The sequence below is a fragment of the Osmerus mordax genome, chromosome 8, assembly GCF_038355195.1.
Source record: "Osmerus mordax isolate fOsmMor3 chromosome 8, fOsmMor3.pri, whole genome shotgun sequence".
In the NCBI taxonomy this organism is placed as follows: Eukaryota; Metazoa; Chordata; class Actinopteri; order Osmeriformes; family Osmeridae; genus Osmerus; species Osmerus mordax.
Genome location: NC_090057.1, coordinates 6,308,300 through 6,377,818, shown reverse-complemented (window position 1 = coordinate 6,377,818; position 69,519 = coordinate 6,308,300). Strand labels below are relative to the sequence as shown.

The window sequence follows — 69,519 nt, the reverse complement described above, 5'->3', positions numbered from 1 at the left end:
GTGACTGAATATCTTACCCAAATTGGCATTTTAACGTGACTAACAGTTGCTTAAGAGGACACTAATAATGGATTATACATGTGTTTTAATACAATTTATCATGCATGCACTTCATTGGAGTATGTCAAAATTTTATCCGTGGGTAAATAACAAGGATGATTTGCAGCAAAGGACATGTAGCTTTTGTGTGAGGCGAACATGTGGCGCCCAGCAGACTGAAGTGTGTGTGTGTGTGTATGTGTGTGTGTGTGTGTGTGTGTGTGTCTGGGAGAGCAGACGTCCCTGCTGGACAGTCGGCCGGAGGCTGCTTGGTCTGATGTCATGCTTGGAGGTTTCCTCTCTACCCTCCTGCAAGGCCTACATTCCACGACTCCACGTCTGTGCCAGCGACGTTGTGTCCGCAGCTTTTTGCCAATATAGTGACGCTTTAGATAGATCGACAGCTTGTACTATTTTTCTTCAAATGCTCTTACTGATTCAAAGGATATGGGATTAAAAGCACAAATCTGCCGCTCACCAACAGTCAGTAGGCTGCATATTGTAATATCAAATGTAAAAGGTTATCTGTGGCTATTGACATAGAAAACAAAAACATCTCACACATGCTAGAATGCAGAAAAATATCATATGAATATTTGTGAAATCATTAATTTATTAAGATAGTAAAATTTCAATTTATTTCAAGTAATGCTTTGATGAAGGGATTTTATACAACATCAATTTCCCTCTCTACTTTCCCGTCCCTCTCTTGCAAAGTTTCCAACTTAATTTTGGTACCACATGGCATGGTTTTTGTTGATATATTTTTGCTGTATATGTTAAAGATCACAAGTTGCTGTGATATTTCATTTGGAATTGTGAAGTTTGTACAATTTTTATCATGCTGGTGTTGACATCTTGCTCTGAATAAAACTTGTGTTGCAACACTATGATGTTTATAGTTTTAATAGCCTATTAAACATGGGTCATGTTACACGTCACATATGTCTGCAGTACTGTATGAATTCTATATTTTGTAATTGAGTAGAAAGCAATGTCTTGCTGGAGTACAAACCAATGAACTAGCATTTAATTTGTTTAGAGTGTGTGTAGTGGGTTGGCGGGAATGTTGCATGAGTGCTTGCGTTTGAGTAGATTAGAAATTGACTTTACAATGAATGTGACCAAAAATATGAACAGCTTGTTTCACTTTGAGTTTTACACGTTGCACAGTAGATGGCGATGTAAGCACCTTTAATTCAACGAAGTAGAAAATGTCACACGTGACTTTGAGTCGGCTGGGTTTGTTTTGGTTGTCGAGGGTACCAACGATTTGGGGTAGCTAGAGTTGGCACAAGCAGCACACGAAAATGTCTGCAACAGAAGATGACACAGAACTTCGGGATCTTTTGATCCAAAACCTAGAAAACAATGGGGTACTAAACAAACTAAAGGTAATAAACATACACGTAATTTCGCTAAGATAGCAAACATGGAGTATTTAACACCCACGATTGCAAGCTAACGTAGCAGTGAGCTAGCATGATAAGCTAGCGAGGCCTATCGTACAGTAGCTAGCTAGCTAGGGAAGTGAGTTACAGTAGCTACCATAACTTGCTAGTTACTTATCTTGACTGACTTACCAGCTCGATAGTTTATTGTCTGTCACGTTGAAGTTTAGATACTGCTAAGGTAATCACGGTAGTGTTAGCTAGCTACCAAGTAGCTACCACTACTTATGAATCATGGCTAACCTAGCTTTCACATTGCAGGCAGAGATGCGAGCGGCAGTCTTTCTGGCAATGGATGAGCAAGATAAAGTTGAGGTAACATTTAAGAGTCATTAAACTGCCAAGCAGGTCTTGTTGCTTCTCCATGTCAAAATAACTGTTAACCAACATGGGTTCTTACAGGTCAATTTGCACTACTGTGTCAATTTGCACTACTGTCTGTTTATTACAGTAACAACTGTTTACTGTGTAATGACAATAAAGTTGAATCTAATCTAATCTATAGTTCCTTGCTGAAAGGGTGATGCCAGAGTTTATCTGGTTTACTGTTTAGCTGATAGTTTTAGTCTGCTAACCTTTACAGTTAATCTCTTTACAGAATAAAACCCCACTTGTCAATGAAAACCTGAAGAAGTGTTTGAATACAAAAGATGGTAAATGATGACATCTCTTAATATTTGACTCTGTCTCCACTTCACTAGCTAACATTCAGTGAAAAAGTGAGCTTCTATCCACATATATCTCATGAGTGTGTGGTTCCTTTCCAGGACGCCTGGTTGCCAGTCTTATCATTGACTTTCTGCAGGTCTTTCACCTCGACTTTACACTTGCTGTATTCCAGCCAGAGATAAACTCAGTGAGTGTTTATGACTTTAAACTTTACACCTAAATACTGATTTAAGGATGAAACATTTTCTCATTCCCAATGAGACATATTTTTTTGAAGCAAGAGCAATTTCCCCAATTAGACATGCTGCTGTTGCAATTTCTACCTGCAGTGATAAGAATGAGTTGTGTGTTTTTTTGTTGTGTTAGCTTAGTGGACTAGACAGTCGTGAGCAGGTGACTTGTGAATTAGGCATCCAAGAAACAGACATCAACAGGAATACACCGCTGCTGCTGGAGTTGATAAAGAGAGGCAGACTCAAGGACAAGTCTTCCATCTTCTCAGAGGTAAACATTGCTCTGCGTAGCGTTTAGTCTTAGTCATACCTTGACAAAGACCTTGAACTCTGAGTTATTTGAGAAGAACCACTCTGTGACCAGTCATTGTTTTTCCTTTTTAAATTGGCGGTTCCCTCCATCACTACGGTGAATCTGGCACATTGAACCAGGACCCTTGGCTTCAGAGTTTCTAGTTTGGCTTGTGAAACATATCGTTTCCCTGGCAACCTAACCCGCTTTTTAGTCTCCCACGTTTTTGTTTAAAGCACAGTTATGCTTTACTATTTTAATATGTTTTCTTTTCTTTTCTCACTCCCTCTGATTTGGCTGCTCTGGATGGTTTCAGGGGGACCAAGCCACAAACATTCCCAAGGTTAGTATCTCTTTTCTGCTCAGATATTTCATCCACATCTTGGTGCATTGTCGTCTAAGGGATCTGGGTCACAGCCAGGCAGCATGATGTGTATTACTAGGCTACTCACTTTCAGATGACTAAGAAAGCAGATGGTTTTCCTGTTGATCAGCGAGTTTCAGAGAAAAACAAGTTTGTCCTACTTTACGAGCATCATGCTTCATGCTCTGCAAGTCAGCAGAGGGTTCTCACGTGTCTCATTCATCTTCAGAGTGATGGACCACTTAAGGTTGCTGTGCAACATTTTTACAACAGCAGCCCGTTGAAGGGGATGCGTTTTGTACCGCATGGGGCCTCAAGTACAGCACTGTCACATGAGTCATGACGCACATTACGTGTTTATTTGGTTGTTTATTGTTTCATCTTGTGCAAACACTTTGCAACTCAAATAGAGTTCCGTGAACACACAAGGAAGTCGTTAATTTAAAACCTTTTTGTCCTGTTTCCTAACATAGGAGCTATCACCAAGGCAAATTGCAGAGGCCCGAAAGAAATTTGATATGTATGATAAGGTGAATGACAATGATTAGTGCATGTATGTTGTAGATTCATAAATAAGTTCTTAGTTAGACCAGGGGCCAGTTCTCCGTACGTCACTCCTCTACATTTAATTTGGTCTGCTACTTTTTGCCAGCCCTCTTTCTTGGATTTTGCAGACTTTGAGGTGTTCCCTGGCGTTCTGATAAAATATTCAAATTCGGAGTAACCTTCGAGCAAGTTGTTGCTCTGTTGGCTCTGTTGCGGAAAAAACAGGGCGCTCATTTTGGCCACAGTGAGCAGCCATAGGCTTATGTGAGCAGCCAATAGCAGCGTTGCTGATCAAGGTTTCTACTATCGATACATACCCCCTTTTAGACCAACGTATAACTCAATCCAGCTATTCTAATCATAAACAACAAGTGTGTTCGAAGAACCGAATTAGCCAGATCATGATAAGCAAGATGATGTCATCTTGGATGTGTCATTTGATCTCGGATGTAATAAGCGACGTACGGAGAACGGGCCCCTGGTATTCCACGTAGTCCTTCTTGGTGTTAAGTTAAGGTGTGTTCCAACTGTTTTTATGTTGATCACATTTCAGGACAGAACTGTCGGGATTAGTAAGGAGGATTTGAAAGCTGTATTTGGAGATTTATTTCCAAACTTCAACAAGTATGAACACAAAAATAAACTTCTTAACACTGTGAAAAGCCCACTCCAACACACACATATATATATATATATATATACCTATGCTGTAGTCAGCCCCCTAACCACCCATCTCTGGCTGTGTGTCCAATGACAGAAACATGCTGGAGAGATTTGTCTCAGATGAACTCCGTGGGATAGACAAAGCCCCTGCTAAATGTAGGTCTGGTTGCTATGGAGATATTGATTGTTGAAGGCAGCAGGAGTCTGTGTTGTTTCATGTTCAGACCTGAGGTGAACCCTGATCCTTAGATGAAACCTCTTGTCATGTGTCCAACAGCTGTTGACTTCCAGGAGTTCCTGGGATTATACAAGCGTCTCTTCAATCAGTGCAGAAGTGTGGTGAGAGTTTCTTTTTCCAACACACTCGCATACTTAAGAAAAACATTTCTGGCCTTGTTCGGTAAAATCAAAGTATGTGACGGTTTTGAACTGTCCCTCAAGGTCACTCATGAGGGCGGTGATGTTGTTCACCTTCCAAACCGTCTTAACGAGGAGAAAATGTCCACTGTGCCAGCTAGTAAGGTAGGTTGACAATGTCCAAAACATGTGGCCCGTTATATTCACGAATGAAGTGCACATTTGAAATGGTTGGTGTGTGGTGAAAAGAAACAACTGTTTCTTAAAAAACTTGGTGTTGCATGCTGAATTCATTAGGAACTAATTTCTCAGGAAAAAACCCTTTCAGAGAAAAAACAAACCCAGACTTTCTCAATTTAGTATTGCGGTCCTCATCTGAAGCATTCTCTCTGTGGGTAGAAGCTTTGTTGTCAGGCAGCCCAGGTCTTATCTGACATGGATTCATAATACCTCCATCCCACGGCAGTTCAGAAACACATATGCACAACCCCTACACCGTGCTTCCCCATCAGAGATTAATTAATGTTCCGATAAAAACTTGATACACTGAGGTTTCACCTCTACAGGATGTGATTGTTAGCGTTGGCTGGGATTGGCGCAACAGAACTAGACCATTATTACTCTCCTAATGCTGTCTGTATGAGGGGGGATAAAGGATTAGGAGGTTAGTAGTCTGTAGTCGAAATATTCAGTAGTTTACCAGCCCCGGTCTTTCTGAGTAGGTTGAGTGAGTGTCACCAGGCAGGACAGCGGCTCACAGCTGTTCTCAATGCACAGATCCCCAGGTTGAGAGGACCTAAGCACAGTGGACATGAGAGGATGGCTGTTGCCAAGGTAACGCAGGGTGAGCAGGGGTCGAGCAGTAGTCTCATACCAACTCAACCAGGGGAGCCCGCCCTCCCCCTTTATTAAGATAAGTTAGTTAATTCAGTCTCATTAGTAATGTAAATGTCTCCACAGGGCTATTTGGCCTGCCAGTACCAAGGCCTTCTTTTCCATCCCATGGTTGAATTGATATGCTTGTCACTTTATGGGCAGTGGGATAAGAGCCTCAATGCAGCTTTATAAAACACAGAGGACACACCCCACCCTTAACTGCACCTGACACCCCACCCTTAACTGCAGCTTTAGGTTAAACCTGCTGAAACCCTGCAATCATTCTCAAACATGCCAATGTTTTTCAGCAAATAACTATAGTTATCGTAAACTATCTTTGCATGTGTCACACTAACACTGTAGCTTGTCTTGGCTGAGGTGAGAGGATTTTCAAAAGAGTAAACTAACAAGTCATGTCTTGGGTCTGAGTCGTGGACTATTTTACTAACCACTAACCCTGCCTTCCAGTGCTCTTTATGTTTCTCAAAGGGTAAACTCGGTAGTGGGGCTGTGAACATGATAACTCTTCAGGGCAAAACTGACCAGATATTATTAAATGCTCTTTAACTCGACAATTATTCTACAATAGCGCTAAACATGATGTACCTGGAAAGTGCTGAAAGGAAGGGAATAGCTCCTCTTTTTGTATTTTATTTACCAACAAAATTTCTATATGAGCCCCTCCGTCCTGTAAGGGAAAATGATGTCACACCACCGAGTGTACCTTACGATGTCCTGCCTCTGCTGAACCCGTGTCCTGTGTGGTGTTCCTCTGTGACTGGTGCTGTGCAGGGGCCGGGGGGGAGCTACAGTGACACCAGCCTGATCTCCGGCTCTCTGAAGGTCAAAGGTCAAGCCCACGTCGCATCAAGACACGATGGCGAGGCGTCCGGAGATAACGGGATGCCAGTCCCTGCTGACCTGGAACTGGGGCTGGAGGTGGAGGAGGACGGCGACGAGGGCGACTCCTTCTTCGACGACCCCCTGCCCAAGCCCCAGAAAACCTACGGCTGGTAAAGCGCTTTGATATGGTCTTTTCTCTTTCTGACTTGTGACAGCTTTCACTCTCACTCTCCGTGCTTTCATTCTCTCTGTCTGTTTCGCTCACGCTCTCCTTCTGTATGTCTCTCACTCCTTTTTCACTCAGACTTTTGAGACAAGTTCTAATAGATCAAATTGACAAAAAGAGATCTTAATGGATGAAACGGATCAATAGTCACGAGACCTCAAAGTGGAACCCCTGGTCCTTTTAAAATGTGTCTTTCACGTTTTGTAATGATCTACTGCACATACTCCTGTCAGCTGTTATTGTCATTTCTATCTGTCTCTCACCCCTGGCTCTCGGAGTAGTATTGGCCTGTCAACAGATAAGACTCAGTCAGGGGGCGGTCTCTCTGATGAGAAACACAGTCAGAAAAAGTAAGTACACCCGTCCTCTCCCAGTAAGACCAGCGAGCTAGCACACAGAAGGAGGTCGCCCGTAGGTGGAACCACTATTGTTCTGAGACCTATCGGTGCGTTGTGTCATACAGACAGGGTTTCCTTTTTGCTGTTCTGTATTGTACTCCCCTACGAGCAGCATGAAAGGACCTTTTGTTCAAAACCCAGCCTGTCGGTAATGTGGAACAACGTGACCTTTTCGGTCCGCGGTTTTGGTAGCACCAACCTGCAGCCTGTAACTAGTTGTCAGAGCTCCGCCCTGTCCTGTTCTGTTCTGCTACATATCCCCCATTTCTCCTCCTCTTCCTCCTCAACCCCCCCTCCCCCTTCCTCCTCTGTTCTGCCTCTTTCCTTTATTCCCTGTCTCTTTCTTTACTTTGTGTTCCTCCCTACGTGACGCGCGTGTCCCCCTGCGCTTCAACACAGCCTCCGCCCCGTGAGAGGGGAGAGCCTCAGAGGCCGATCCTTCCCCCTCATCAGGAGGGGCGCTAGCCTCAACGAGTGAGTGTGCATGTGTGTATGGCTTTGTTTCAGAGGTGGGGGGAGGGGGGGGGGGGGCAGGGTGCACCAGTGTTGGGTGAGAGGACTTAGCCTTTAACCACATCCACACAATTTGCCTGCTCGCCTCCGAAAGCAGCCCGGCGCCGCATGTTGTGAGACGTGGGCAGGACTGGATCTGCATAAGCCATGGAGTTCATGCATTTCCCAAACGTTCTCTCCTGCCTGCATGTGCGTGTGTGTGTGAAGCGTGTGTTAAGTGCGTTTGTTTTTCACGCTGTTCTTCCTGTTTGTGTATCCTGTCTCTTTCCCTTCCCTCCCTCTCTCCCTCTCTGTCTCTCTCTCTCTCTCTCTCTCTTCCTTATCTCTCTCTTTCCCTATCTCTCTTTCCCTATCTCTCTTTGCCTTATCTCTCTCTGTCTCTCTCTCTCTGAGCTCAGCCTGTCTGCTCTGGGCAGTGACACAGAGGGTGATGTGGAAGAGCCCTTAAATGACCATGATCATAATCAGAGCTCTGTGCACAGGTGAGCCACAGGTGTGCAGACTCTACCTCTCTTTCTCTCTCTTATCCAACCCCCTTCAGTATTCTCTTCAGGTGACTCTCCGTGCGTGCGTGTGTATGCGCGTCTGTGTGTAGGATGTACGTGTGAGTATGTGTGTGGGCCTCTTTGTGTGTGTGTGTGTTTAACGTTATGCAAGACTGAGGCCTGGTGTGTCTTTTTTAAGGAGGGCTGGAGGAAGCCCGCCGGCCTCCCTGTCGGACGCGCCTCCCCAGAAGAGCGCCGGGGGGGCTCTGTGTGGGGAGGCCGGACACAGAGACCTCTCCGGAAGCAGGAGCGCCACTTCCAACTCCAAAGAAAAAGGATTGAAAGACTTGAGGACTATGAACGACAAAACCGGATCGCTCGTTCTTGGTGTGTATTGTCCTTTGCAGGTTAATTCTGTGTTTGCCTCAGGAGTTGTGTGGTTCTCATCTTCTGTTTCTTCCACAGATGATGATGTTGACTATGACGATGACTTCAACAGGTAACGCAAGAGTACTCTGTCTCCCTCCCCAGAGGTCAGACATGTTGTCTCTGCTGTTGATGTGGTCTTTTGAGAAAAGGGCCTGAAAAGTGAATCGTTGCACAAACGATTCGCGATCTAAAACCGGTGTGTGTGTGTGTGTGTGTGTGTGTGTGTTGGTTCATAAACAGCCACCGATCAGATATTTCTAAGAGTGAGGTCAGCATTGGTGAAGAGATCGAGGAAGTCTCCATTGAGGGACCAGACAACAGCGATAAGGTAGTTTGTACACCAAATCAACTTGGCGCCACTTTGAATGTGTGTGTCTGTTTAAATAGTGAGGAGTGGGCCTTCAGGTATTCAAACAGGAAGTGAAAACACCAGTCCATGAACAGATAACTTAGAGATCCTGTTTGTATGTAGAAAAAGAGCAGAAATGGGTTAACAGACTCCTGTTGAAGTGTTGTTTACACCCGTGTTACTTATTCAGGAGCTGCTGAACAGAAGAACAGTACTAGTACCAATGGCGAACTCCAGTGTATCCATTTGTACTTGTATTTTTACAAATTAAAAAAATATATATCGTTAGTTTTGCCTTTATCACATGGCTTCTCATGCCACTCCTCCTCTGTTTTAATCTTCTAATCTCTCGTCTCCCAGTTTGATGACTGCACCCAAGACGTGACTGTTTCCCAGATAAGTCAGGCTGCCGACTACATCGAGGAGGTGGCCTAACCTGCTGTCCTTAACACACACACACATCTCTACAGCAGCATTACACTGCACCCCCTGTTTCTAACTATTTATGTCTGTACAGTTGGTGCTCATGGACCTAATAAAATAATTAACCTTTGTTTAATGGCTGACTCGTGCAGTATCCTTAACACAACTTAAAATGCATGACATTTAGTTCAAGGTCGGTGAAGTATTAGATAAATTCACATAGCACAATATCACAAACCTTCTGTAGAGTCAAGGGATTAAGTACAACCCTAGTATTTTTGGGGCAAACCCTTTATATAGGGTCTGCAAATTTTAGGTAATACGAGCTGTAGCAACTTGCTGGGCTCAATGAGAATCCCAAAGACTAGGGAAAATGTACCTATGGTTTAAACTTCTGTTGGAATAATATATATATATGATATTAACCTACAAATATAATGTGTACAATTCTTACTGTGAAAAGATTGTATGAAGCAATCTTCCCGTAGCTTGTTCTAATGTGTGCCAAGTTGTCACTTGAAAACCTTTGTCACACATGAAAATAATATGTGAAGTTCCTAGTTTCATTCCAGCTTGTGTGTGTGTGTGTGTGTGTATGCCTCAGATTTCAACACAGATAACGAGACCGGTTACGGGGTAGTACAAGCACTGTAGAGCTCATACACTATGACACACTGCAACACAAACCCATCTACAGAACACTTCCTTTCTTGTTATCAGATACACCTTATGTTATGTCAAGAGCGACTAGATAGTCTCACAGTTTTAAGAAGAACTTCAAACGGAAAGGTATTTTATACACTCGTAAGTCTTCTTTTTTATAAACACTATTCCCTCATTCAGCATATTATTTACTAAATTGTATGCGGGGTGATACTGTATTCTGGGAATAACTGATTGGTACTGGGTTTTGATATTGTATTTAAAAATGCTATTCTTTAAAGCCTAACTTTGCCTCCCCCTTTGGGTTGTTATTAATCACTAATTGGTGCTCTGCAGTGCTAGTAAAATGTAAAGACTTCTGTAAAAATAAGTATGTTTGAAAACGTCCTGTCAGTATCAACTGTGCACCCACACTGCTGGAGAATGTGTCAGTTTCTGAAGCTGTCTGGCACGCGGAGAGCAAGACCAGAGTCTCCTGGCTAATGGAGTTGATGGCATACTGTAGTTGTGAATTAGCCTGATGAATGGAATTCAACTGTATTCTGATGAATGGAAGCAATATGCAGTTTCATCATTTTTGCCATTCCTTTCTTGCCTTGAGTTTATTGTTTCAGTTACTGTCTTGTATTGGATTTGGGGAGTTACTGAACCCAACCACTGTTTGGCAACGTTGTTATCGTGCAAAGAGCCTCAATGCAGAACTACAGAGAAGGAACAGCATGATCACATGGAACATAATTCTGATCCTATTTTTGTGCCATCATTGTGCTTTGTTCAACACATTGTTAATGGACTAGTAGGTCTAGAATTCCCTTGTTAGTGACTAAAGTAAACATTACAAATCTTAGTAGCAATGGTGTGCTTGATAGCAATGAATCCAGAAGTGCGATGGATGCACAAATATCCACTGGCATGCAACAGAGACCTTTACTCATATTTTAGTTGAGATCTGTGCATGATTGGACTGAATGGTAACACTGAACGCTCCTCTTTTGAGTTGCTAGCTAAACCACACTTCAGCAGAAATAGGGTCACAAAGCAGTAATTGAGGTTATTTGACCTGATTGTCTGCCAAGTTCCTCACTATGCGGAATTTTGCAATTATCAAATCAACCACAGAATTATAATTTGAGGTCATACCCCACACAGATCCAACCCATGTCAGACCTAGAACTCATTTTATGATAAGTTATGTAATCATGACACACTTTTAGATTTCAGACTGGCTTTCTTGTCATTTCAACCATACAGTATACAGCTATTTCAGAACACACTGAAACATAACATTCTTCAGGGCATTCCAGTCTGGGGGTATTGAGAAGTGTAATGGCTTGGGGGGAAGAGTGATGAAATGGTATGTTGAAGCTATAAATTCTACAGTGTCTTAGCTTGGACAGAACTGGTTTAGTTGACTTCACTTGGAACTAAATAGAAACAGAAAGTATAAGGTCAATCTATCTGGTCGAATTTACAGCCGAAATGCTTCGTCTCACAAACAACGATCAAGAAAGTTAACTTCAAACTATTTTGTCATTCTCAGGATAATTTGTAAAAATGAACAGCGCTGAAGACTACAAATTAGATTATGGGGACTACTACAGAAATGACATTGAAGAGCCATGCGAGATGATAAACCACCACAAGGTAGAGAGAGCACTGAAGCCATATGTCCACTCTGTCATCTGCATTCTGGGCTTCATCGGCAACGTCCTGGTGATCATCACCTACGCCTTCTACAAGAAGTCCAAGTCCATGACAGATGTCTACCTTCTCAACATGGCCATAGCAGACTTGCTGTTTGTGGTGGCCCTGCCTTTGATCATTTACAACGAGTACAGTGATTGGTCCATGGGGACAGATGTCTGCAAAATGCTTCGCGGGGCCTACAGTGTCAACCTCTACAGCGGCATGCTGCTGCTAGCCTGCATCAGTACCGACCGCTTCATCGCCATCGTCATGGCCCGCCGCTCCTTCAGGCTGCGCTCCCGGGCCCTCCTCTACAGCCGCATCGTCTGCGCTCTGGTCTGGGGCCTGGCCTTCTTCCTGTCAATCCCCACCTTCCTCTACTACGAGAGATACATACCATCACACAGCAATACCTCATTTGAGATACATGGGGTGTTTTTGTTCAATGAGACCTCCGAGGATGATTCGACCGTCTCGCCGGTGTGTGAGTTTCGGTTCCCGGACATTGAGACGGCCGATAAGATGAAAGTCCTGATCCCTAGCACCCAGATGGCCATAGGGTTCTTCCTCCCCTTACTGATCATGGGATTCTGCTACACCAGCATCATCATCACCCTGCTCCGGGTCAGGGGCTTCCAGAGACACAAGGCAGTGCGAGTAGTGCTGGCCGTGGTGGTGGTCTTCATCGCCTGCCACCTGCCTTACAACATCGCCCTGCTTTACGACACCATCACAATGTTCCATTTGCAGGACTGCAAGGATGTTGACCTTCTCCACACCATCAAGGCGGTCACGGAGAGCGTTGCCTACCTGCACTGCTGCCTCAACCCAGTCCTGTACGCCTTTGTAGGGGTGAAGTTCAGGAACCACTTCAGGAAGATTGTGGAGGACCTCTGGTGCCTGGGGAAGAAGTACATCCAGCCCAGGCGCTTCTCCAGGGTAACATCGGAGATGTACGTCTCCTCCACACGCCGCTCTATGGACGCCTCCTCCACAGACGCCTCCTCTTTCACCATGTGAAGACTTCCGATTGTTATATTTTTTAGTCTATCATATCACCTGAAATGTATTATAATTAAGCCGGTCTGAAATTTCAAGAACAAAGGGGATCAGGGAAAGCCACACAGAGGAATGATCAATGTTTTTTGTTGTTTTGTTTTTGTTTGCATAGACTCTAGGGCGCCTATCGGTTACCAGACAGGTGTACCAGGGTATGCCTCACGGCAGCCTGAAGCCCAATCATGTTGAATAGTGAATGTTTTGTTGCAAGAGTGATCAGCACGTAGAGTAGTATGTATGAACTGTATATTGGCAGATTTTTCCAACGTTTGAGATGTTGCTATTGCTGTCTTTGCATGAAGCCATAGAGTACACAGCTTTAAGGGGATGTTTTTCTCACACCTCAGGAAATGTGTTGTGTATTATTTGAAACTAATTAAACATTTTACACACTTTGTGTAACTTCTCTCAATTTACCACATTTAACCAGAAATGTGTATAATTGAACACTGGTCAGCTTTAAGCATGTTTCAACATAAAGTACATACAAATAACCAACATTGTAGTGATCACCAGCGCACACAAGGTGGCCCCATTGCTTTCAGTGACTATGTTGCTCTGCTTGAAACTGCATTGACCACTGAGATGAGAGTAACCTACCTGAATGTCGGCCCTGTGCTTCTTCCCAATGGTGAGGAAGTATAGGTAACATTGTTTATCTATTAAATCAAGAAAAGTGGTTGAAAACTACATTATATCCCACGCAAAAGAAACCTGATTTGCGGAAGTGAGGTAAGGTGATGGAGAACTTATCGAGTCTGAACGGGATTTACTTGCTACTAATATAGTACTTCTTGACAACCAGAAGCTTGTGCCAAGGAGCTCACTTTGACATTGTATTATTGAGTGTGATACATTTCTTGTATTCATTTGAATAACCTAGGGCTGAAATGAGTGATCTGCTCATTAGATTTGAATCAGAGTTTACACTCACTAACTTAAAACTGGTTAGGTCATACCTGGCCCCAGGTTGTATGAGCTCCCACAAGAATCTTTTCCAGTCCTTATCATACCCCTGAGCATGTGCTCAATCAGAGTTTCATTGCCATCCTTACACATAATCCTGAGTTTGTCACCCAAGCCATGAGGGTGTGAGAAAATAAGGGGGACAAATCTACCCTTTAATTGCCATGGCTGTCCACTTGTTTTTTTTTGCAGCTTCCAGGACCAATCCATATGGCCTGATGATTATCTCCCACCCGGCCATTTATGCCTCAGGAATCTGCTTTGTGTCCCTTTCATCCAAACGCTTCTTTTACACTTGACAGACAGGGATAGACTTCCACATAACATTGAGTTTATGCATCACAGTGAGTTCACAGTTCTAACTCTGTGGCCTCTTTTGTATTTAAATGTGGGCCAAATACACACAAACACACACACAAATGCTCACCAACTGAGTGTCAAATATTTGCATGTGAACCCAATATTCTAAATCGGGCAAGAAGTATTCCGTATCAATCAATTGTAAGTACTGCAAAGTGTTAGGCTAACATTATTAACTGCAGTGGGCTTTATGTTAAAACCTGTCATATCACATATAAATTATTCATAGCTTCTGCACACATCATGGTAAATGCAATTGAGACTGTCAAATCAGGAACGTGAAATAAGTCTTAAGGTCTCAAGAACTGTTTTTATTACAGCAATTCAATCATACAGACACAACCAACACCTTCCCTCCAAAGCTACTAAACCTTGAATTCGTTTATTGGCACTTACCACTTATGAGGACGTGCTCTGCAAGAATGCTCTGGGCCACATAAAAACACATGCCATTCAAAACCCACTTTGTGGGCGACAACGGAAAGCTGCATAGGCATTTGAGTCAAAAGTTTTAGTCCAGCTCACTTAGACAGTATCTTAGTAGCACAAATGCAATAACCTTAGAGGTCACATTCTCACGTAAAAATGCAAGCACTTAAGACCTTCATTTGATTATAGAGAGGAAATGTAATCATCACAGTTATAAATATTGCTATTAATGGACGAATGTGGATTGGAGTTACAGAGAGGTATTGCCTTGTCCTTCTCTGAAGTGGGTGTGGCACAGATTTGTTTTCAAAGGTGCATTCATTACAAATTACCAGAGAGGTGAGTGTACGTCTCGTGAGACAACGTTGACTTTGAAACATAGGAGAAAAATGACAGAAACAGTTGTTACCTTCAAACAGATCAACTGTCAAACCGGGGGAAGACCTTTAAAGGCAGTGTCCACAGCATATGGGCCCACCAAGACTTGGCATTGAACACTAGCTACACACTGTGTGTTTGTGCATGTCTGTGACACAATCACATTTCCATTCAATGGCCGACAGGCTCATATTCTCAGTAAGCCTTTTCCTTTTGAGGCCTGAGTGAATGACCTCCTCTTTGTCCCTGGCTGGTGAGCAGGGAGACAAAGCATGTCTGAGCCACACAGCAACAGAGCCACTCCGGAAACGGTCATTTGTTTCCAGCTCCCTGCAAAAGGAACCTGCCACAACCGCTACTGTGTCATCTAAGAACATCACAGCCTCTTGTACGAGAGTTCATTTGTTTCACAAACTGCAGTCCGTTGATGGATGGATTCATGAGCGGTTGCAAACTTGCCCCAGTGAGATGGAATAATAAGATAAGATAACCTCAGTATCTACCGCATCTCACACAATTTGTTGAATCTCCCTCCAAATATGTTGGAGGGAGATTCAACATCACATTTGGAAACTAGACATTTTCAGTCTCAGTGGCTAGTTCCCCATGTTTGAATGTTTCAAGAAAGGAAAAATGGGGGATTATTTTTTCAAGTAAAAGTCTAATTGGAGAACTATACTGTATATTCCACTGGATAATGAGTCACTTACAATAACATTTTAATTTAATGTACTTTGCAATATTACATGTCATGTAGCATGCTGGCATAACTGAATACATTGGAAATAATATTCACTCAATTTTAGTGCCCGCTCTGCCTTTGGCAATAGCTTCTTTGAAACTAGTCACATTTTAATTCCTCAGATAAAGAATTTGAACTGCAGGTTTTTTGTTTCATACAGTAACAAGACAGGGTTCTGAAATTATATAGGCCTATATGTGTATATGTACACATTTATATAGTATAAAAAGTAGGACATTACTCTACTTTTGAAGTAACATGAAAATGGCCATAAATATTCATAACATTCAGAAATGTCTGTTCACTGTCAAGCACACTAGAAGTGGCAACAGTCCAGACTATTTTGGTGAAATATGTTGTACAGTCTCAGGGGCTTTTAGGGAGGGCTAGAACGAATGGGACAAGGGCACCTTTGGGCTCTGTGGGTGCTTTGAGCGCCTCCGTTAAAAACAGTTCATCCTCCTCCTCAACAATAAACTGCAATGTTTGGGACTTGTTTACACAGTAAATACGGTTGCCAATGACTGCGCAGCGGAATGGCAGGGGATTGTCCTGCTCCAAGGATGCACTCTCGTGCCATATCTTTACCACGGTGTTGTATTTGAAGACATTGACTCCATAGTCACGGTTGACGTCGAACCTATAGATGAAGTTCTTGTACGCAACCATGTCCGTAGATTTCTTTCTGCTGTTATTGAAAGGGCACTCCTCCCATTCTTCTCTCCTTGTATCATATCTCAGCAGGCGGTAAAAAAGAGATCCACCAGATACGAACAACTCTCCGTTACAGGTTGTTGCCTCGTGTGCCACGGCAAACGCCCCTTTTGGGAGAGGAGCAATGGAGCTCCATCTATCCATCCGTGGGTCATATTTCTCAACCGTGAACAGACATTCCCCTCCGATAGCGAACAGGTAGCCATCCATGGACACCAATTTGAGCTGAGAACGTGCCTGGCTGAGTGGTCGGATTTCACTCCAGCTATCATTGAGAGGGTTGTAGCAGAAAACCTTGTCCGATACCTTGCCTTTGTCGCCCTGTCCCTTAATCCCACCTGCCACGAACAGGTAATTGTACATGGTGCATATCCCCGAACCCTTTGTGTTGATTTCATCCGGCATCTTGGTCAGCACTTTCCACTCCTTTGTCTCTTCATCGTAGTAGTGTATCATGTGGTTCTCCTCAAGAGACACCATCGATAACGGGCTCTGAGGACGACTATTCTCACGGCTCGGAGGTCTGCTCCCGACGCGATCATACACCTCGTTGATTTCAGCCACCATTAATACCTTCTTGCCTTCTGTTCGTTGGGCGAGAATATATTCTCTCTCACCTCCCGTCAAACGCCCATAGACTGCGGGATTGCGCAGTACTTGCAAGTAATTGTCACTCATATACTTGTAGGCTTTTTCCTTCAACTCGTTTAATCGCTGCCTCTTGGCTATTGTCAAAATCTCGAAGCAGTTCTCCGCGGTGATCTGCTCCGACATTGTATCGACAGCTGCTTGGACTGCGCAAGGGACTTGCAAAATTTTAGCCCCGTTGATGACCTCTACAATATTTTCCTTGCCAACTTGCATTTGGTATGTGTAAATGTAGTCCATTAATGTGGTCAAAGTCTTAAAACTCACCCCCTTCACTTTCAGTACATCCCTGGATTGCCGCGCCTTGAAATAGTCACTTTTCTCTGACAAAACGCTTTTATGCGCATGAAGTTTTTTCCCCGACACTTCAATGACCAAGTCTGCATTGCCTAGGCACACAGAAGTGTATTCGTGGGCATAGCTGTTTCTACTTCCCCACCGTTCCTGTCTGAACTGCGATACCGGGTTTCCCTTCGTGCCGTGTGGGTCTCTCTCACTCTGCACAGGCTTGTGTCCCGCACTGCCTGGGGGTCCAGGCTCAAGTGTTGGCAGCGTTCCTGCAGTGATACAATAAGTGGCAGGCGCCGAGGTCCCCTCCCTCTGCTCTGCCTGGGATCTCTCTTTATCAATCTGACACCAGTCTTTCACATTCTCGCTGACTTTACGCAACAGAGGGACAGTCTCAGTTTGCATTTTGTCCTCAACAAAGCGTGAAGCGCCCTGCCTGTGAGTCAGATTGGACTCATCCAAGCTTCTGACAGCATCCCGGTCTATTGATCTCTGATGGTCCTCAATTAGATGTTGACACTTCATGCACGAATCACTCATTTTCGCTGCTGACCCAGCATTAAAGCAAGCACCCAATATGTCATTTCCCATTTTAAATAATATGTTGGTCTCTGTAATGCTTCCACAGTTTTGATTCTCATCTGGATCTTTTATTTGGTGCATATTGTCAATCTGATGTGTCATCAAATACGTTTTGAACACCTGCTCCTTTTCTTGAGTGACAGCTGTTGCATCAGAAATGACTAGACTGGCTGCATCATCTAACAGGACGGTAGAGGCTTGGTGCATGCTGTCATCCATCATCATGTCCTGTGAGGTTTAATTGAGACTTGAAATCTAAAATTGGAATGATAAAATAATGCAGTCCCAACCAGTATGTAGCAAATCAGAGAAGAAGTGCTTATTCCACAACATATAGTTTCCCTCCAGGATCATAAACGGAACGTATAGCTTATTCTTTAGCATCATGCATTCAACAGGTTCCAAGTCCAGCTAGGTGTGTCCTCCTGTAATATAAATAAATGAAAAAGTCAGCACTATTCAGAATTTAAACTCCCCACACAGTCACCAGTCTCATGGGCTGTTTTTCAATCAAAACTGTAGACTAAATGTTAGGAAAGAAGGTGAACTAATAGTGTTGGATGCAAAATGATCGTTACATAAATTTGGCTCTAAAGGTTTTAGGATTATTACACAAAATATTAAGAAAGAATTACTTACGATATGTTGAATAGCCCACCTTGCCCTGTGCGGGAACTCGGTGAGCAGATGGTGGATTTCAATGAACTGATGCAGAACTGTACACTCCCCTTTTATTTAACCCTTCAACGTGCACAGTCTGTGACAGAGAGATATAGGGTTTGAAAATCCACATGGAGTTGGCCTACATTTTAAATGGAACATCTAAAGAGTCCTTATTATGAGAACCTGTCTCAGGACAGGGAGAGGTAATCCTTGAATAATCCCTAGAGTGATAACAACTAGCACTAGGACACGGTCTATGAGTGTCTATGTATATGGTATCTACAGGATGAGACTGTAGATAAACGTATCCATGGGTACATCTCTTCTTGAACAGTGTAGTAGAGATGGCAGCTGTGAGAAGAAAAGGGCCAGACTAAACTAGGGTAAGAAGCTGGAGACCACACAGAGCTGAAATGACATGATGGTATAGGCCTACCAATAGATGGGTAGCCTACTACTCAACATCGAAACTATTAGATTATAGTTAATGGTGTAACTTTGAGTAAATGTGTGTAATTAAAGGGTATATTTAAATAAGGTGAATCTGGAATAAGGTGATGTGTCCAAATGTTTATACCTCTGAAATGAAACAACTAGGCTGTGCTTATGTTCAGGTGTAGAGAATCTGATGAAGCCTCCTCAGTTGTATGTCAGCATTGTAGGCCAGGACTCATTATGAAGGCAGGGACAATGTGGCTGTCTGTGGACTATACTGTGGTACTTAATGATGTTACTAAATGTAGGCCACTACTGTACAGAGAGGAAGGAAAACATAACAAAGGAAACTTACGACGACAGACAAGAACAGAGCAGATATGATTAATTGAAACTATTGTTTGCTTCTAGGACCTCTGTAAGGTGAGGTTAACCATATTTTAAAAGCTTGTGATTTTGGCCAGCTCTCTCAACCAGATGTGGATCTTCAGAGAAGTTATTCTACAGGACCTGATGTGAGGAAGTATATGTGTAGTCATCCCACTACCACACAGAGAGATGGACTCTCATGCTACTTGTGGGAGAATCCCTCAAGTAGCATGAGGGATCGACTGAGTTCTGGATCCTTCTGCACTACCAAATCAAATACAGACATATGTGAACCTAGTGCCATGATTACACTCTCACAGACTCTGTTAGAGTCTTTCCTCGAATCACTGTAGGTCGTGGTCAGAGCTAATTAATGAACCAGGGCAAGCAGACAGTGATGTCAGTGAACTCAGTGTCTTTGTCTCTAGGGACTGCCTAGAGAGTTTATGAACCCAGAAAACAAAAACTTAACTGCAGCTTTGAGTTCAGTCTGCCTGGGTGTTTGAAGTGTTGATATTCCAGTAAAGCTTGTTCAATGGCCGATGTGTTTTTTCTTCTCCAGTTTCTGTTGCCTATGAGTCATCAGTTGAAAGAGCCAAGACATTGAGTGTAGAATCAAAAGGAGGCCCTTCCAGGAATTCTAAGTGTTCCAAAGACGTATTGTGTGGTTAAGGAATCAGCTGCCCAATCTCATTCCACATGAGTAAATTGGGAGTGAAAACGATTCTTTCACCTAATCTGGAAATTCTTCTGTTTCTTTTCTTCCCCCTAAGAGAGACCCCCACTGGGGTGGATCGGAGGAATGAACCCAGTGAACATTTGAAAGGAAAGATAGATTTCCTATAACCTAACCACTAACCTGAGCTATGAATCGGTAGCGGGCATGTCAAACTTGTGGTCCGCCCACTTCGGACCAGGGATGGAAACTGAACTGAGCAGAACCACAAGTTTTTCGGACACTTGCCACATTAACACAACCTTCCACTCCACGAGTTCCTACTCTCTGAGCCATGCCTTTTTCAAAATGTCTTCCAACTCGGACTCTGCTCTTTCTCCATTCTGTTGGTCTGTCATGTTCATAATGATTTCATAATTATCAGGGGTGGGTGACTGTGTAATCATAGGAAACACTCAACAACCACTGAGTAATTGTAAGGAAGCCTTGCCAGCTAGTATGCTAACTAGGCATAATTTTCCATTCCCTCAATGCTGGGTGAGTTACTAATGATACTGAATAAGGGGATCTGTAAAACTCTATGGACTCTACCATGATAATACATTGTTTACAATATATGTTCCCTCCTGATAAACTATCCGTATGATTACTTTAAAAATGTCTTCTCAGAGGCACAGAGAAGAGCGCCTCTTAAATGATTAAATAACTGAGCTAAATACAATTGTATTTATATAGCTCTTTTTACAAGCAATGTCGCAGAGGGCTTCACATATTGTAGAACTGAACCTAAACCAACTTAAAAGTGAAGAAGCAGAATCTGCCCTTATCTCACTGCATTAAGTAAACAAATCCATCCCTTAGCTACAGACAGAGCAGAGCTGGATCAAAGCTGAGAAAAGGGCAGGTGAAGCAAAAAACTAAACAATAAAGACCAAGACACTATACACTGTAGATCCAGTGTAAAGAGACAGCACTTTGACTGTCTCATGTCAACACAGTTTGTTGTTCTTGCTGTTGCTACAGTTCTGGACATAGCTCCTGAGGCACAGGAAGGGGAAGACTTTTAGAGCTCACTCACTTCCTTTTACCACAGCTGTGGTTTTGACCTGTTAACTTCCTGTGTTGATGGCTATGTACATCTGAGGGGTCACTTGTCACCTGACTCATTGGTTCCAGAAATATCATTTGTTATTGAATGGGTAAGGAAGACTTACACCCTGGGTTGTGGGATTGTCCTGCCTCTCAACAAATAAAGACACATGATGTACGATTGTGAATTTGTCCAGAGTATGGGATTCTCCTAAGTCAACTTTTTTGCCTTCATGCCATGGCATTTGTTGATGTAATCACAAACATTGTGAACAATCAGTGTGCGTGTGTTCATGGGTCTTCATGTTCCTAAAGGCCATCCTCCCTTGTAGCCTTGGAAACCACTCAAAACTCACAAACACAGAGCTTCACCTCAACCCCCAGCACTCGTTTCCTTCAGCCTGACCACATGCTGTATTACCTCATACTTTACCATACATCAGGCTCATACCGGCTTGAAGGGATTGTACATTGTCAGACACTAAGACTGGGTGAAATATAAGATCATGGCACAGCACATGAGACAATATTTGCTAACCAAACATAATACAAACACTGTTCAAGTTTGATTTCTGACTGAAGTTGGATATCCCTTACCCAAGAGCTCAATGCTGAAGAGTCAGATACTGTACAGAGTGTGTCATGCGAAAAGGGTGTGCAGCCTTTCATAGTGAAATATGTCTCTGACTCCCAGCAGACTCTCTAGGGGTTGGCTGTGACAAACACAGGCCGTGGAGTTGGTAAACTCTGAGTATTGACTCTGAGGGTTACACAATGCTTTCAACATTTAAATCACAGTAAATGTCAATGAAAGAGGAACTCAAAAGATTACTTAAGATATTGTGTTTGTTCAAAGACACTAGAGGCGGGCCGAGGAGGAGGAATCAAAGTTGCAACCACGGTGGTCTGTGGACAAACCCAACTGCCCCGCCACAGAATCTTGGCCTTGACAACTATTAAAGTAACACTCCACCCAAATCCTTGTTTGAGACTACAGGTAGGCAACCATTCAAAATGCAAGCATGTTGCTCTTGGATGGTGATAGGTGCATTCCCACAGCAGACATTTTGTCCTGCCAAAGCAAATTCCTTGTCTGTGCAAACTTTCATGTAGAATAAAACCCATTCTGATTCTGATTCTGATTTGGATTGTAAAGCATCCAAATCCAAACACCCAAAGAAAGACTTGCCGTGGAGTCAGCTGGCATATATGCAAATGTTCAGCCTTTACTTTAAAAAGGAAATTAAACCAATTTCTGAAACGTAATTATTTCTGTTCTGAGAAGTCTTCTCAGTAGATAAACATTTCAATGTTTATCTTGGCACCTAATGAAACAATGGTAACCTTCAGAATTAAAGGAACAATGAAGATGAAAGAACTTTGCACAAACACAGTCAAAGATGAATAGACTGTCTGCGTCAACTCACACTTACAGGAAAGAACTAATGATGTAATGATGGTTTCTATATTTTTTTGTTGTTTGTGAAATTTGGTGTTGAGTAGTAGGTTACCCATCTACAGGGAATATTTACAATATGTCATTAGTAAGGTGCCACTAAAACACTGGACCCTTTGTGTCACTCTCACAAAAGTACATTGCTGGGATTAATGTTCTACGAAGGAATGAAATTCCACTGTCACTTTGTCGTGGCCAATGTATTGGATGTTGCATCGCTGTGTAGTGACGTTATGGTTGTTCAAGTGGCAGAGTTACACAATGGTTCTTTTGCCTTGGGTAGAGAGCCGAAGGCCACACAGCTGTATAACCATGGTAGAGCAGTGAGCAGAAGGGATCTGGCTGCAGAGAGGTGAAGCAGACAAACATACAGCATTCCATTCCAACAGACTTCCTCCACTAGAGGTTACTCAGCTGCTGTGGAAATCAATGCCAGGACATTCTCTCCATACCCCTCAGAAGAGACCCAAGGAGGCCTAATTTAATATATTTAATGTATTTTTATTCGGCTCTATTAATATCTATTTTTCATTTATTGTAAACTTTTTGGGGTGTTTTGTGGTGGTTGAACTCCAGTTGGAGCAGGAACAACTCATGCAGACCAGAGGAACTGTGGGTCTGGCATTGTGGTGTTGGTCAGAAGCAGAGCAGAGCTCATCTCCCTTCCTGAGCTTGCTTAGCCTGGCCTCTACTCTCTGTCCTGCACCTCACCATCCAGACTGACAATAGATTTTGTCTATTTTGATCTAACCATTTATTGGGATAGTTCTTTGTAGTTCTTTCCATGATGAAGAAATAATTTTGGGCAAAGTAGTATTGCTACTTTCAGTCGATGTTCTCAATCTGCTGTGGACAAAACTCAGTTCCCAGCGTCAGAGTAAGTAACTTGAACAAACAGATAAAACAAAACATAAGTGCTGTGCCAAGAGAGACCACATTGTTTGTTTTCTGGGTGAGGTATGTAAATGCCTAAAACCGCGAATAAAAAAGTGCACAACTTCTGCTGACACAGCCTATACCAAATCAGCTATGAAAACCAGACTGAAAATGAAATGGATCCATGGAGGTTTGAGGGAAGGATCTCAGTTGTTCCAGTCAGATCACACAGCTGGACTGCTGAGCACCAAGATACTTTTGGAAATACTCGGTCTCCCTTACAAATCTCCACTCAACAGTTTAACTGTCCACACCATTTATATGCATGTGTTAGAATGGAAAGCATTGTTACTGTAAGGGTTACAGTTAGTCGATCCAAACCAGGAGCAGCGGTCTTATAATATTATATCCTTCACCAATTAGACATGGGAGACATGCTTCCGCTGGATACAGCTCTGCGTATTCATCCCTTTGACCACAAGGTCCTTTCAGCCTTCTGTGATGATATCACACGTCTGGCTCCTGCCCATTGGTTGTCTCGCTCTGAGCCAAGCCCATTCTGTCAGTCCCAGCAGAGCCATTCTCTGGATGTATGGCAGGCCAGGCAGCAAGGGCAGCTCTCTGGCCACCACCAAGCCATGTACTCTGAATGTCAATTAGATCACATGGCTCACATAGACCTCCATTTCACTACTCTCAGCCAGAGGAGACTCATCAGTCCCGCAGTGGAGGAAGTCAGGAGGTCAGGTATATACTCAGCACATGCTGGAGACGAGCTTACAGTTGCCTTTTCTAAAGTTCTATAGTTTCTAAAGTTTGTAAGCTTAAATACATTGAGCGTACTTTAAAGTGTCAATGTTCAGCCATAATGAGATGAATCATCTCTTTCAAAGTATTGAAGTTGACGGCATCTAAGCCTACATGGTAGTGTACAAGCAAGACAGCGTCTACAGTACTATCCTCTGCATCTGTTGCAAAGATCAAACCTCTGGAGCTGCTATCTTACAGCACAGCTGTGATCCTTTCCACCGCCCGACAGATAAGGAGACTTATTTAAGAACTATCTCCGATCTTCTCCCTCTGTCTGTGTCAGACTGAAGGGGGGTTGACACATGGAAGCGGATATTAGTTGAAGGAAACACATCTAGTATCCAAGTAGGCTTTAGTGTTTTGTTTGTTATTTCTGTAAAGAGAGTTTCGATTCATGTGATTTCCGACCCCAAATTACAACTATTTAAAATAGTTGAAGACAATTTATCCAGTGTATTCATTATTTCTGTTTACTGTTGTACTGTAATTGTGATGCATTCACAGTAAGCCTCATTGAGTAAATTTTACATCTGAATATGAGCTGAAATGTTATCACTTGTGTCACTGAATATTTGACTGTTTAATTCTTCTGTATCTCTTTATTCATTGTCTGTTTATTCATAGTCTCACAAAGGCCTTTCAGAAACAGGAAGGCAGTGGTATGCCCTTTACTTGTTACCAAGGAGATCTGGCAGGCTGGCCTGTAGTCTTTCAGGCAGGTAATTTTAGAACTTTCTTTTATCATGACTATCCAATCTCCAGAGAACAAAGAAAAGGACAAATAATTAAGGATGTATGGTTAGACATAGAGCAGCAAGCAGATTTACCATTCTGTGACATACATTACATTAATGTGACACACACACACACAAAAAACTACAAAGAAAACCCAAATGGTCTTTTCTTTCTCTGAGGGCTTCCTCATTTGGTCAGTAATTGTTACTGTACTTAGTCACTGGAAAGACAACTGTTCTCGATATGACATAAACCAAGATGGATACTGAGTTATTTTCTTCCAAAAAGTTTAATTTGCAGAACTATTTACAACAGATGGTCATCAGCAATACTTAATTTAAGGAGGCAGATTGATAAGTTATGGCTAAATACTGAAGCACGTTGATACAGCAAGAAAATAATAAAATTATATAAATAATTCAAAACTTGTCGAAAAAACTTGTATTAAAAAGAAAGGTTTACAATTTCATTGTCAGAAAAACAATAGTATAACTTAAAATTGTATATAGTAACTCAATATGCAAATGAGTCCTATGAATACAAATCGCTTTGTAGAATGCTGCAATACTCAACAGCAGAGAAACATCAAATAATACATTCATTTTCACTATCCTGCATGCTATCTTAAGACCTTATAAAATAACAAGAAAAAATCTGAACAACAAAAACATGGTCAAGAGCGGAAAATAGTTCCATTTAAATTAGGCATATATTTATATATTTATATATGTATATTTCTGTACAAATAATGAATATTTGGCATCATATTCATCCTCATTATTGATATGATATCTAACAACTCAAAATTGTTCAAGCTAAACATGTATACGGTATTTTTTCTTTCATGTCACATTCCGTAATTCATGAGGCCATTTAGACCTTCTACCCACAGCCACAACACATTTGACATTTCTCCACCAAAGGTAAACAAGTAGTGAGAGCTCTCTCCCATCACAAAGCACTGGATGTGAGGGAACAGAGCACAGATACAGGGTCTCTTCCCTGGGAGGCCTGCATTGGCTTCTGAAGGCAAACAGCGCAATGACAGTGAATGTGCACGATGCAAGCGCACACATACCCTGAATTTCACATAGGCCTGGAACTGGGAAACAAGAACAGGTAAACTGGAACTAGGGAAGGAGAATGTACTTTACTAAATACTGTCATTGATTTTGTTATGTATGTACAGTAGAGTAAGCAGGTTGGTGGTCAATGAGGAAGGCCATACAGAAGATGTATTTGGCAGGATTCAGGGTTTGTGTGAATCCTACAGTGCACTGTGAATAGACAAGATGAAGCTTATTGCTAGAGGGGCGCGGTGTGCTCTCAGTTCTTGATCTTTACAATACGAAGCAGCTCAGAATGTTACTCACTTACTACTGGGATGCTGTTTCATCTTTTTGTATGCACTATTTGTAACTCTCCTGGACCCGAAAGTTGAAATGGACACCTGGTCCAGTTATGGTGCAATGTTAGCTCCATCATTGATGGAGAGAAAAGGAAAAAGTGAGGGAAAGTAGAGAGTGAGAGTGCAAAAGAGAGTAGTTAAAGTTTAAATGAAAAACTCTAGCAAAGTTTAGAACTTTTCAAATGGAACTACGTAGATGTGTAGTCAAGGTTCCTCAAGGCCCTTGTTTGGTTAGAGGGGAAAACAAGTCTGCAACAAAGCAATATCTGTAAATTTTGATATAATCCAGGAGTGAGGTCATTTTCATTTCAGCACCTAAACTGACCTCTCTGAAGAGGATTTCAGGACACCTAAAAGCAATCTTAGAATACAAGATAGCATATTTAGGAATTGTTTCGGAAATGTAGCCCCGTTTAAAAATACTTTCACTTTTAAAGGCAAAGGAGTAACATTACATCTAAAATACATGATACACTGCAATTTGTTATTCTAAATGCGACACTAAAGTTGTGAAAAACTGAATTGTGTTGAAATCTTCAAATCGACATGGAAACAGTTCCTCTATCTGGTTCCTGGCCGCCCTGTCCGCTATGTGTGAATGCCTAAAGTAGGGGCAATGTTAAACAGTCTGGGAACTTCTGAAAATACCCACGAAAATACCAAAATGACACTCAAACTAACCCTAACCCTAACCCCTTTTCCATCCCATAAAATGTACTGTAGGTGACAACTAATGCATTCACAACTGAATGAAAAGATAGCTTCAGTACTCAGACCTGCCTAAAATACATGGTTATGTGCAGCCCATAAGAGGTGCTGCTGCATAGGACATAGGCATGACAAAGTGCTCTGGTTGGACTTGGGTACAAATATCCCCTATCCTCCTATACACTGAACCATGAGGTAAATAGCTGTTTGTTCACCTGCCTGTTGTATGAAACACTATTGCACTTTTGAGCAGGTCAAGTTTTGTCAGTCTCTAGTTTCTATCAGTGATATTCTCAGAGTAATGTGATGAGATTATGTGGCAAAGAAGAATCGGGTGATATCGAACAATGACATTGAATGTCTGGTGAGGTGTTTTTCCCCATAGGCCACATACACACCCACATGCACCCACACCCACATACACCCACGCACACATGCACGCACACCCACGCGCATGTGCGCATGCACACACACACATCTACGCACACACAGATGCACTAGTTTCCCTTATGACCTAGTGACTGAACTTTAGTTTGGAATAGTAATCAATCTTCCTTATACATTATCAAGGGGTCATCTCAAAACCTTTCAATTAATAATAACTTTAATTATTATTATTATTAAAAATAACTATATAACTCTATAACATATTATATTTAAGATCCAGTCCTACCAAGTGTTTCATTTGTGCTGTGGTTATACAATGGAATTCACCAAAAATAATCAAATTAAGATTATACAATGCTTTTTAAACAAGTCAAGCACCTCATCACTACCAGCCCTTTGTAATGGTGTCATCAATCAAATCAGGTAGCCTGTGGGAACCAAGCACTCTAAGATACACTGCACGCTGTCCTAACTTATCAACTTCACATATTTATTCTAAGTCCCACTGTGTATGAGTCAGATTTTAAGGCACCTAAGGATTCTTTCATCAATTACGTTGTTGCCAAACGTTTGGCCCCTCTCCCCACAAAAAAAGCACACAACACAAATCTATGAAACATAGAACATTTCTGGAGTTTATCGCTCTCACGATGTCACGTTAAAATTTAACAATTATTAAAGATGCAGAACAAGCAAACCGTTTATATGAGGGTTGTAATATGACAAAGCCCTGTAAACAACTTGGAAGAATAAAAAAAATGCTTACCCCTAATATCATTTTATATCAACTTTTATATTTTGTACCATCTGTATGTGACTAAGTAACTGTACTGCATATTACTTCACATGCAGCAGTCGTGGACCCTGTGGTTTTGAATGTACCCCTCTGATGGTGAAGGTGCCCAGAAATAATACACCAGGTCCAAAAGACATTGCCACAGTGCAACCTGGGAGCAGAAACAGTAGAGGTGACATAATTTGTCTTTGAGACTTTGCAGTTCCCAGGTCGTATCCAGCTAGTTTCCATTTACTCTATTTCCAGCTAAATGTCTCTCACTGCCATGTGTGCATGATGTTTATTACTAAAACCAAACATGTAACAAAATACTATTAGACTCGTAGACAGCACCTAGACATCTTATTCAATATTTGTTTTTTTTTTGCATTGTTAGGGACTACATTCATGAGTGTTTTTGCTTTGAGGTGTGTTTAAGGCCGTCTGGTAAAGTAAGGGTTTCATAGCGAACACAGCATCACCACACAAAATTAATGCACCCAAACTACCGAAGCAGGAAGTGATTTCTAAAGAGACCACCTGTCTCATTTCTGTAGATTGTCTGACAATTTAAAACACTAGTTAATGTTCTACCTCAGACAGCATCTCCTCTAGTCAACAAAGACACCGCATGATACTTTGTCAGCTCAACAACCTTCCTATGACTTTAACAGACCACTATTCCTCACCAGATAACAAGTGTAGTACTACAAATCGTGGGCAACAATGTTTTACAATGAATCACCTACTTTATGTCAAATGGGGTTTTGCCCAAATCATCTGTGGATGTGTATATGGACATGAAATGAAATTGAACACAGCTATCAGTTTCTTAGACTAGTTGGTATAGTGTTAATGGGTAGGTACAGTACTGGATATTGAGCCAATCAGCTCTTTGCCTGGATGAGGGCCAAGTTTTGTCTTCAGTTTAAAGTTGGTGGAATGTCAGAGTGACGTAATAGCAACGCCAGTAAAACATCAATACCACCTTACTCTGTGGGTGGTCCAGTAGTCCAGCTTAGAGACAGGTAGAAACACATTACTGTCAGATATTAAAATAACATTTCCTATACTTCACTCTTTCTATAACATTTAGGAAAAAAAGAAAACATTTAGCTTTTGCTTTTTTTTTTGCCTTTTTTTTTTTTTTGCTCAAGTTACAATCCACCACAAGTTCTGAAGAGATAAAATGGGCACCATGTTAGTAAATCTCTATTTAAAAAGTCCTGGAGTGTGTGTGCACATAGGACTGGGTAAAGGACAATAGTTTTAGAGTAAAAAGCAGCACCATTTACTAGTAACTGAATAGTGTTAAAGTGTCTTTTGCACCTGTCTGTCCTAGACTGCTTCAGTAGTTCCAAAACAGATGTAAAATACTTTACTATTATGTGCCAGATATGCATGTGGTCCCTACATATTGTTTTATTTTCTATGTACATGTAGTAGGATAGAACCTCTACAACCAACATAACACAATTGTAGCTAAACTAGGAGTTGGATTTTGGTCTCTGGGTGTAAAATAGATGTTTTTTCAATGTCGTCTTTACAATCACATACTGTAATGTAGAATATGACAGAATGCCGTAAAAGAGTTAAATGAAACACAGATGGGCTGGCTGCATATGGAATACTCTAGGTGAATGTTAGTCATATTTATAAATTCTTCATATCCGTCCTTGCAATTCAACTGCAACAATATCAAGTGAGCGTCATATACTACATTTCCCTTGGAAATACAAACATGGATGTTATTTAAGGTTCAAAACTGCATTCTATCACAATTCATCTATTCAGACTCAATAATCACTTCCTCTTTGTGTGACCTTTTTGCGATGGACTGCAATGGTAAATGAAACAGTACAATTTGAAAACATGTTACCATAACATGCTGAACAACTGCATGTCAGTCTTTTTGTTCAGATCTCATTTCACAGCAACCTTAGTCTATGGCTGCCGCTAGCCCAGTAAGAATTGGTGAGTGTGAGTGTGTCCCAGGGCTAACGATGGCCTCCACCAGGAGACTGCTGTGTAACAACATCACATGTGATGACTCCACCACCCCCCAACAGCAACACATATTCTAATAGCAGTTGTCTATCACTCTCCCTCTGCCCCCGCCCCCCGTGTCCCCCCTTTAACTGTCAAACTCTAAGTGCTGTCTGTCTATCGCCGCAGTGAGTCATCACCTCAGTGCTAACACTGTGATGGCCTCTACACAAGGTGCTTCAGCCCAAGACCACTGTTGCTGGTGAGATTCTTTAGAAAAAGTTGCACTTTGTGATTCCCTTTGAACATGGTGGGGAAACAGAATAACACAGATTAACCCTTACTAACCCAGAGGCTCACCAATGATGATGAAAACAAAGCTCTTCAGGGTGATTGTAGCGAAAACCAAACCAAAAAACTCCACTGTAAGTTTTTTGGTAACTGTAATCTATACCTAAATTAATTTTGAATGGAATATTCTAGTTCTGTTAAAGGGGAAAGGAGTGGCAGCTCGTTGGCATGGTGACAGACATTCCCTCTGCGTCATTGGGAGGGTCCAACCATAGAACGGCGAGGAATGGACAGAACTGTGAGCAGGGAGTGACAGAGAGAGAACTGAAAGATGCTGGCACAGATGGGTGGAGGCAGATGGGTGGAGGGAGATGGGTGAGGCCACTGGCTGAGGGCCGGTGTAGAGGGAGGGTCACTTTGGGGAGCACATTTGAGGGGAAAAACGCGGTGTGGGGTGGGGGATATATCCTCGGACCTCAAAGGCGGGTCTGGGCCTCGGGGATGTAGATCTCGATGCTGTCTGCCCTCTCTGTGGCTGAGTTCTGTCTGAAGGAGGCGGCACGCTTGGCCGCCATCAGACGTCGCCGGGCCTCCTGCCGCTGGCGGTCCTGGAGGTCCAGGGAGCGCTCCCGCATCACGCCGCCACGCCCCTTAGGGGGCCTCTTTGGCAGGGGCGGCGGCCACTTCTTCTCCTGCGAGAGAGGGAGGAGAACGGAGGAGCCAGGATTAACTGGGGGGGTAACTGGTGTTCTTCACTCTGCCAGTGTGCCACAGCAACATGTTGGTCACTTGGGTATCATGAAACGCTCTTTGTTTTATCCTCTTTGCGTTAGCAGCTGGCTCACAGACAGTTTGAGTGAGAGGGAGAAGAGAGGGATGAGTGCAGGGGAGACCAGTAGGGGCACCAGGTGCATGGCTGAGTCACTGCCACCCACCTTCTTCTCCGGACTCTCCACCGGTCGCCACTCATTGCTCTTGATCTGCTGCAGCTCGTCAAATTTGGCAGTGACGTCGTCAATGGAGAGCTGCAACAAGTCCCAGAATCCAGCCAGATCCTGAGAAGTGGGTCGGGGCATGGCGCTGGGGTCCTAGGAAGGGGGGTGGGGGGAGGCAGAGAACAACAGGTGAGTTGGTGTCTATCTAATTCTCCTGAAGCTTTGGTAGTAGCAGGTAGGTATTTTATAGTTACAATATAATATAGTTAGATTGATATAAGAATCCTTAAAATAATAGTCTTGTTTTAGCTTAGACTGCCATTACAATCCCACACCCACCATTGCAACAGTTGTATTATACAGAATAACCACTAGATGTCATTCTTTACCAGTTCAAGGCTTGAATGTCTCACTTTGCACCATGCAGGCTGATCTATAGAAGGACAGTAACGTTACTGCCATTCCTCCTCTCTCCGCTAGGTGTCTGAGTGTTGCTCGATCACTTAGACACGTTTGAGAGCTCAGAGCAATCTAAGCCCTGTCACAGTGAGTGTGGGACTTCATCCATCATTCCATTATCTCCGAGGAGAAGGAAGAGAGAGCCCACGGCCCACAGAAAAGAGAGCAAAACAGCAGCTTTAAGGTATCATACTCAACAGACGGGTGGCGCACGCTATGGAGAGAGAGAAGGCTCAACAACACGCTCCTTTAACTTTATGCCTTTCGCCGAAAAAGGAAAATTGCTGTGTAAGCATGTGAATGACACTGTGTGAAGAGACACTTTCACGCTCTCTCTCTTCTCTCTCTCTTCTCTCTCCTTTCTCTCTCTCCTCTCTCTCTCTCTCTCTCTCTCTCTCTCTCCTCTCTCTCTCTCTCCTCTCTCACGCACACACACACACACAAACACACATACACACCGATCAAAAATTATCAGTTCCTCTTAAACAAGGTTGTAGTACAGACTTTAGGATCTCACCCATATGTCATGAATAACCCCTCTTACCCCATACAGCTTGAACCTCTACAGGGTAACTAGTGTTAGATCTTATGAAAACATGAAAATGTCCTGGCTGCCCGTGAAGTTAATTATAAAAGGCAGTCAGAAGCCCACGTCCTATTGCAGTTGTTGTCTGGGCGCATTAAAGGACAGTGAGAGCGCAGGAGCTCTGCTTCCTATTGTAATTCCCATCCTGCTCAGTGATGGGGTCAATACAGGCACAAGGTTTGTATCCAGATCGATTCTGACTGACTGTTTGTGAAAGACGTTACTGCTGCATCAGGTCCAGTAGTTTGTTTCTTCAGAGTTGGAAACTTCTTAACTGGTTCAAACCAGGGAGACTTGTTTTTTGGAGTTAGGAGGTTCTGGATTGTACTTTAACAAAGCATACATAGCATGTCCAGTATGTTTTCACAAACACACACACACACAAATGCACAGCATTCTAAGGTTTGTGCTGGACACTTACCAGATTTTGCTGACACAGCCAGTAGAACTGCTGGAATTTTTGAGACATGAGAAGTTGTGCACTGCCCACTGCACTTCTGATTTTACCTAAGACTGGATGATATACACATACACAGACATATACACATGCACAAACACATCACTCCTGACTCAAATATTGGCACACTCAAATTAATCACTGATCTAATAAATCATTAATGATTTGAATTTTGCATAAAGCTAGTCCAGCATCAGGAGCTTGGACTAATGAGACTAACATGGAACAAACAATCATTATTATCAACCAAAACAAACATGCTTGTTAGTTATATTGGGGTATTACGTCCACATACGAGAATTACGGTTTACAAATGTAATTGTTAATACTCATTTAAAATGCCAAAATGATTGGAAAATTGATCAGTTAATGGATTACGAGGTGACATTCACCCTAAGAGCAGCCCCTACTTAGTACACTAGTACATGTCTTTACCCGGCAGAGGACACTCACTCTCCTCCGACAGGTCGTGCTCCTCTGCCTCCCTCTCCATATCTTTGCACCATCCCTCCAATCTCTTGGTCTCGTTGTGGAGCAGCTGCATGAACCAGCTCCCGTCCCTGCGAAGGGGGGACGCTCGGCCTGCGTCTGCCCCCTCCAGGCTGGGCTCCCCCAGCCACGACTCGGGTTGGGGGCTGGGGGGCCCGCTGGAGGGCCGGTAGTCCTCCCGGTAGCTGAACAGGCCCTGGGTGCGCACGGTGCGGACGGCCCCGTACTGTGTGGGCGTGCTGGGCTCCGAGTGGCGCTGGAAGCCCCCACCAAACTGCAGGCCCTTGTCCTCCATGGTGGGGAAGCCCTCCAGCTCCATGTCCGCCTGCACGGCCGTGGTCACGCTGTTGGAGCGCTTGAACCTACCGTGTCTGAGAGACACAAATGAAAGCACATATCGACGTAGAAACACACACACACACAGACAAACACACAGAGATGGACACACACTCAGAAACACACACAAATGGACACCACAGGGACACACCCACACAGAAAAATGAGAAGACAAACGCATTTGAAATGCAACACACATACGTATACCATCTACAAAACCCAACACATTTGGCAGTAAAGACAACAGTTGCTGTTTCACAACCTGGTAGTACAGTACTGAAACAATTAGGATAATGGAGTTATTAGTGTGTGGTGTATGTGTGGTGTGTGTGTGGTGTGTGTGTGGTGTGTGTGTGGTGTGGTGTGTGTGGTGTGTGTGTGGTGTGTGTGTGGTGTGTGTGTGGGCCCCCTACCGCTTCTCATCCTCCACCTGTATCCCTACAGAATGGTACTGAGGAAGACCTTTACTCTCTGACTCAGAGTCTGTTGCAGTTTCCACCTAATGAGAATTAAAGAGAGAGAGAGAGAGAGAGAGAGAGAGAGAGAGAGAGAGAGAGAGAGAGAGAGAGAGAGAGAGAGAGAGAGAGAGAGAGAGAGAGAGAGAGAGAGAGAGAGAGAGAGAGAGAGAGAGAGAGAGAGAGAGAGAGAGAGAGAGAAAATGGTGTGTACATTATTGGATGGAGATAGTGGAGTAAAGCCCTTCAGGCGATTGTCATGAGAGTTGTTGATCCCCAGTAAACGGCTACCCCTCCCTGGGAGTGATGTGTTATGGGACGGCCCCTCCCCATTTCTCTATGCATGGTTTACTTTATCAACAGTACAACACCACCCCTCGGGCATTGTTTGAATTTGTGCTGCTCTGGGGATTTTCATTTCATGGATGTAATGGGATAGTAGTTACAATGTTTGGACTCATTTGAATAATGAAGTGGTGCTATGTCCTAGGCGACTAACATTTAGGAGCGGTCATACCAGGTGATGAGTGTTTGGTCATGTTGTTGATGATGATGGTATGGTTGAAGATGAGGATGATGATGCACTTCTTTCTAGTCATCCTTTATACTGTGTAGTTGAAAAGGAAAGAAAAGTAACCTAAAAATATATTATATATATATATATTTCCTGTGTATAAGAAAGCAACGGGAAGTGCAATACAACATTTGGACCAAAGGAATCCTAAACAATTAATTATTATTATGAAGTAATGACATTTCCCTCATTAGGGTTGATTTGTTACCTGTGTAAAAGAGATAACACAATCACACGGCAATACAACTATAAATAAACACGGGGGAAATATTTTCATTGAAGGCTATTTCTCACTATTAGTCATGAGTAGGTAAGGTGGTTTGGCTGTGAGTTCTATTAAACTGCCAGCCTGTTTCTGGCTCCCTGGGTAGCCTGATGGCTGGAGCACCGTGCAGTCATCAATCCTGATTGGTTAGGGCTACTGCAGGTCAATCCTGATTGGTTAGGGCCACTGCAGGTCAGCTTGAGATGGTCTCTTCACAGCAGACTTTGTTTAATGAATGAGTGTGTGTGAAAGCGGATGTGTGCATGTGTGAGGGTGAGGTCTGAATACTCACTTCCGTGAGTGAGTATGTGTGTGTGTGTGACTGTATCTGGGCATGTATGCTTGTCTCTGTAGTTTGGTGTAGCCATATGTTCGTATGTGTCAGTCTGTCTGTGCCCGTCGGCTGTGTGTTACCTGTATGCCAATGGAGGAGCGTGGCGTTTTGAGGTATTCCTCCGCCTTGGAAACCAGTACCGCCTTGTCGCACGTCTGCACGGAGATGTGGCTGCCCGTAGAGGCGTGGCGCTTGCTCGCCGCCACCGTCTCCATGGCGAGCGTGACAGCCTTGGCGCTGTCCAGGCTGTCAGTGGAGTTGTAGGCGCTCCGGGCCAGCCCGTCCCCAGCCCACAGGACGCCACCCCGTGGCTGCCTCCCCTCGTGGTAGGCATCCTGGGTGGACTCTGTGCTGCTCTGCGCCGTCACCGAGATGACGGGCTTGGTGGTGGTCCTGGGCGGCACAGGTGGGGGGGTCTTGGTGTAGCCGGGGGCGTATGTCACCTCTGGGATGGGGTGTGGGGGGGGGGGGGGGTCAGAAAATAACAGCAGAGCTTTAAGACTCAGAATGTGGAACCCGGAGGAAAGCCAAGGGGTCAGTAGGAGGCTCGCGCCTGCACACGCTTCTGGGCGCATGCTCCCACACGTCACACTCCTCCGTCCTGTTTTTCATCGCTTAGCGACGTGAGACGACGTAAAAAGACGCAGAAAGGAGAAAGGACCAATCAGAACCCAGCCACGGACACTCAGGGAATCTCGCTGAGCTGGACTTTTGGCTGACACCGACGGTATCTTCCTGGCTAACAAGCAGCTCTGTTTACACCTGCGTCTGAGCAGCGGGCTAGAACAGACTCCTTTCAAGTGCAAATGAAAATCTAATGCTAATCCATCCAGATGGACAGGGCTCTGAACTGCTTGGGTTTAGGAGAGAAGCCAGAGGGAGGGCAGGCAGGAACAGCATTGGTAGAACACTGGGCCACATTTGATTTAAACACTATGTAAATTCTCACCTGTTGATCATATGTTCACACTCAAACGAGCAAGAATCTTGTCACAGATTGCCAAGTGCATCTGATCTGATATTGACCTACTGAACATTTTTCTTCTTCTTGAGTTCTCATCAAAGGATAAAAGATCATCAAAGTTACAGTGCACTGCATAAGGCAGACACAATTGACATTGTTGTCAAACATGTATGTAACTCTCTATGGACAGAAACCTGTTTCTGGTGCTGTAGACACAGAGTTAAGAAAAAGTGATGTGATCCCCACCAGGCAAACACTAGAGAAGACAGGAGAGAGAGCTTCAGGTGTAGGGGAAGGGGTCTGGTGCACCCAACATCATTTCAGAACACTATGTTATGAAACTGATGAGATGAGTCACCGAGCACAAAAGACAGTGATTCACCAGCAGTTACAAAAATAGACAAAAATGTTGTGTAAGTGAGCATCACCACTGTCATGATGCATAAGCATTCACTCATTCATTTGATTCCTTCACTCCCTCCGCCTTTCAGCCCACACACTGCTTACCTGTTCATCCATTATTCCAAAACATTGAATATATTTTGGAATAATCGTATTCGTCCAGAGTTGCCACACACAGGTTGCCACACACACACACTGTAATCCACTGGTAAACTCTGTCCAACCCTCTTCAATCAAACTACAAATTGTTTGATGAAAGCATGAATCAACCAACTTGAGAGATTGAACCTGAACATCATCCTCTCTTTAAATCCTCTCTTTGTTGTTATTTAAAAGAACAACAAAAAACACAACAAACTACAAAGCAAATTAGCTATTTATTGTCAAGAAACTCCATCTGAAATGAATGCAACTCCACATATTGCCTGTGTGGATCTGACTTAATTCCAAACTTTGAAAGGCTGCAGTCTTTTAGCCAGACACAGTGGGTGGATACCAAATTGAATATGACATGGTGACTCAGGCAGCAGGCTTCATGTCTTGTTTTTCATTGGTACATTTCAATGCTGAACTTCTTGTATCTCAACTTGGAAGCTGTTTTAGCTTTCTGATCAGCACACAGTGTGTGTACGGTAATCTACATATTTCCTACCTGTTCAACAGTTTGTGTATGGGAATATGTACCGCATGTATACATATTTCTGTGTGTGCGCACACACACACACACACACACTTCTTTAACACTTTTCTACCACCTTTAATTCTTCATTTTCTATCTTAATGTTTTCCTTTATTATTTTTTGTTTCATTATTGTTGTTTTTTTTTTGTTTTGTACTGCGGCCACCATCGAAATGCATGAATAAATAAAAGGAAAAAAAATACCCAAGCCTTTAACACAGTGATTCTGCCATGTGGAGAGCCTGGATAAAACACAACAGATAGTGAGAAGCTTAAGGACCTTAATCCACCGATAATACTCAACGACAATATCTAGCTGTTTAATGGCTTGAGTAGAAAGCCAGTTTTAACTGTGTGTGTTGGTATGCGTGTGCGTCTGGGGGGTTTCAATCGAGACCGTTTTTTTTACCTGGAGGGGGCTGGGCCCGGTCGACACTGCAGGACGTAGGGAGACGAAACTGGATCCCTGGAAAGAGCAGGCGACACCCGTTAGCATGGGGAGGTGGAGGGAGAGGAGAGCCTCGTGCACACATACAGCACTGCCACCTCACCGTACCTACCATGCCCGCACGCCAACACTTGCAGGGGATTACATTCCAGAGAGAGTCACAGACAAACATTTCAGAGGACATACAGGCCAGGTGCATTTCTCTCTCTCGCGCGCGCGCTGATCATGACCCTTCAATCATGTCAGTCAATCATGGACAGAAGACAGCGACGTCAACAGATAAATGCGAGATCTTTAAGGCGAGGGGATGGTCAGCGTCCCCCATCAGAAACATAAGGCTTAACAGCATCATCATTGTGACTGTTCAGAGAGCAGCTCGATGGTAAACAGGTACATTAAGACTCAAACAGTGACGTTGGTAGGGGATGAGGACATAGAGAGAGTCATGCCATGTCATCCAGGCCTTATCAGCTCTGTCCTGATTAGAAACAGCATACATACACACATAATGACAGAAATCATATCAGAAATCATATCATGGCCAAAAACAACTTCATTAGTAAATTAATCAAAAGTTTAAGCACTGCATTTAACATTTAAATAAGAGGCTAGATTTTAATTCAGATTTGTTTGTGTTTATGTTCAAAATTGGCTAAGCGGCTATATGAATTTCAGAATAGAATAATTGTAATAATTTAGAAAAACACAACTCTTATAAGTGAGGCAGGTAATATAAATGAATTAATAAAAGATTAAGCAAATAAATTAAATTACTAAATGAAATAAGCTTTAATAAAATGTATAAGTAAAGTAATTATTTTTTGAGAAGTGACTATACGTGTAGAAGAGATGGCAAATAAGCTGAGGAAAATCAAGAGAAAGAGGACAGACAAGACAACATTCAAACATTGAATTAACCAACCAATAAACTAGCCTGCCTAGATAAACGTGAGAGTGGAATTGGACTGAGACGAACTGTCAAGAAGATGCAGTGGTTTTTCAGCATGTAGATCTGAAGAGGGGCACGGGGTTCAGAAGGCAGTGAGACAGACTAAATTAGACAGATTGTAGTGAGAGGACAAAGACAGAGTAGCTCATTTACAGCACAGAGAGACAGTGACATCAGAGCCTCTCATTTGTCTCCTCTGTCTGCTCATCTCTCTCCTATTTCTGTGGGCGTTCGGCTTTTTCATCGACAGATACAATTGGCACGGACATGGAAATACGAAAGCTAGTCCACTCTTAGGCCAGAACGTGCTGGGTTCCCTTATCTTAAGTTTGCTTACAGAATTTTCAATTTGAACATCAAAACTGTATGGGCATAGAAGACACATTATACTATCTAACCAAAGGTCATAAAACGTGTTTTGATTTACTTTCAAGTTGATGAAATAGTTATTTTTCTGTAGATACTACTTCATCAAATAAGGTCAAACTTTACAGTTCTGAAGATCCATTGCTTTTTACATACGAATGTAAACTTCTTAGTTATAAAAACAAAAGGTACGAATGAGAATGACCATGTGTTCTAAATAGTCTTAAACACACTTTTTGTGTGATAGCTTTTTTTATAAAGTAGCATTTATGGTACAATGAACTTCAGGTAAAGTGTCACCTTATACCATTTGGTTTTCAGTTTGGTCATTGTTCTGTCACTCGCTTTCTCTGCATCACGTCACTGCTCATCTCATTTGATTGGTCTCCCTGTGTTCAAGAGAACACCACTGTCACTGCCCTGACACTCCTCTCCACTGGACTCCCTCCATCTCTGTGGCCCCCGTCACAGCTGTGCACTTTGATTGTCCCTAAGGCTGGAGGGCCTGCTATCTCTCAGGTTAGGATGTTGTGGCTTGATGATATGGTATGAGTGACTGGCCCAGTGGGCCAGAGGGCGGTAGATAGCATGAGCGGTGTCCTATGGATTGCCGCCTGATCATATTTAAAATCACCAGTTGCAAATAGATGGAGCACCATATAAGTTATTAAAGTTAATCAGTTAAAATCCTTCAATATTTATCTGGATAAACATAAGTGTAGATACATATATCTATCTATATCTATCTATATATCTATATATAACTGTAAACACATCTTAGCTAACTTAAGCAAAGGTTTACTTTTTTTGCCCCCCAGTGTTCCAAATAAGTAGCCTAGAGTCATAGAGCAAGGCCTATCATGCTAATTATCTACTATATAATAAGTGATTTAGTTATTGTGAGCTAGAGGATGAATGATTGAAAGAGTGGAAGAATTCATGGATGGTTTTGCAAAGGACAAACAACAAGAGAGTGAAGTGTGTTCTGTACCAGCAGATGCAGCACATGCTGGGTTCAGTGTTGGTACAGTAATCCTCTTTCAGGATACACATACATATATACATACAGTGGTGATGCCCTCATGGATGCACAAGTGAATTAATCACAGGTATGGACTAAAACAAACCTTTACAAATCAATAGCTAGAGGTCTTTGAACTCCAATACATCCTCTAGTTCATTATACCTGCCTGCATTGTACTGTATGCTTCAGAAAACCTAGAATGTTTGATTGATGCGCTGTTAATGCACTTTGCTGTGCCACTACCACGTACATATTAACTTGTTTTTCCTCATGTCATTCTATCAATATTGAAAGTAAATATAAGTTCAAGTACAACGTCCAGTATTGGTGTTGCCAATCAGTGACGGGTGACCAAACCACAAAAAGCTCGGAGCTCCAGAGTGATTTACTACTGTGGATCAGAGGACAGCATTGATTTGTCACTGGTTTGTAGGACAAAGTCATTATGTTGCCTTGTTGCGGACCAGCACTGGGAGTCAGGTGGCTGAGCAGTTAGGGAATCGGGCTCGTAATCTGAAGGTTGCCAGTTCGATTCCCGGCCGTGCAAAATGACGTGTCCTTGGGCAAGGCACTTTACCCTACTTGCCTCGGGGGGAATGTCCCTGTACTTACTGTAAGTCGCTCTGGATAAGAGCGTCTGCTAAATGACTAAATGTAAATGTAAATCTTAACACTATATTACTCCAATCTGATTCTTTTCAACTCAAAGAAACATTTGAGAAAAAGAAACTAGTGATTAAAATAAGGTGATTCAATAATAATCATAATCATAATAACAATAAACTAACAAAAAAACTATAATAGATAATATTGATAATAATAATAGTTATGTACTGAACAATAACATTGAGAAATAACAAACAAAACATTTGAAATACTATGAGACAAAGATGTCCAGGAAATTGTTTCAGTTTACATGCACATTTCTATATATCGTATGTTCTTTTGAACATGGGAAGAATGTGCAAAATACATGGAATGGTATTTCATTGTTGTTTTAACTTTAAAAAAATGGCACATAGAAAGTGTTTAGTTGCCAATAATGTTGCCAATGTGACACATGGGGAGTTATTGCGGCACTGGCAAAGTACAATAGCACTGTGTAACATTTAGAAATGTGATCTGTACCATTATGGACAGCTTATTGATTATGATGACGCTTAAAAATATATAAACATGCTACTGTAAATTGTCGAAAACTATATGAAGACATATATCTTTACAAACTCATTCCAATATTATAAGGAGGGACAAAATGGTATGAACAAATGTAATAACAACATATAAAAAAAGGTATAAGAAAATGGTCCCCTACCAGACCTACCGTACACTCTACTCCCCCCAGCTAAGCTACGGGCGCCTAAAAAATTAAAATAAAAAAACAAAAAAAGGGTTGATAGCTTAGTACAAAAGGAAGCATACTGAAAGGATCAAACCTATAGTTACTGTGCCTGGGCCATGCTGATGTTTATCATGTGTTTACTCATGAAAAAGCACACCCAAATAAATACATTGCATACATTTTAGTAAATAGTTTTTGTTTTCTGTCAAAGATTCTGGAGTTTTGGTTGCCGTTGTAAAGCTATGATCCCTCTTAGAATTGAGACAGTACACAATCATTCAAATCCATATAAGATCATAAAACTTATAAATCTTGCTTCATTGTTTTTATATGATTTATGAAAAAATACACAAGGCAAAAATAAGTTCTAATAAACTGACATTTCGCAATTACTCATCACAATAAGCAAAAAATAAAATTATAGATATATAATCACATACTGCAAATACATGAAAAAAAAAAGGTTTGCAGGCCAAAATATACTATAATTTCAGCTCATCTTTTTAAGTTTTGTAAAAAAAAGCATGATTTACAATAATCACAGTCTAATAGCTCTAAAACTTGTGATTTCCCTCCTCATTTCCCTTATGAATTCTGGAATAAGTATGAAAGGACAATATTTCAGGAGGGGTACAAAATAATTTATATTCAAGAAGTTTTACATCACTGCAAAACCAACTGCAGAATCCAATCCCAAAAACAAGATCTACAGGAATGGACACCAAAATGGCCGCACAGTAGTTGGGTCAGATCTCTGTAAGATGGTAAAATGTAAACAAAAAACTCTGCCCGTATGATTTGTGAAAAAAAAAGAAAAAGTGCATTATCTTCGGCATGGTCCCATCTATTGTCATGATACAAAGGTTGCATCATACAGTGAAAACGAGCCTCAAGTTTGATAGATTTTTCATTTATCTAGTCACATCTTTTCAAAGCCAATGTATTATATTTGTAGCTGTTGTTTTTGTTACACTTATATTAGAATTTAAGGAATGTAATAGCCGTTTTTGGCAAAAAAGTAAAAATTGTATATCAAGCTGATAGATCTATGGGTGAGTTTCCTTACATGAGTTCAATAAAGGTTTTGAAGTGATTCACATGTTTCAGTTAACAAATGTTTTTCAATTAGGATTTTTTTTTCAATTACCAAATGTTATTTTGATTCATTTAGTTACAATGAATAATATGTAGAATGTTGCTCCACGGTCATTTCAAATTCTACAATGTGAGTTATTTTATATGAACATGTGACACTTACATTCTCGTCACTTGGAGCAATAGAGTCATGTGACTAAGAAAAAGGTTTGGAGGAGTGCATAATTAATAAATTAATGGATGCGTTTACTCTCAGCTTTGTGCCATCGTACTAAGGAAGCTCAAACATCGGTTTCATTTATGTATGTGGTCATAACAACTAAAAAATGTATAAATAAAAAGATGTACTAATTTATCTGAACAAGATCATATAAAATTTAAATGTGTTTTAGCCTTGCCTGAGGATCATGCAAAAGATTAGCTATTTTTAAAGTCTCTGGAAAATTCACTTGGTGATTCATTGCGTGCTTCCCAGTGTTGGTGACTTACAGGGTGGACACAAACGGAACAACTGCAATTATTAACCGAACCTCAAACAAACAATAGAACAAAGGACTTGCATAGAATGAATGAATGTAGTTTTTGAGACATCGTGAGTTGACCTGTCTCTATCATCGATTCAGCACCTTTAAATTAGTTCAAGCTCCCCTGGAAACGGGGAAGGTTGCAAGAGGAGATGCCACTGCATTCTCCCCTATCATTCCAAAACAAAAAGAGGGAATATTAACAAAATCATCCGTAAAACAAATTTATCAGCATTTTGTAGATTAAAATGCAAACTAGGCTGATTTGTTTACAGTCTTACGCCTTTCTCTGACATGACAAGGAATTGTCTGCCAACCTGTGGCTTGTTAACTAAGGAACACATTCCGAAACGTTCAAGATATTTTTGTTTTGGCCCAATAACAAAAATTAGATGTTGGCCAGTATAATTGTACCTCCTGTATTGCAAAGACAGAGAGAAAAAAAAATCCCAGTAATATAATTCTCCTTCTTTTGCTGTACTTTTCCAATACAACATAGATTATAGACAGAGTTGAACCTGTGCTGCCACACAGGAGAGTCAGCCAAAAAACCCTTGACACTTCCCTCAGGTTGTGTGCTATGACATCACACATCAAGGCCAAAACCCAATACATTGAGTATTTGACCTGAGTCTTTGACATGGATATCCAGTTCCATTTGCAGAGGGACATCTAACTGGTCAGATCTTTTGTATCTTCTATTTATGTGGCTGCTATTTTGATGTAACCGTTTTTGATCCCATCATTCTTCCAAAGGGCCATTCGTTACTCCACTTTTGTCTTTTGGTTGTGCAAGATGACTTGAGAGAGATCTTATAGTTAAACCCTCAACTCTGCAGACAGCAACAAGTCTTCAAAAGCTTCACATTGAATCGGGGCTGTGATTGAATGAACACATGCTTCCATGGTCGCATCCTGGAGAACTCCCTGGACCCCAGCCATAACTTTGGTACGCCATGTTGTTATGGTATGACAATGAAGGACATGAGTGTTTGGGGGAAGGGGGCGGCGGGGGGGGGGGGGGGGGGGGGGGGGTGACTAACAATGAATAACAACACTGCAAGCCTAATTTAGTAGGTAATAGAGGACTCCACCCGGTAAGGTTTCCATGGAGCCTGGCTCACTAGTTAAGGAGGCGTGTGTACATTCAGGGGACAGGTACTATATTTTTAGGGTCATGGTTGGAGAGGTAGACAGGACAACCCCCCTTAGTGGCTCTGATTGTCTCTCAGACATAGACTAACAAGAACAACTTACAGCATGACATGGTGAACACAGAGGGAATGACTGAGTGGGAAAACAAAAGTTTTAGCGATTAAAACAACTAGTGCAAATGTGCAGAGTTCCATTTAGAACTAAATTAAGTCCTCTGAGGTGAGATCAAGAACACAATATGGTGTTATGAATGATACAAATATTTATATGTTATATTCTTTTCAATCTATACAAAAATAGTACATTTATATACATACAGAGTTCAAACATTTATGCTGAATTTGTGCTGGAATAGAAAAGAAAATGATACATTCATACTTAGACAATGGAAACTGAACCTGTTTACTCTTCTGTCTTGTGGTGGACACCAAGGAACGGTTGGTCATGGAATAACTCGTTATAGATAAGTTTGGTATTGGGCCTAATCTAGTGGAGAACCTGACCTGAGATTGTAATGTTGGATCAATGTTAAAGATAAACAACATAAACTTTGGGCACACCAAATTTAACATGTTTCCAATTCACTGAATTTTTTAAAATTCAATTTGATTGTGTTGTGAGGTAATCTTTGTTGACCCAAGACTAAAATTAAAGCTTTGGTATGTTTCCAACATCAAAAACTTTCCAAAAGCCTTTTTTTCTTACAACCAAAAACATGTACTAAAATAAACAAAAATGTGTACGAAATGACAAGCAATGGATTGGGAAGTATTAGATACACTATTTGATATATTTTTAATTAGGCTATTAATAAATAGAATTTCTATTGTTTTGATTTGGTCATTATAAAATTAAGATTTAAAAAATGATTCACAGTATCTCATTAGTATATTTAGGTGCTTCAGGTAATGTTTCTACATGAGGAGAAACTGGAATGGGTATGCGTAACCTACATTCCCCATAGGCAGAGCAGAGAGAACAGTATCTGGACTTCTAGTGACTTCATCCCACCCCATAATTAGTGTGGTGGAACTGATAATAGTGTTGAGATTTTGTAGCTAAATAAACTTCAGCTTTATTTGTTTAATTAATCAGCTAATTTGCAGTATCTGTTTTCTAAGTGAACGGTCTATTGCACAGTTCTTCCCCTCATCACTCTGATCAGAAAGGTGTGACGCTCCGTCACTCAACAATAGCCTGTATTCCCCTCAGACTGGTGAACATCTGTGGAGAGGTTCCACTACTGAGTTTAAACAGAACAGCTGACTCGTGGCCGTGAGACTATTTTTCATCAGCTACAAAATGGAGAAGAATACAATAGACTCAATAGAGAGGGGGCACTCATTGGCACTTAGGGATTCATTTCAATCACATTTGCATCAATATATTTTACATTCCCCCGGAAAGTAGTCGAAATGGACCATCCGAAGCATTAATTTATAATGGCCTAACAATTCCAAAGTGTAACTACCAATTTAGTTCCTTATATGAGAGTTTTAACATATATGTGTCTGCATAGATGCAGGTATGTCTACAGACAGCACTGCCCTCCCTGTCTCTGTTCAGGATTTTATACCCTGGTTCCTTCCTTGGTTCTTTTGGATGGTTTCATTATGTTTCCCCGATGTAGAATGGGAATGATTAGAATGACATTGACAGGTATGACATGGGCCCACTGGTGTACTTCCTGCTCCAGAGCTCCAGACTGGAACTCCTGCGGCCATCTGAGCGCTTCTGGTTCCTCTGTTTCCTGTTGTTGTTGTCCCACGTGGAGTCCTCCAGCGGCCGGGGGCTGAGGGGGCTGGCCGGGCTGGTGGGGCTGCCCGAACCCTCTGGTGTGTCTACTGTGATCTCGATGCGGGGGGGGTCCATTAGGTCCATGATGCTGAAAGGGGCCGGTTCCGGCTGGCACATGACGGACTTGTCCTCTGTGTTCTGCCTGACAGGCCCACTGGCACCAGCCTGGATCCCCACAGACACCCGGCCCTCAGTTTGTGTGGTGCTGTCGCTGCCCGTCTCTCGGCAGAGGGTCCACATGTTGTAGCACTGAGTGAAGTTGAAGAAGTTGCTGTTGAAGGTTTTCAACTCGCCACACACGTCCCTGCGCAGCTCCGCCAGCTCGTAGCGCATGGCTGAGATCTCCTCCTTCCACTGCATGTTGAAGGCGGCCACCATGTTGGCAGACTCTTTGAAGGCCTGGATGGCCTGAGGTATGGGGGGGTCAGGGGCAGCGATGGGAGGCGGGGCCGGGACCCTGTAGACCGGAGGGGACGCCGGGGGGACAGATATGGCGGTTACGGTAGAACTGGTGCTATGCTGGCTCCGAGCTGCTGCGTTCTCCCTCTCCAGGCGCTCCAGCTCCACATAAGCAGAAGAGCTGGCTCCGTCGTCATCGTCTATCATGTCTTCGTTTAGTAAAGAGGTGCCATCCAGCACATCATATCCCTCTGGAAGACAAATTTGAATATGCAAATAGATGGACATTTAAAAAGATGGAACAGCTGGAGTGTTAATTCACAGTGATGCCTCATGTTTGAATCTAAAATGGACACACATATAGCTCATAAAGCATACAGTATGTGAGGAAAAAAAATGACCACAGTCTTAGCAAGATTTTGAATGGGTCTCAATTGGATCTTTGATTTAAATTAGAGTGCCCCAGAGCTTTCAACCTGTCGTTTAAAAAAATGCTAATATGTTGTCTTGTGTGCTTTATCTTTGGTAATAGGTGTGTTTATGGTCATGGATGTGTCTTTAATTTCCATTTTAATTCAGGAAAAGATAGGAAAAGACACTCTGAAGTACCATCTTTTTCTTTAGGAACAGAAAAATGATCTCAAGTACATTTCTTAAACTAGGCTCACTCAGCCAATAGAGTGATGAATTTAGACTCACATACTGTAGGCTCCTCATGGTGATTTTACACTGCCTTCTCACTCCTCTCAATAAACGGCAACTTTCAAGAGTCTTTTCATCTTTCCAACGCACAGCACAGTGAGAAAGGAACACCCTGTTGGCTGCTAGTACAAGCCATCATTACCAATTGGTTTAAAATGACAAAACCATTCTCAAGAGTACCATTGTTGTCCAAACATTTCTTTTTGAAGGATGTTTCCGTGCTCATTTTCATTGGATGCTTCTTATGTGTGCAAAAGAAAAGATGAAAGGCAATGAAAGGATCACAACTCAAGTCATCGGGCCAGGAAGCAGATATGAACCCTATTGAACATGTCAGATCCAGACTGGACCATGTGGTGAGACCCTGTGGAGGTTGAGTTTCCTCCCTATAGGGCTGCACCAGGGAGAGGCTGCAATCCCACAGTCACAGACAGCTGATAACGCTCCACACCAAGGGAAAAGCCCTGCCACATGGTGTTCTACACACAGGTCAACTTTCATGGAAACAAAAATTCAGATAAAAAAAAAAAACATAACTATACTGCAGACACACACTGCTCTCACAGTAGTACTGAGACAGTGGCATTGCGGTATGAGAACATTACGAGTTTGATTGGGCAGTACAGCTTAATCAAGACATTTGTACTAATGAGGTGATTTTAGCACACTTAAAAGATCGAGACACTGGAAACAACTCGCAAAAGTCATCGAGGCTTGGTCTTATCAACATTCATCCCACTGCCACTGGTACTAATTCAGTACATCATAACAAAGGAATTCAAAGCCTCTCGAGTTTTGTGAGTTGTTTGGACCCCTGATTGTTTGGACTATGTCTTAACGGGATGTTTGCTATCTGCTATAAATGTTGGATTTTGCTGAGAAGGCAGTGTAAAAACACACATATACATAGATATATGTATGCGTGTTGACATTAAAATACCTGTGACAGGCATCACTGAGGTCTCCAGCTGTTCTGTCCCCCTGGTTATCCTTCAAGAGACGGCAGGTCAAAGGGAGAGGGGGTGCTGCTCTTCTGCCCCAATAGGGCATCATGGTATACCTTCCCATTCAGGGGCCCACTAGACTCGCCTGCTGTTCACTTTGGATTTATTACAATATAAGGGCAAGAGCTTGCTTCAAAATATCAGCCAGTAAGTGTCCTTCCCGGTAAAATACCGTGGATTAATTCATTGCAGGCCTCTATGTCCCTCTATAAGTGCTTCAAATAGAACACCAAAGCAGATAATACCAGGAAAACAATGTCACAATTTGGCAGTGAAAGCATACAGTGCTGGAAAGCATATGGGCCTAAGCAGAACTGACGTCCAGTCTAAGAGCCAACTGACTTAGTGGGCCAATAGGGAGGTGAGATGGAATTGGAGCAGAGGTCTTATTTGGTGAGAAATTTCAGCAGGTAAAACAGTGGGATTGGAGAGCACTCCTTGATCCTCAGAACTTCAGTCACATCGTAGGCTGAGGGATTCTGAGTGTGCAAACCCAATTGAGCATGACAAGATAACCAAACAAATTTCCAGATAAAACAAGAAAAGAAAGAAACCAAGAAAATAAGTAAAATACAGCAGTCGACAATTTTAAAAAGATTCAATCAATGTATCAAGAAATCAAAATCCAGGTTATAATATTTGTTAAATTGCTCCTATTTAATTATGGTATTTCAATAGGGTTCATAGCTTTACTCTTTCAGGCATACACCAAATGATTTTATCAAAGAGGGTCTGTTTGCACAAAGAACCAGTTAGGCTCATGTTATGATGATGATACTGTGTAATGTGTTGCATAAAAACCACCCATGAATACCTGAATGTTAAAAACCAGCAACTGCTCTGTTGCAACCGGTAGACTCCTGACAATTTAGTTTAAAAACTGTCTGTGTCTCACAAAAAAAAGGTAATAAAAATCTGGCTAAATCATAATTATGTATTTCCAGAAAAGTTGATAAGCTTCGCCTAGCTTTAAGTTGTCACAAACACGATGCTAGGGAACTTTGGAGATGTTTACATCTCTAAGTAATGGAGCAGTTCCATATGTAGATCGAGAGGCTTCCCAAATTATCTGGACCAATCAGGCTATTTGGTTTTATGCAACAGAATACAACATTTTTGAAGATTATTGACTCAACTGATAAGCTTCTTTGTGCAACCAGCACAGTGGGTGTTTTCCAGAGTTTGACCACTTACCGTATGTTGAGTAAATGAGGATTTAGATTTTTTCCCCTTTCCCTTGTGTTGTGTGAGCTGTGTTTAGACTGTGTATCAAGGAAACAAGAGCAGGGGAAGGAGGACTAGTGTCTCCTTGGAGCAGAAAACATATGCTCTGAGACTGTGATCGGTCAACAAATGCTCCGAGACTGTGATTGGTCAGTATTCCCCCAACACCTGCTCTCCTTCACTCAGCCTCACCCTACATGACTCACACAGTCTCCTCACACGACATATATAATGCCACAGAGAATCACATGCTCAGAACAGCTCCTGTTCCTGTAACACATGCCATGTCAGGTCACTGTGGATGTCCTGTGTTGTGTTTTGGTGTGGTGCGTTATGGTTGTGACTTCTCATCAGACTGGTTTGAGTGAGACCCTCCCACCCTCTACATAGGGTCCAGCTCTGCACCACCGCACCTGACCAATCAGAAGCCCAGATTATGATGCGTGGATCGTGCAAAGGAACGTGGCAAGCAAGTTCATCGGAACACTCAAGGGTATGCGGAGGCAAAACAAACAGACAACACACAACAGTAGCCAAAAGAAATGACTGGAATCATTCAACCCAGCATCTCTCAAGCTCAAGGGTACTCCACTGTACATATGTAGGTATGTCAGGTATGTTCGCATGTATATAATGTATGAGGTTATGTTTTCTAACCCTTCTCTCGTTTTGGGGGGGGATTTTAGGCATACTGTTACCTGTTGTGGATCTGAGAGTTGAAGTGACAGTGGAGGATGTCATTGAAGGCAAGCAGTCGTCGTCTTGGGAATACCCAGCCTGAATTGCACGCAGGTAACTGTGGCTTCGTGTGCGGAACGAGCCAGGCAGGTCCAAGGCCTCCATGGCCTGGGATTCTACTTCGCTAAAAACGGACTCGCAAACTGACTCAAACTGGCCATTGATCTCAGTCTCACTCACCTGAGAGACAAAAACAGGAATAGCAGTCCTTAATTTTTCCTCTTCCTTTCTCTTTCTCACTTTGACTCTTGCCCTTTGTACAGTGAATATGAAGGAGTGTTAGCATGGACAAAATACCACTGTCAATTTCCGACCTTTGAACTTTGCATTAAAAGGTTCTCAAAAACAAAACAAAAGAACAAGCAGATAACAACCAAATAAAAAAGGAAGAAAAACAGTTTATTACTTTGTATACTGTTTCACTGGGTACTATCCAACTGTAAGTCGTAAAATATATATTTTACTACAAGGGAAATGGGAAAGCAGCTGTCCTTTCAAGAACCTAATCAAAAGCAGAAACGGCACAACAGTAAAAACAACATGCAGACTGAATTTCCATTGGAGTCCACACAGGTCATAATAATAAAATCAACTTGTTTTGTCCATTCTTGATCTGACAACCTAAGGTTGTATGAGCAAGACCAACACTGAATCAATTTATTCTATACTGGTCCATCAAGCAGTGCATAAAATATTGTTTAAGTACAATAGAAACATTATAACTGCATGCAAACAGTGTCTGAAAGGCTGTATGAGATTCTTAGCATCCAAAGTATAAAGTGTGCTGCCATAAAGTGTAACCAATTACAGTCAAAATACTACATATTGTCCACCTCAAGATATTTCTATACAACGAGTCAACAAACATTATGTTGCGATGCCTTCACATCTAAAATGTATGTGTTTCTATGCTATTTCATAAGCTTTCATCGTAGGTACAACTGAGGGTTCCACTGTGTCTATCCACATGGGGGGACCTAGAAATCCTTTCTAATCCTCTCCTCCGAGAGCGTAGGAGGAGGTTCTCTCTGTGAAAAGCCTATGCAGGACTCACCTGGCTGACGCAGCTAGCCTGGCTGAGGGTGCTGACCGCTCGCATGTAGCTCTGGTTCCGTGAGCGGAACTGAGGGGGGTTGTAGGTGGTGGCGGGGTCCAGGGTGACGCTGGGGTGGGGACGCATGTCTCTGGTGGTTTGCAAGTGGTAGCTCTGGCTGAACAGAGACAGACAAGAGGACGAGCGCATGAAAAAGACAACTCGGATTTGTTTGTGTGTCTGTGTTCATCATGGCCTCGGTTCTCTCTGCGTGGAGAATTCGACCCTAGCACAGGAGTGACTCATCTCTCCACATTAGCCGGCCGCCTTATTGGGATCAACTTTGAACTGGGATGATACAGTATGCAGTCCACAGCCCCCACAAACCCAAAGTGATGGGTGATTTGTCTCACCATTTTTACCCACCATCCCCACCATTTATACAGGCTGCTTCTGTCACTTATTTGGGGAACAATATGCACTTGGCTCATCCATAATAACGAATGATTAAATTCTCCAGTGGAGTCCTGGAAACAAGAGGCTTGATTTGTGTGGGGGACAAAAGCAGAAAGTGATAGTAGTCCCGGAGGAATTCTGAATAAGCTCTAGTAACAAAGGGAGAAAGAGTTGGAGTGGTGGTGAGCAACTACAATGCCGGACTCCTCCCAAGGTTTGCAGTGTTCACTGTGACTCGGCCTGCATTCTGAACCTTCCAGAAACAAACATCCGTCCTGTTCTGGAAGAGCGATTTGTGAGGCAGACCAGAATAACAATAAGCTGGAGAACATCTCTGAGGGACAGCAGAGACATCCACTGGGTCACAATCAGACTGGAAGCTACAAAGAGACTCTATTCAACAGCAAGACAACAGTCACTCAGTGGAATAAAGGCTTATATGATACAATGTGGTCCTAATTGTACACAAAGATGCAGTATAAAAAGGTACAATACAGGCAGAACACCATGTTGATACTTTTTTTTTTACCAAATTGATGCATTTTCCCTGTCATTCATGAACAAAATTGTAAAAAATCTAAATAGAATAGTAACCTATTCCTGTACTTGCTGAGTCAGATATGCACATTACCACGCATGCCAAATGTCAAGTCTCTGAACACTGTTGCATCTAAAAAATGTGTCTCTTATTAGTAACCATGCATCATTTTGAAACATTTCCTTGTGCCTACAACCAATCTATCTATCTATGAACATCATTTCTCTCATTGGAGAGATGTGGCAGTGTTGCCACAGCCTAGTCAACAGCGCTGTGATAACATGAGGCACACTGGCTGGTTAAGATGTTGGGCAAATATTGAAGTAACAGATAATAAAAGGTCAGCAACTGACACCGTCATTGGACTGTGGCATTCAACAGAGCATACTTTACCTGATATTACATGCATCCAATACTCCACATACAAGCAGCACCAAACCAATTGGAAAGGCTCAAATCAGCACCCTTTGACTTTGATGCATTAATAAAGGTTGTCAAAAGTGCATTGAAACTCATATGGTAAAAAAAAGACTGTATTCTTCCTCAGTTGCCAAGCAACATCAAGTGTCTTGTCTAAATAATGCATGTCCCCTTCAGAAAACTGTCACCTCAGACAGAGGTCACAGAGACATCCTGGTCGGAAGAAATAAAAGCTTGACGCTACACTGTACACAGAGGCAACAGAGGCAGGTACTAGGACAACAACCACACAGCAGGAAGACACAAATAACGTCCAACACATTTTTTTGTTGACTGATTGGATGCGGAGATAACAGTCTGTGGTTAGGGGATAAAAACTGCGAGCAGAAAGCCTGGGGCAAAAGGGTTAAATGCTTGAAATGAAACATCTTTAGTTGGTCGTTTGGGTCAAGATTTGAAATGGGGACTATCTTTTATTTTATAATCCACATGCCATATTGGCTGCTGGAACCAAAAGGATTATTTTATACACTTGTCATTACAATTTTTGTCAAGATCAAGCTTTACTTAACTGGAAAAGCTTGAGAGTAAATCTTTCTTTAGTGATGCAGCAAATGTTTACCAAAGGCACACAATCCCTAATGGACATGTATCACTCAAAAGCAACCGTTATCCCTTTGTAGCATCTATTAAAAGGAATAATCGTATGAGGTAAATTCAAAAGGGAGCTCTCATGAGTAGAACACAATCTCAACATTCCCTCTGTTCCGTCTACACCATTATTGTAAGGTAATGACGATGTAACAGTTTGTGAAGTCAACTCAATAACAAAATCCAAGCCTCATGAAACAAGAAGGCATTAAACATGAACATAGGCCTGCTCAGGAGGACCGACCTTTGGGGATCTATATGGGGCCTATGCAGGACTGATTTGAGGACCAGGGCATCGGGCCGGACTGCCTTCTGGGGTGATGTCTTAGGGCTGGTGTCTGAGTCGCCACTCTCGTCATCTCCCATGGCTTTCACATAACTGCTGCTGCGCATCCTTCTACACGGGATCTCCTCGTCCTTATCCCCTGGGTATCCACTCCACTCATCCTGAGGAACCTGGGGAAGAAGCATGCCTACATTAGCGTGCTGGACTGCCAATCTCCTGGACTGCATGGATTTCCCTCATTATTATTCACTTATCACACCCAGGCCAAAATTTAAATTACTCAAATCGAACATGTTATGGTGTTGTCTGAATACAAGTTCTATTCACACAATGTCTAAATATTCACACAAATGAAACGCCTGTAGGATAAATGTGTTGACCGAAGGATGATATTAGGTGAAGGATGATATTAGGTACCCAAGACCAAATGTAAAACTTGTTTAACCAGTCTCTAAGCATTTCCTTTATTTGCAAGTACAATGGGGCCCAATTAGCAAAAGGAGTGTGAAAGCTGAGTCAGGGAGCCTGGAAGCACATTCCCCAAACATAGCGTTTGGAACTGAATGATCCCCATCCCCAGGATCTCCGGAGCCTTCAGGCTCCTCCCTCAGGGTCTGACTCCTCCAATCAGACAGTTTCAATACTAATCGTTCTCGGGAGTAGAAGAATTTGGAGAAGCTCTTACGTTGTTTAATCACGTTTTTAAGGACAGAATGCTGGTATGCTGTGGTAGCTAGTACTGCTGCCCACAGTAACCTGGGCATAGGCTAGCACAGAGAAACCATGTTCATTTACCTATCAATCTTTTTGAGGATTTGCATTGAAGAACCACTGTCAAAACCATTGTTACCACACTGGTGAAGCATATACAGTATCTGTACTGGGATCCAGTAGAGTGGCAATTCCCATTTCCATTGTTCTCCCTCTGATGATCTGATGTTATCATTTCCTCCTTTTTGGTTCTGAACTCTGGAAGGTAGAGTGAGACTTTCCAGAGAATGGGTCTCTGGGAAGAGTTCCAGGACAGCCTAGTGACCCACTGTCTGTGTGTGTGTATGTTTGTGTGTACGTGTGTGTGTGTGTGTTTGTGTGTATGTGTAAGAGTGGGAGTCAGGTGGCTGAGCGGTTAGAGAATCGGGCTAGTAATCAGAAGGTTGCCGGTTTGATTCCCTGTGCCAAGTCTGTGCCAAGTCTGTGCCGAATGACGTTGTGTCGTTGGGCAAGGCACTTCACCCTACTTGCCTCGGGGAGAATGTCCCTGTACTTACTGTAAGTCGCTCTGGATAAGAGCGTCTGCTAAATGACTAAATGTAAATGTAAGAATGATGATGTTGCAGAAAGCAGAAACAGGTGTAACTGAAAATTCTCCATAAAGGCCTTGATTCAGAGAATGCAAATTAACTTGTTAATGTATTTATTTATATTTTTTAAGTACAGCCCCCCAAACATCGTTTAGCCATTTAATGAACTGACAGGGAACTGACTTGATTTAAGAAGTACACCTGCTTCATAACTGTATGCCATCAAACATTTCCAGAGAAGCCTGTTGAAACTACAACATCATTACATACTGCTGCACTTGCCCCAGTTAAATAACATACACCAAGTAAGTCATGATAATTCTACTGGCTTCTCTGTTTGCGATTGTTACACTAGGCTATTATTAAATTATTACTAGATTCTGTAATAATTCATGTTTGAAATGTTGGCATACTGTACATCATCTGGAGCACAAACAACTTTTTCACACAGAGCAGTTCATACATTCATGCCTCTGATTGTTGTGGACTTTACATTGACACACTGCACTTAATGACACTGAGTTAATTAAAGAGGCAGTCAAGTTAAATGGTAATTAAACCTTGTCAGTGCTATTAAGTAGCAATGGCACTATTACTGCACACTGGAATATGTATTACTGTAATCAACGTACCAAAGTTGAGTGCATATTTGGATACATAAAATTTAAAAGTAAGGAGTTATGCAAGAATGTATTAATTAGAATCATTGCTCATGCAGGCTACGAGATGGAAAAATCTTGTTAGTGCAGTGATAGGTGCAAGGTTGTGGCAGTATGAATTTTCATTTTTGTAAACAAAATAAATAAATCCAAATCTCACACCCAAACTCAACACGACAAACTTATTTTGGTTGGGTAAAGACTTGACCAGTCAACAGAGATGAATAGCGTTCAGTGTTCCCGCTACCGTCTGAGTCACTGACCACAGCAGACATACATATCCGACACAACTGCACAACAGACTGACGCTTTATAAACCAACCGAAAACAAGCGAGCTCTAGTCAAGCTTTGGGGGAGAGAGCACTGTGGAGTGAGTCAGCGGAGCAATGGAGTTTCAGGACAATGCAATAGCTTCATTATAAGTCCCTCCTCTCTTCTTTACACCTCCAGATTCTGTTTTAAAGGGGAATGTAGGCAAGTGTGTAGGTTGCAGCCATAGCAACTGGAGATGAACTGGAGACATTAACACACCATGCATATGCAACAACACAGCCTTGACTGTAATAGAAAAACCAGGGTCTGTAAAACTATCACTGGCACAATTAATACTGATTAAGGGATTGGGTCCTAATTACACGGTGCACACACACTTAAAGTCGTAAACATTACCACACAGGAATAAAGTCGCTTGTGTGTTGCACTGTACAAGGCCAGTTTAATTAGGAGAGGTGTAGTGTAATAAGGTTTAAGCATGTTCTACTTATCCGTGCAATACTCTAAACATGTTCAATAACTTACTAATAATACTGACGATTGTACTGTATTTTTGCCACCAAACACTTACAGAAACAGTTTCTTAGTAGTTTAAATGAATTCTTGCTTCAGAAAGGACGGTTTGTAGTAAGTGGGACTGGCGAGTCAGATTAGCTTTCATGTTTATATCAATACTGTCACTGCCAGCATTGACTTGTCACTGAGACAATCACTGTCAACTGGTTCTTATCCTGGCTATTCCTTTCCCTGACCTAAAGATGGCAACCCAGTTCCAGACCTGATGGACACCTGTGTTCCTGCTCCATGCTCGGACAGATCCCAAAATGGTGCTGTGCCAGAAGCAGCCAGATGCAACAGCCTCTGTGTCCGTCCTTAGTTTTCTTTCTTTCTTGTATACTTGTACATCTTCGGTCCTTCTTTCTGAGGATGTATTCCTACAATTTGCCCCTGGGGATCAATAAAGTATCACTCGACACTACTGTACAGTACCCTACCGCTACAGATTTGTACATCTCACATTTCAGTCAGATTCTCTGTTGTCTTGACCATGGTATCCTATGGTCTTAAAAAAGACAGTATTAGGCAGCTCTAGCTATCTCTCCCCCTCGCCCCCAGACCCCACCCCAGTGTCACACACCCACCGACTAGGACCTATCTGCTTCCCCTGAACACTCCCTAGGCTGCTATCTCACTGAGCAGAGAGCCTGATTGTCTTCTAGCGCCATCTCTCCCTTTTCGTTACTCCCCTCCTCCATTCGCTCCCCCCCCTCCCACCCCTCTCTTCCTCTCCGTTTCACCTCTTTGCCTGGGGAGGACAGAGAGGTGGAGGACATTGACTCAACAGGATAATGCACTTTGTTCAAATTGATGAGCGTTTGTCTAGGAGATGGTTGTGGGGGAAGGGGGGGGGTGGAGATGGAGTCTGCCTTCACTTGCAGCCTGTCCTCCCCACCCACCAACAGTGGACTAAACCCAATTTTGTGCAAAAAAAGATTCCACCAAATGTTCAAACTCAAATGTCTGCAAACATTTAAGACCACTACTACTACTACTACTACTACTACTGAAAAGGTCATATTGTTGTTGGTTGGCTAGACTGTTATTATAATATTACTAATTCTGTAGACCCAAGACCAGCCTATTCTAAAACTGCCATCCTTTTTCAGAGGTTCTGTGGGAGAATAAACAGTGATGCTGAATCGACAGAAAGTGTACGACATTAACTTCAGCGTCATTATTAAGCTTGAAACTGAACACAAAGGACACTTGCTATACAAAACAAAGCCATGCTGGGTTAAACTATGGTGTGCTGGTCTGTTATTGTGCCCAAAGAGGTCATGTTTGTGTGCCAAACTGCTTAACAACGATGCAAAGAGGGTAAGCTCCAAAAAATCCTTAATTCTCCGTATCAATGCCCGACTTGGCAAGTCAACATGATGATTAGCTGGCGTGCGTATGTCTAGTTTCAAAGCCTTATCAGCAAAACTATCACGTACACTAATCTGGTGTTTGCGTGTTTCGTCTTCCCCACAAGACAGTGAGAATAAAATACAGCAATTGTGTGGAAACGAAATTAGTCAGGTTTAAAGACCGCAATAAATAAAATGAATGATTTTCCTCCTGATGCCTCGTCTTTGATCAGCTGGGGCACTTGTTAACGAGGCAGGCGTCGCTCAAGGAAGCTCAGCGCTAGTTCATTACCCGCCCCTTATCTCCTCTCTCAGTTGATGTTACACCTGAAAGACCAGGGAAATGTTAAGCATCATCAGTTTTTGCTACATCCTGAAAATCGTTTAATGTTATTGTAACCTTGAGATACTAGCAACGGTCTCCTGTGTATAATTATGATGAGTGATAGGCGACAGAACTCTACAACTATAAAACGCCAACATATTTTTGGGCTACCTTTCATAAACACAACAATTACCTCTGCTAGATGTAATAACCTATTGGATCATACTGTAGGCTTGTCCATTTCATGCACTCAATACATTGACTAGGTTCCTTAACAGAGAGTGATGTCATTATCGTGTGCTAGTCATTTCCTGAGGGTCAAACTCAGACCATAACTGTACATCAAGCAGGTAAATGACTCCAGCCAGGGCTGCAGGCACCCCAGGACTATAAAAACTGAGCATCAAAGTCCTGCCACCTGCACCCCTCTGGAGATATGAGATGACCCCTGAACAGAAGAACCCATTTCATCAAGTTTTATTGAGTGTGGCTTGTAGACGGCCCAGGTTTGGGAGTGCTGTGGGAAAAATATATACGTAAGGCAGTCGTCCTAAGTCCTGACAGATTATTCATTACAATTACTAGGTGAAAGAGAGTCAGACAGATGTTCAAGTCCGCCCCCAGGACAGGGGTTCAGGCCATTACCCTAATCCATCTCCATAATACACACTCAGGGACGGCCACGCTACGCTATCTAAGCACAAAGGGGCCAGGGTTTTTGGGCCCAGGGAACATCATTTGTTGCCATGACTGTTGTTCAACTTGACCTTCAGATGGGTTGCTGTGGAAACATCTGAATCTAAACTTCAAATGTCAAAGGGCAGCTGTAAGAGCGTCAGGTTGGGAAGGTAGACTCCAAGACAATCCAGAGCTCCTTGTCTGAATCATAGCTTGATTTTTGTAGCAGGAAGAGACTTCTGATAGTCAAACCATTAGAGTGCAAATGTTTTGAATCTGATTTGTTGCATTGCTTTGTAAAGTCTGTTACTGATCATCCTACTTCAATGTCAACAACAAAGTGGTGTCCAAAAGATTGATGCAATCTGTCCTAAAGAAACCATGAGGAACTAGGGGGTACCAAGCAAATATAATACAAATACTTTTTAGACTCAATACATGTAAATATGAACACTTAGGCTTCCTGGAGGTAAACAGGTGACTGGAGGGATCCCACAGCAACAGATCTAACCTGTGCATAGTGTTTTATTACTCTACTGATGGCAATTCCAGCCAGGGTCCTGTGTTTTGACACCATGCCTCGTGAGCTAATTGGATCTCGTTAGCATAATTAGCTTCCCATGGAAGACTCTTGTGACTGTAGCTGACAGACAAGATGCTGATTTGATTTAAAGCACGATGCGTCTTTCAATCACTGTCATCCTAGTCGACTTTGCAACAAGGTTAGGTTATCAAATAGTATTCTACGAACAAATGAATTAATTTGTTCACAGTGACTGTTCATTGGCCTTTGAGTTTTCTTTTTTTTTTTTTGTGAAAAAGTGTCTATAGTAATGTTGCGTTCTGGCTATGAATTGATTCTTCTGAGGTGAGAGATGTTTTCCTCAAAGAGAATGATACTGTGAATAAACATGTATCTAAGCTTCATTCAAGTTTAGTGTCCACAGCTGTAGGGGACTGCAACATCAAGGCAGCTCTAAACTTGCAACTCAGCTTAGTCTATTTAGGTCACTGTCTGTGTAGCCTGTCGAGGTGCTACAGTTATCTAACAACGCTACTTAGTCTTAATTACTGCAGCCCCTTAATGTGTCAGTAGGCTAACACAGCCAGATACCTATACATCTGGCTAGCACACCTTTACAGTAGTTAGTACAGCACAATAAGAAAAAACACCTGCTACCTCTTTACAAAACACAGGTGCAAGGAGCATGGTGTTTGTCCAAAACACAATGACAATTGTGCTCTCACAGGCAGCCCTCCTCCTTATTACGTACAGTGTCCTCCACCGTGACATTGATTTCTTCAATTGATCACACCATCCTAATGGACAATAGTTCCTTGAGGTAGACCACAATGGGATACCTAGATAGGGGAGATTGGGCTCCCACACAGACAGACAGGAGATTGTTCCCCGGAGAACAACAAAAGGAAATGTTCAATCACAGAGGGGGTTTTACTGACCCACTCCCCATCAATTCCTCAATCAGGAGTTTGCACTCAAGGGGTGAGGGGCACTCTATCGATCAATACCATCAATGGCCGTCATGATGTTACATCGTTAAAGGAATAAGACTCTAGCTTTCCAGTAACTTCGCACCAAAACATGTCAGCATAGAGGAGCCTCGGAATGCATTCGAAACAAATCTGCCGTAAGCTTTTGTGTGAAGTCCAGGAAAAGGCCACGAGATAATACACACACACCTAGCCCCTGAAACAGGGCACTCACCTGCAGGTAGTGACAGGCCCGCAGCGAAGGCTTCAGGTCTGTGTGTATCATGGGTTTTTCTAGGTTGAGTGAGGACTTTCTGTACGCTTCCTTGGCCTGGCTCACCGTCAATGTGGACCACGAACTCCTCTTCATGAACTTCCCCTCGGGCGCCATGGCAATGCTCTCGCACGCCGAGCACTTGACGTCGTTGTTGCTCTTGGAAGTTTTGAGTGACAGGTCCCCAAAGTGACTGTGCATGGAGTCCGGGTAGCAGTGGGAGGCGTGCTCGCCATGGTGATGGCGGCTCATGACGCTGGGTGTGCGGTAGGTGCTGTCGCTGTCCAGGTTGTCGTCGGAGCTCCACCAGCCGCCTGAGCGCTGCTTGCGCTCTTTGCTCTTGCTGCGCTTGCTTCCGTGCTTGGAAGAATGGTGGCCGTGGTGACTCCCACCCCCGCCACCCTCCCCCTTGGTGCCGTTCATCTTGGAAGAGCCCTCCAGGGAGTGGGACTTGGTGAAGAGCTTCTGGACAGAGTGGACCAGGTGGCGGATCCGTCCGGGGCTCTCGGCGCGCTGCTCTGTGGTGGTGGTGGTGGCGGTGCGCTGGTACTGCAGCGTATGAAAGCCGTCGCGCTGCAGCGGCAGCTGCTTCTCAAACTGGTCCAGCAGGTTGGCGGGGATGCGGTTGCTCTTGGCACCGGCGTGGTGCGAGGAGGCGGAGGAGGAAGCGGCGGCGGCAGCGACTGCGGCGGAGGAGGTGGCGGAGGCAGTGATGGCAGCGCAGTCGTCCCGCGTTGCCGAGTCGTAGTATGGGGAGCTGTAGTGCATTCTGGGGAAGGTGCTGCTGGATACGTAGTCTACGGGGGCGGGTGGAGCCATCAGGACAGGGGACATCACCATGCAGTCGGAGTGGATGGAGCTGCGGGGGGAGTAGCGGAGGTAGTCCATGGGGCAGCTCTCAGTGGGGCTGAGCAGGTAAGATGGGTGGCGGGAGTCAGAGCCATGGTGCCCATGGAACTCGTGGGGGTGGTCGTAGTCCAGGCCATGGGGAGAAGGGATCTGGTGCTGCTGGGAGCGGCCGCCCGATAAGCCCTTCATGTTCCTGGGTGGGGGGAGGCGTCTGTCTTCATCGAAGTGTTGAGACGGGGACCAAGGGGAATACTGCGGGTCTGTCAGGGAGGAGAGAGGGAGAGGGAAAAAAGAGACAGAAAGATTAATGCCCACACTAATTCGAATGCATTCAGTGACCTTAGGAAAGCGCCACTCCGTTCCAAGCACTCCATTACATCAATACCTGCAGTTACCAGCAAAAACAGCGGTATGGTGATAGAATGCTTACATTTCCATTATATGACTTTCACTGAACACTAATATAAGGCAAAGGTTAATTGATTCATTGATGGAAACAAGAATTATGACGATAATGTCAAGCTAGTTTAATACATGCATGTGTGTGTGTGCGCCGAAGGCACAAGATCTTGGAAGAATACTTTGTCCCAAGGACACCTATGGGTATCCCCGGGAAAATCCCTTTCTGCGTGTGTTTGTATTTTATATCCGAAAGGAGCGATTCAACACGCTTAAATAGTATGTCTTTCCGATGAAATGGGTGAAAATCTTAGTGAGGAGAGCATGTAAGTGTAAGGTATTGAGGTATATTAGGCTGTACACTGTATAAGCACTAATTGATGCACTATATACTCCTGAGGCATGACAACCAATGAGATTTTCCCCTTCTGTAACCACAATATTTCTCCCACACGTTTGTCTGTCCTAGGTCTTCTGTAAGGTAGTAAAGTGTGTTTGAGCTAGGCAGAATGGTTCACCATAATCATTATCAGGCTTTAACAGTATTTAGAGAGTGGAGGGATGCCCCTTTCCTTTTGTTACCCTCCCCTTCCCTCTCTTCTCCACCCTTCGATCTGCAGCATGTTCCCAGACAGCTAAGACCAGGTTCGAGATTTTGAAAGGGATGTTTGTAGATGAGTGGTATTGCAAGAGAAATGCCAAGAATTACCAGTCAGACCGTGGCATGTCAGACAGGAAGTTAAGTAAGGAAATACTAACTTGGGTAGCTTGGATCTGTATCTCTCCCTGTAATTAATGAGATAAAACTCTGCTCCTGCTGCAGGAAACCCCCGCCATGAATAAATTGTGTCTTACATAATGTTTAGGGACTCAGATCTCTCGCACTGTATCAAAAGAGACTGAAATAAAATGCACAGTTGTCATGGCAACCACAGTCAAAAACTGAAAAGTATAATGGGATTTTTAAAGGTTGTACATGAGGGCTCTGTCTTAAAAGATATGTTCACACACACACACAACACACACAGAGATGACCACTGAAATTGTTTAAATTCATGGTTTATCTTGAATCATCAATCTGTGTTGTTACACTACATTCAATGTTCCATCCCAAGTTATGTAACAACATAAGGTAGCTACCATCCACACAATCCTTTATATGGCTGACTTAAGTCTGGTCACTGTCACATCTTCCTTCACGCCAGAGTGAATGAGAGAGAAAGAGAGAGGGAGGGAGGGAGAGACAGCAAATCCCTTAGTAGAGACAGGACATAGACCCAACACAGACAGGTTTGGCAGTATGATAAATCAGACTGGAGAATCCCAAACCAAGGGTTCTCTCCACACTCTCTTACATGTTGCCTCTATTTCTGACTAAAATGTCAGGAAATATTAGTTTCCTTATATGTTATATAGTACATATAAGGAAATGTTTGTGAACAGCCCATTGTAATATATTGTACACATGCACTTAATGTACGGGGCCATGGGAGCATAATCTTATGCCGTCCAGATGGTCAAAGTCACAACCCTGCTAACCCCACACACCCACCGGTACAGTGACAGGCCAGATCCATGACTCTATTACACACACATCAAGGGATCATTGAGAGGATGGAGGGCGAGGCTGGATAAGTGGCTTGCCAGCCTAAACAGTGCAACCTGCACCTGCACATAACAATCTCTCTCTCCCTTTCTCTCTCTCTCTTTGTCCCCTCTTTTATTCTTTCTCTTTCTCTGTTTCTTTCTCCCTCTCTCCCACTCTCCCTCTTCTTTCTCTCAGTCTCTCTCTACAATGCAGCACAGCAAAGCACATGACAAGGACTAGGTAGTTGCCAAGGCAACTAAATGTGCGAAAATTAGGCCAGCAGCAGACATGTACATATAGAGCGCTACCTACATAGCCCATGTAAATAGCGCAATGTACTGGAAGTCCACACACATATTACACAAACTCTGGAATACCGAAGAAGTTACACACTCTTGTGCATAGACAGGACCACAACTGGAACTGAAGTATTACTGACACGATTCAAGCGTTCAAGATGAAATTATACTGGGTGCTTTTGCCTACTTTGCTCCTACATGAGCTGAGACTTGAAGGGGTTATTGAGTTGTGCGACCGGTGCGCCATCTCTCTCCAGCAGGTTGGAGCCAGATACTGCACACCCACACAGCCAAGCTAGGACTCCGTCTGCATGTCTCTCCCTGCAGAATACCCACAGCCCTCCTTCACTCCGTCAAGAGATCAGGAAAATTGGAGTGCGAGAGAAAGGCTGGATGGTTACCCATACAGCACGTACTGTCCTACAACAGAGTCCGCACTCTCTAGATGACTCCAGGCCTCCATCACAGTGAGTAGCACTGATGGCTCTACAGGGAGAGTCCTCCCAAATCATTTCTTTTCAAAACAAGACAGGAGTCATTCTGTCCCTTTGCCAAACTTTCGTTTAATCTACTGTAGTTTAGACCCAGATCAGATTCAGACTTCATAATAAGTCTATCACCATAGGAACAAGTGAGTACACTGTATGGACATGTGTCCAATTAGAACTTTGAGTTGGCATCTCCAACCGAAAAGGGGGGCTGCTAGGATGGATAGATTGTAAGGTGAAAGGTGTGAGTGTGTGCGGAGCGGGGGGATTCATCAATCCTACAGAAGATGGCCTTGGTCAACCTGAACCACTCAGCTTACCATTACTGTCATACCATTAGTGGTTCCCTGTAACCCAGCGCACTATGTAATTACAAGAGTTGAACATTAAAGCACAAGATAGTCGAACAAACGCAAGGACCTGCTTCTCCTCGGTCACCTGATATCACGGCACATCAGACGAAGATAAACCATTAACATCCTTTAACGGTCGTCCACCCCAAACCCATTCACCAGTGACTTGTACGTTTGTGAAGGTAACCTGATAGGAAATAAGTGCTGTATTTGTAATCCAGTACGGAAGTGATCTTTGAGTTATGTTAGATAACATGCAAAAGAGCGCAACAGCTTCACAAAGTGACACTTCTTCAGGTCAGTTCCCCACTACACTTTCAAAGGTGTAGTCATACAACTAACCTCTGGAAGTCCTTTATTGCCCCTAATACTCCATTGTCTAACCAATGCTTTGATTTCATGACATCTGTTCACTTGATCAGTCGCCGAAAACAGAAATGATATTGTTAGTAAGCATTGTTAGTGGTTTTTCACCCCAGGATCTTGATTGCCTCCACTCTCATTGCAGTTATTCTGCTGCATAATCAGCCTCCATGTACAGTAGTAAATGATTCAAAAATCCATTCAGAATAATATTTGGGCATAATGCAAGACATTTGGATCACACAGAAACAATAACCTTTTTATTATAAGATATGTTTTCGCCATTATCCTTCTTCATTGGACAATGACAGTTAAGTTTGACTGGAAAGGCAGGGGTCAGAGAGAGGGGAAGACACAGCAAAGGGCCTGGGCCAGATTCAAACCCAGACCACTGTGGTAAGGCTACAATCAATTCAACATTGCGGTGATAATTCTGGGCATATTCATATTAATTGATACTATATTAAATCAATGAGAATGCCAGTTCAGTTTATGGTACCTAATTAAAGATGAAAAAATAATAATAATACTGCAATGAACAGTTTTCTTGCTCAAAATGAACATTATTGTTCCGCTTCAGAAATGAAGAGACACGGTCATGCTGAATGAATATGACACTCATTAGTGATGAATACATTACAACATGGCATTAATCTGTTTCACAAAACGGTCAATCTCCAGCTCATTATCACCATATTAGTTGCAGTTGTCACACAGCACGCTTTCCATACAGTAAAGCCATCAACGGATACAGGGGAGGTCAGGAACCTGGAAGATCAATGGGGTATTAAACAAAAAAGCAATAAACCCCCAACTGCCTTTTAAAAAATGTTTATTTCCTTTCACAGTAAACCAGCATGAAGTCCTACAGGCAGATAAGTAGCCCCTGAATCAGCCTCTGTTGGAAGCCACTACTGGGCCCCTACACTCTGGTTTTCCAGGAATCCCTATTTGACCCTGAGGCTGGTGAGAACAGCTTGGAGAGGTGACAAATCCAATCTGGAAGTCTATGAAACATTGATGAGAGTGATATCACACCAAACACAACCACTACAGTGGCGCTAGATCAACAGAGCAGCAGATCAACAGGCTAAATCCTCACACACTCTCCACTATTGCTTCAGTCAGCACCTGATGCAGCCTCCAAATCTCCCAGATTCCCGTGAATAAGGCCACACACACACACACTCATGAGAAAAGGGATTAGGGGCCAGAGGAGAAAGCTAATGCTATGCTACGCTAACCATGCCACAGACCAGGACCTAGCTGCCTGGCTGTCTTCTCTTGAGATGATTGCATAACTTGGCACCAGCCCATCCCTCCTCCTCCACACCACACTAGTGCTGTGGGGAATAGGGGAGGGCCGGCAACAGGCAGCCTCCTGTAGCACGTGAATCACATAGTTTGAAATAACAGCCAGTGCATCGATCGCAGGGGGAAAACAGAGTCCTTTCTGAATCAATGCTTATTACTTGCTTGGTCTGTTTTCTAACCCTGACTACTAAACCGTGGTGTAACCTAAATTATCGGCTGTGAGGGATTGACGCCCCTCCACAGTCCCTGCCGTCATGGCTGCCAACAGATATTCTGACAAGCTCTGGATAGTGCAGTCTGTGTCACTGTGCAGCTGATGAGTGTCTACAACATAAAAGGAAACCATACCTATTCTACAACATTTTAGTTGTTACTCTTCTTCCCAAAGCACTATTTATGTCTCCTTTTTTAAATGGTATTAGAAGCCTTCAACCACCAACAGTCCTTATAAAATAGGGTTGAGTACATTATATTATAGCAATCAGTCACTGTGCACTTCTGTTCATGAAGAGCTCCAGCACAGGGGATGTTACATAAGGAAAGAGTGACAGACCTTGCAATCGAGCTAAAAAACCGAGCAAAATTAGACGAGCTTTGCAGCAGAAGCTGCGTTCAACCTTTGATATTCCCTCTCCCACTCCCTCCCACTGCAGCTTCTCATCAGCAGACACTGGCTCATGTTGTAGCGACGCCACGCACTCCAGCTGCCTCTGTCTACACGCCCCGGAAGAATGACCTAATAGGGAGCTAGTCTATCACTGGTCTGATGAAGCATCTCCCAAATCCTCCCACTGCATTCTGGCCTTGTCACTATGATACTGTCTGTTATGCAGTGAATATGCTGCGAGGCTGCAGCAAGCCTGCTCTCCTCGGTCTGCAGAGTGTGCATGAGTGCTGTGCTGCATGTGTTTATGTGAGCAACATCTCGGAGGAGAGGATAATAAGGCAAAAGTGATCTTTTCAATCGTACCTATACTGTATCAGTCTTTCGAAATGCTTCAGAAATGTTAACTGTTGAAAACTATGAGAAAATGACTCAACCTCATACACTGCTTTCATTCAAATCATTTACGAACGGCTATCAAATGGTAGAGCTAATATATTGTGGGTTATAAATGGCTTCAAAATGACAGTTGATATAAAGTGTTAACGGAAAGACGGGAGTGTCAAATGCAAGACTGACTTTGGTATTCAAAATCCATTTAGCACTGAAGTAGGTCTGGAATCAGGGGGGTATTGTCCTCATGAGCTGGGGTGATCTGCTCCGGCCATCTTCTTCCATCTGTCTCGGAGAGCCACTTCACGGGCTAACCAGATATGACACAGCAAGCCAACCATCGAAGCTGAAGGAAAAAACGAAGAGTAATGTTATAATGGCCTTTCAATAAAAGCCCCTGCAGATCCCAGCCCAAGTCTTTACTCCAACGTCACGGGGGGCATCAGGGACGCAGGAAGGACCACAGAAGCTCTGTTATACCTACGATAACATGAAGGTCATCAGAATGTCGTTGAACATGTTGAAAATGAAATTAAGAAATGCTTAGGTGAAGAGCTTAGAGGTTGATGGATGGTTGAATGATGGGTACATCTGAACAGGCAGAAGATAAGCAGAGGTGTCTGAAGTTCGGAGAGCTCAGTCACTTGCCTAGCTCTCAGGTGGGAGAAGGAATATTGACAAATCTCCATGGAAACTATTAAGGTAATAACTTTTCACTTTGACAATCCCATTACAGCTATTTAAGATAGCTTCTTCCCCTCTAATTACTGTACTCATCATAGTGCCTTGTTGTAGAGTGTTTATCCAGATGCAAACATCGCTTCAAAACATCGATCATTATATGGTATAGTTATTTTCATTTAACCTCTGAATTGATGGTACAGTACTGGAATGGTACAGAATTACAAACAGAAGATGTCCTTGTCAGCTACACAGTCTATTCCCTACCTGCTTTCATTTCCACATGACAGGGATCCCTTCATTTCTTCTAGAAAATACATTTTGACAATCATATTATCCAAGTCAACATACCAAGGAATAACTGCAATTAGTGGAAACATATTGTTCTCAATTTTCTTGGAAGTTACATGAAGGTATGATGAAGATCTATATACCTGTTGGTTGTTTCTATGGAAACTCCTTATCTCCTAGCAACCTCAGTCTATAAGTGGTTTTATATAACCACGGTCCGTCCATTCATAAAAAAAGGGGGGGGGGGGGAATTATCATAGACACTCTCTTGATTGAGGTCAACAGATGGCTTTAAAAGTCATAGTTACAGTATATCATCAATGAACTGCTGTCAGACATACCATCTTCCTTTATAAATCTGTAACATTGTTAACCTATTATTGTTGTTCTGTAGACATTTGATCATAATGTTCGCAACCCACCTCCAGTGTCCCAGGCGTGAATAGACAGGTAAATAACAACCAGTGGAGGTCACAATTAGTGTCTGCAGGCGTAGAGGGTGTTCCTCTGGTGTACAGTATGGAAGGGAGAAGCACCTCCTGCATGAGAAGTGGTCTCTTTTCAAGCAGTCTACAAATAAGCATCTATGTCCAGTCACCACTGAGAACCAGAGGGGATCATTTCCAACAGAGCCTGAAGACTGCTACTTTCTCTTGATATGCAGGTCTGGCAAAATGTGCTACTTTAGATTCCTCTCTGCATTATGTTCTGCCCTCAATATGTTCAGCTACCTTGAGAGTCTCTGATATGATTTCATTTTGTTTGTCTCCAATATGTACGGGGGTGACACGGCGTCAAAAAACCCCGCCGCTTTAATGGCCTATTTCTTTCGTTCACTTGAGCAAGGCTTTCCATAGCCAATTATGGACGCTGTGCGCTTTCAGGACACTAATGGGATGGAGGGCCAGGAAGAGCTGGTTTACACATGCCTGGCTCCTGGTTGCTGGTTCCTGCTATGGTAAGCTATAGTTCTAAAGTGGGACTTTATATCTGAGGTTTTAGAGATGATCCACATACTTCATCAGGCTTCTGTCAGGTATCGTTCCATCTGTCCTGAGCAGAGAGAGATAGAAACGACTCCACTCATACAAAAAAAAAAACACCTGTGCTGCAGCTTGCACTGGATTATCATAGCACCTGTTTGGAATGTGAGCTGACGACTACCCACCACACACCAGACATTTGAATGCAGTAGAAACACTAAATTTAACGGATGAGGAGAGCATGGATGAAGATATAACATTACCAGAGCAGGATGTGAGTCAAACATACAGTAGGTGGGGAGGAAAACCGAGAGGCCATCTTACATGAGGCTATAAAAAGATCCTGTTTCTTGGCAGAGGACCCACGCAGCACGGCCGAACCAACAATCCTCCACTCAGCCACACACTGGTAAGTGGCCTAGTGGAATTAAAAAGTCTTTGCCCCTGGAGGGACTGAATGCTTGGGCCGTCCTCCGGGCACGACGAGAATAAGAATGAGCCCTAACTGCATTACTGCAACCTCCAAAGGTCACACCACAACCTCCAAAGGTCACACCTCAACCGGCCTTACAAAGAAGGCA

General features: G+C 42.9%; 4 protein-coding genes across 7 annotated transcripts; 2 read left to right on the top strand and 2 right to left on the bottom strand.

Annotated features, from left to right (window-relative positions):
* The first annotated feature begins 1,286 nt into the window (after positions 1-1,286).
* On the top strand, positions 1,287-9,292 carry cep43 (centrosomal protein 43). Of its 3 annotated transcripts, XM_067242134.1 has the most exons (17): positions 1,287-1,433; positions 1,752-1,805; positions 2,089-2,143; positions 2,258-2,346; positions 2,526-2,663; positions 3,001-3,027; positions 3,522-3,578; positions 4,148-4,218; positions 4,352-4,413; positions 4,535-4,596; positions 4,699-4,779; positions 5,392-5,448; positions 6,283-6,503; positions 8,155-8,342; positions 8,421-8,454; positions 8,625-8,712; positions 9,094-9,292. In XM_067242134.1, exons 1-17 carry the CDS (start codon positions 1,350-1,352, stop codon positions 9,166-9,168), a joined length of 1,443 nt encoding a protein of 480 aa, XP_067098235.1. In that variant the 5' UTR covers positions 1,287-1,349; the 3' UTR covers positions 9,169-9,292. The 3 variants fall into 3 exon arrangements, with proteins under 3 accessions (XP_067098235.1, XP_067098234.1, XP_067098236.1); XM_067242133.1 differs by lacking the exon at positions 9,094-9,292 and having other exon boundaries at positions 8,625-9,087; XM_067242135.1 differs by lacking the exons at positions 5,392-5,448; positions 9,094-9,292 and having other exon boundaries at positions 8,625-9,087.
* Positions 9,293-9,826: 534 nt separating this feature from the next.
* ccr6a (chemokine (C-C motif) receptor 6a) lies at positions 9,827-12,959 on the top strand. The gene is made up of 2 exons (XM_067241897.1): positions 9,827-9,960; positions 11,360-12,959. The coding sequence occupies exon 2, from the start codon at positions 11,374-11,376 to the stop codon at positions 12,523-12,525; it is 1,152 nt and encodes a 383-aa protein (XP_067097998.1). The 5' UTR covers positions 9,827-9,960; positions 11,360-11,373; the 3' UTR covers positions 12,526-12,959.
* A 2,489-nt stretch (positions 12,960-15,448) lies between these two features.
* On the bottom strand, positions 15,449-17,896 carry LOC136947991 (kelch repeat and BTB domain-containing protein 11-like). The gene has a single exon (XM_067242235.1). It carries the CDS (start codon positions 17,894-17,896, stop codon positions 15,806-15,808), a length of 2,091 nt encoding a protein of 696 aa, XP_067098336.1. The 3' UTR covers positions 15,449-15,805.
* A 12,915-nt stretch (positions 17,897-30,811) lies between these two features.
* Positions 30,812-61,386, bottom strand: dlgap2b (discs, large (Drosophila) homolog-associated protein 2b). Of its 2 annotated transcripts, XM_067241371.1 has the most exons (11): positions 61,048-61,386; positions 60,295-60,978; positions 53,380-53,591; positions 51,092-51,248; positions 49,998-50,217; positions 35,306-35,670; positions 34,011-34,096; positions 33,226-33,632; positions 32,737-32,828; positions 31,271-31,423; positions 30,812-31,027 (listed from the first exon to the last, which is right to left on the bottom strand). In XM_067241371.1, exons 1-11 carry the CDS (start codon positions 61,369-61,371, stop codon positions 30,812-30,814), a joined length of 2,916 nt encoding a protein of 971 aa, XP_067097472.1. In that variant the 5' UTR covers positions 61,372-61,386. The 2 variants fall into 2 exon arrangements, with proteins under 2 accessions (XP_067097472.1, XP_067097471.1); XM_067241370.1 differs by lacking the exons at positions 30,812-31,027; positions 31,271-31,423; positions 32,737-32,828; ... (1 more) ...; positions 34,011-34,096; positions 35,306-35,670 and adding an exon at positions 45,815-46,620 and having other exon boundaries at positions 60,295-61,371.
* Positions 61,387-69,519: the final 8,133 nt, after the last annotated feature.

Coding starts and splice junctions, on each gene's coding strand:
- cep43 (XM_067242133.1), top strand. CDS start 1,350: ATGTCTGCAACAGAAGATGACACAGAACTTCGGGATCTTTTGATCCAA. Junction 4,219..4,351: donor TTATTTCCAAACTTCAACAA/GTATGAACACAA, acceptor GTCCAATGACAG/AAACATGCTGGAGAGATTTG. Junction 8,455..8,624: donor TATGACGATGACTTCAACAG/GTAACGCAAGAG, acceptor GTTCATAAACAG/CCACCGATCAGATATTTCTA.
- LOC136947991 (XM_067242235.1), bottom strand. CDS start 17,896: ATGATGATGGATGACAGCATGCACCAAGCCTCTACCGTCCTGTTAGAT.
- ccr6a (XM_067241897.1), top strand. CDS start 11,374: ATGAACAGCGCTGAAGACTACAAATTAGATTATGGGGACTACTACAGA.
- dlgap2b (XM_067241371.1), bottom strand. CDS start 61,371: ATGAAGGGCTTATCGGGCGGCCGCTCCCAGCAGCACCAGATCCCTTCT. Junction 51,249..53,379: donor CCCCATATAGATCCCCAAAG/GTCGGTCCTCCT, acceptor GTCTCTGTTCAG/CCAGAGCTACCACTTGCAAA. Junction 35,671..49,997: donor AACTCTCAGATCCACAACAG/GTAACAGTATGC, acceptor ACCCCATCCCAG/AGGTGACATACGCCCCCGGC.